At 57.2% G+C, this 69,126-nt stretch overlaps 2 protein-coding genes across 2 annotated transcripts in view; one reads left to right on the forward strand and one right to left on the reverse strand.

The window, feature by feature from the left end:
* Positions 1–4,921: 4,921 nt before the first annotated feature.
* On the reverse strand, positions 4,922–45,839 carry SLC16A2 (solute carrier family 16 member 2). Its single transcript, XM_075162489.1, has 6 exons — positions 45,503–45,839; positions 18,925–19,069; positions 14,419–14,881; positions 13,825–13,968; positions 13,077–13,305; positions 4,922–11,756 (listed from the first exon to the last, which is right to left on the reverse strand). The coding sequence occupies exons 1-6, from the start codon at positions 45,837–45,839 to the stop codon at positions 11,536–11,538; spliced, it is 1,539 nt and encodes a 512-aa protein (XP_075018590.1). The 3' UTR covers positions 4,922–11,535.
* Positions 45,840–64,960: 19,121 nt separating this feature from the next.
* Positions 64,961–69,126, forward strand: part of LOC142087522 (actin-binding protein WASF3-like) — a 5,907-nt gene continuing 1,741 nt past the window's right edge. Inside the window, exons 1-7 of the mRNA XM_075161822.1 lie at positions 64,961–65,143; positions 66,576–66,710; positions 66,851–67,004; positions 67,302–67,419; positions 67,596–67,771; positions 68,172–68,438; positions 68,924–69,126. The exon at positions 68,924–69,126 is cut by the window's right edge and continues 180 nt beyond it. Coding sequence (XP_075017923.1) covers positions 65,011–65,143; positions 66,576–66,710; positions 66,851–67,004; positions 67,302–67,419; positions 67,596–67,771; positions 68,172–68,438; positions 68,924–69,126 — 1,186 coding nt within the window. The 5' untranslated portion in view covers positions 64,961–65,010. The remainder of the gene's footprint in view (positions 65,144–66,575; positions 66,711–66,850; positions 67,005–67,301; positions 67,420–67,595; positions 67,772–68,171; positions 68,439–68,923) is intronic.

The raw sequence follows: 69,126 nt of genomic DNA on the forward strand, positions 1-69,126 counted from the left end.
CAGGGGATATCTTTGGCAGCTTTGCTGGTCCTGCTGCTGGGTGGGAGGAGAAAGGTTGTGTTTGGCGAACCTGTCCGTCCCAGAGCGACGGGGGTGCAGGAATAACCATGTGTTTGGGGGCTTCTCACCTCCAGAAGGGCTCTTCTGACCGCTCCTCCGTGGGACCGAGTCTTCGGGAATAGAGAGGTGGGGAGAAAAGCAAAGCCTGGCTGCTGCTCGCCTGCCCTTCCCAGCCATTTCAAGTGTGATTGAACCTGTTTCAGGGCTTTTAATACAATGAATTTAAACTCAGCTCTCTTGTGACTCCCTAAACCCTTACAATGAAGTTATATAGGGAAAACTAAACCCACTTTTTAGTCTGAAACTGGAGGGGCATTGTCTCTGATGCTAATGAGCTGCTGATGCTGCATGCTCCAACTGTTCCCCTGAATAAATCCCCTGTTAAGCCGAGCATGTGAAAATCCAGGCGTCAAGTCCCCTCAACAATGATTACTTCATAAAACAGGAGTCAACCCCTGTTTGCTGAGAGTTTCTTGAGTTTTGGCACCCTACACCAGCAGGGTCCTGGGTTTTCAAGGAAAAAGCTTACGAGGCGGCATCCTCGTGATAGCGCTGTGGGAGTCGGGCTGCGGAGCTGGTCGGGGGCTGCGGTGGGTTCCCCCCGGCTCCGGCGGCCGGCAGAGCGATGCCTGGTGCCAGGACGGGAGCCGGCCAGGCTCCTAGTTGCCAGCTGAGATGATTTTTTTTTTTGCATTGGTTTGATTTCTTGGGATGGATTTGTAGAATGTGATTTCTCCAGGCTGAAAGTTTGAGGCTGCTGGTTTTTTTGCTCTGGAGCGGCAGCTTTGCTCGTTGTGATGGCTCCTGTACGAAACGCCGTGAAGCAGAAAGTGCCTGGCTCGGTTTCTTGGCTTTAATACCCTCTCTAGTCTTTCCCTTCACAGCAGTGAAACGGCCCTGGCCACACCGCCCCGGACCGAACCCCCACATTTTGCCCTGCGTCTGCAAAGCCAGACCTTGCCCGCAGGCTGGCTGGCGGTTTTGCTGATGCTGGAGGGTGTTACGGGTGTGAAAGCGCTTGAAACGAAGCTGTTTCAGGAGCCTACAGGGTTCATCTCCTGACCCCGCAGCAGGGATCTCTGCCGAGATAGGAACAGGGGTGGGAGCGCTGCGTGCCTGCCCTCAGCTCCGCTCGCTGCCCGCCCAGGGGAAGGCAGCGCCAGGCAGGGGAAAGGCAGGAAAATACGCACTGGAAGAAATAGTTTCATCTCTAAATAAATGAAATAAATCCTGAATAAACTTGGAAATGACTCGGCCTTTGCTGCTGGCACCTTTGGGACGATCTTGTTTTAATTTGGAAAGATGGAGCTAAATAAACTGAAATCCTTGTGGGAGGGGGGTGGCTGGGAAATGCCCTGGAAGCCGATTGCTGTCGGCTGGCGTCCGGGCACTGCCGCTCGTCCATCTTCCCCGCACGTGCGGCCGGGAGGGAGAGCGGGGGCCGGGAAGTGATGGAAAGGGATGAAGGGCAGAGGAGGGGAAGGGAACGAGGAGGTGAATTAAACTGAAGGAAAACTAAGGAAGAGTAAAAAAAAAAGAAAAACCTTTTGAACTGTGCTTATCTGAGTGGGATTGGTAAAAACATCAACACAGGTGGAAGAAGAATACGGGCGGGAGCAAAACCACGGGGATCCTCGGGGTCTGGCTGCGAGGAAGAAGAAGAGAAGAGACCTGGGGACCACGGTCTGGGGCCCTTTGGGGCGGCAGGCGCTGCTGGGGTGATGTGACGCTGGCCCCGTAACGCCGGGGCTGGCCCGACCCGAACAATACTCCAGATGAGACGACAACCGATTTAGAACCATAAAATCCCGATCGCGGGCGGAAGAGGTGCATGCCAGAACAACAATGGAGCCTGCGAGGGCGGCGGGGGGGCACACGCACAGGGCCCCCCTCGCACCCCACCCCGCAGCCGCGGCAGGGGCTGTTGACACAACCCCACCAAAAAAGCCCTCGAACGCTGCTTGTGTTTCCAATGCGGGATCGAGCGGGGCTGTGGGTGATGGGGAGAGACTTGTTTAGTGCAGCTCTTGTGCCAAAAAAAAAAAAAAAAAAAGATTAAAAAAAGCATACCCCGAAGCCTCGGCCAGGATAAAGCATGCAGGAGCGAACGGGTCCAAAAGCAATCAGTGCTTCTCGCAGCCCAACGTCTTCCTCCGCTCCCGCACCGGCGGGGTGGGCTCGGGCTGCCTCCCCCCGCGGGGCGGCTGCCTGTTCGGGAGCAGCTTTGGGCTGAGCGGATCCCCGGGACCCCCGGAGCCTGGTCCCTCCCCCTCCCAGCCACACACACCTTCTTGCCCTCTTTCTCCCCTCTCCTTCTTTTCCCCCCCTCCCCTGTGCTGTGTTTGCCTTAGATCTAAGCATATATATTTTTTTAACTCCCTCGCTTTGCCCTGCTGCCAGTATTAAGGGGTTTCCCATATTGCATTTAAAAAAGCCCCTGAAACCCAACCCGAAGGAAAGCGAGCGCATCCCGAGCTCACCCCATCGCTCCCCCCAGCCGCACCCTGCCCGTTCTCCTTCCCCTTGGGTGACGCATCCCGGTGCCGGGCGCGGGCTGGGCACCCCGCTCCGGGGGCTGCGGGTCCCGCGGCCGCCCCGGCTCCTGCCCTCCCGCAGCGGCGTGGGTGCGGCTGCACAGCCCTGCGAAGGGAGCTTTTCCAAATTAGTGCTTTAAATAACGACAGCCAAGCAACGGCTCAAGGAAAGATTTGCATTTAGAGGCAGAGATGATTTTTTAAAAAAAAAAAAGCTTCTGCCACTCGTCGGTGCATCCTTCAAGTCCTTCAAAGGCACTTGCGGATGGGGTATTTTTCCTCAGGTGCTTTTTGTTTTTTTTTTTTTCAAAAAAAAGAATTATAATATTTAAGTCCTGCAAAAAGAAAACAGATGGTGAAGAAGACAATGAAAGAAAACAAGCCCAGCCCGGAGCCCGCGGGGAGCGGAGCAGAGGAGCGGCTGGGCACAGCACGCGCCCGCGGCCTCCAAATGCCCGTTAACCACTTGCAGCCTCACCCAACGGCAGCGTGTACGCACTGCACATATACATGTGTGTGTGTGTGTGTATGTATAAATTAAAAAAAAACAACTAAATGTAACTATAGATATCATATATGCCGTTCACATATATATATCTCTGAAATGTATATGTCATTTATAACCATTAAACTAATATAAAACATTGACATGTGGTTCATATTTAATATATAAAACTTATATGTGAATTTTGCATTTTGTAAGTACAAATGTAAACTATTATATATAATCCGCTTGGTTTAATCCATGACATTTCGATTTTAATGTATGAATCGATATAGAAATACTTAACTGTTCTATTACAGTAATGAAAACATCATTTCTTTGTTGTTGTTGTTTGGTCTTTTCTAGTTTGCAGCCTTTCTATTGAAAAACTCAGGGTCTTGCTCTGATCCAAACCACTTTTTTTCCCATTTTTTTCACCTTTCCAGGTATCAGGGCCAGACCCAGCAGCCTGGCAGGGCAGGGGGAGGCGGCCGCTGCTCCATGCCCTGGGCTCAGCCAGCAGCGAGGCTGAGCGGGGATTCCCAGCGGGCACACGCACAAGCACACCTATGGAGAGAGATGTATATATTTATATATTTACGTGGAGCTTGTAGGGATGGGCTGTGATGAGCTGGTGCTGCTGGGGGGGCCTGGGAGCAGCTGGGCAGGGCCCCCCCGTTGCCTCTCTGGGTGTCCCCGTGGGTGTGCAGCCCCCTTTTCTCACCCCAGCCCCCTCCCAAGTCCCCCCGCCCCCCAAATTTGCAGCCATCCCAAGAAGACGGTTGCAATATTAGGCTAGCATGGCTTTTTTTGCAGCTCCGCGTGTTCGCACGGTGCTTTCCGCTCCCAGCAAGGGGATGCAGCATTACCTCTCCTTGCTCTGTCCCTGCACGCACGGCATGAAGTCCTCCGGAGCAGCTCGTTGCCGTAGTCTCATTCCCTTTGAATCTCTATTTACCATCTCTTATCTCCTGGTGGGTTTTTTTTTTTAAATACTATTTGCAGTAAATATCCCCAACTTGAAAAAGGGTTGAGATGCACATTAAAAAAAAAAAAAAAAAAAAAAAGCCTGAGCTATATAAAACTAATGCATATGTCAGCTTTCATCTAATGTCAATTAAAGCACCTAGCGTAAACAAATCATTAATATAAAGCCCTGGATAAAAGCCTTGTTTTCAGTATCTCACAGCCACGGGAACCTCACTTATGAATAATCATCCCCGGTCTTTCCCGCCCTCAACCCTCCCGTAACTGCTCTTACCGACAGAAAAGATGAGCTCTCCCGTGACCAGCGCCAACACACAGGAGGCCTCACCGTGCCCCCGAACGGCTGCCAAAAGGAAGAAATAATACTACTAATAATGCTTAAAAAAAAAAGCCCTGGTGCTGTCCCTGTGCGAGAGCCCTCGCGGAGCGAAGCCGCCGGCGAGCCGAGATGCTGGTTGATCAAAGGGGAAACCTGCCCGGGCGGCTGGGGGCTCACCCCCAGCACCGACACCACTTTGGGCACCGAGGTGCTCTCCGGGATTTCTTTCTTTATTATTTTTCCTTTTCAATGCCTGGGGTGGGACAAGGACCATCCTCCACCTTTCACCCTTCTGCGTCGCGTCTCTTCTCCCCCGCTAGGTACCGGGACCTGGGCACAGCCTCTCCTCAAGCTGTACAAAAGACTTGATAAAAATAATCCCCGTGTTCAGCTGCCACCTCTCCAGCCCCTTTTCTTTCGCCGTCCTGGGCAGGGACCGGGCGGAGGGTCGGCAGCCGCCGGGAAAGCTGCCGGGGGATCAGCGCCCGCACCCGGCCACGGGGAGAGGAACCCTGGGGAGACACAGGCACAAACCCCTTTTCTTTTTAAACTGGTTTTATTCTACACAATTTTTTTTTTAAACAACATTCATAAAACATTAATTACAAAACTGTGCTAATATGGGGTAGGTGTGGGGTTTTTTTGTATACCAACAATCAGAAATTCACATTTTGAAAGGATAGCCATACTTTTAAGACACACATTCAAATACTTTACTTCCGGATACAAAATTTTAAGGGAATATAAATCGCTTACAAGGAGCAGATGTCCAAAAAAAAAAAGAAATAATTTTAGACTTCAGGGTCTGATTTCTGCATCGAATTGAGCGGCTGCTCTCAGGCCGCTGGCCCTGCCCGTCTGCCCAGGGCAGCCCCGGGCACTCGCAGGACCCGGTTTGGAAAAAAAAGGGGTTGCAAAGCTACCAACGGTGCTTGCAGCCTTTTATTGAGCCTTTCTAGTGGGTACAGGCCCCGCGAGGGTGAGCGTTACCAGCACATCGGCAGGGCAAGGCAATGCATCCCTCCCCAAAAACCCCTGGGCAGGATTTTTTCCATCAGCGATGGAGCCGATGCCGACCGCGACGGCCCTGGAGAGCGGCAGGGCTGGAGAAAGGCTCGGCATCGGGATCCGCTAACGGGGGGTGATGGCGACAGGCTTGGAGGTCCTGCTTTAAAAACAAGCTGTCTTATGAATTACCCGAAACGGCCAAAATTCAAGCCTCCGCCCCGGTGCTCTTATGTGGAGTCGGCTCCAAAATCCACCCATGCGAAAGCAGGTTTCGTCCTGCTGGATTTCAGGGCAGGGGAGGGAGAGCAGGGTAATTTCCTAATTGCCCTCAGCCTCCCCAAAAAAGTCCTGTCTCCTGCTTTAATGGGTTCAACTGGCTGACACAGGATATGCTGGGAAAGTTCAGGCCTCGAGAAGTCGTGTCCTTTTCCGAAATGATTGGATTGAATGCACTCGGCAGCCAAAAACCCAACTGCATTCAGGCAAGCTGGCCGTCACCGACCAGAAGCGGAGCATCAACGCTACGCCAGAAACCTGCTCCAGTAAACAACTCGTCCTACACGCCACGATTAAAAATGTACAAAAAAAAAAAAAAAAGCTTCATTCTTTAGTAAAATAGACACTAAGTCTTGCCTCTAACGCTACGGTTAAGAGCTACGCTTGCCTTGACGGTCGGAGGTGGACGTAGGGTGAGCGCTGGGAAGTATGTTACAAAAAAAGGAGAAACTCTGGAGGTACGAAACCTCCTTCTGTTTTGCAGAAAACGGGAGGGATCGTGTGTCTTTCCTCTCCTGCCTCGCCTCTGCCAGGAGCGGGGACCCAAGCCCCGCGATCGGCGGCGCCGGTGTTTTGCCGGCAGGGCTGTGGTGGGAAGAGGAGACGCGGGGGCAGCCGCAGCGTCCGTCCTTGGTGGGAGCACTGAGGGCATTGCAACGTTTGCAAAAATAAAACAACAAAACAGCCCCGAAAGGGGTTGTGCAGGATGAACCCGCCAAAGCCCAGCAATCACCTCGCTGTCGCCAGGACTAAAGTCCACGGAGCCGCCGTGCCAAGCTGATAAAGCGCCCGGAGCCACGGGGAGGGTCACCCCTGCGGCCGCCCCCGGGGCTCAGCCGCAAAGCCCACTCGGAGCTGCACGGGGATGGCAGCTCCATCCATCCCCACCTCCGCTTTCCTTCCAAGGGCTTTCGAAAAGAAGGGAAACAGCTTTATTTCGGTTCGTTGCTTGCCGGTGGAGCCCCTCTACGGTGCCAGCTCCGTCCCCGCTGGGCAGAGGACGTTGGAGGATATTTGAGGAGCGCTAGTTAATCACATCGTTCTCCCCAAAGGTTACAAGGGCGGCTGAGATTTAAACAAAAGCGCCCGAAAGAGCTGCCCACGCGCGGGTTTTCGCGGTAGAAAGGCGGTGGGAAGGGGCTGCCCCGCTCGCCTTGGCAAAGGAGCCGGGGCTTTCAAAGTCATTCCGGTTTTCTGCTTCCAGCTGGATAAGGAGAAGCAAACTCTGCCAGCGTGAAAATTGTTGAAGTTAAAATAACCAAGGTAACCCCCAAACAAAACTCTGTTGGGTGCAGAAGCACATGAAAACCCAGTAACGGTTTGCAGCGAAGGATGGAGGGATGGCGAGGGTCTTAGATGGATCTGTCCCCCCCTGCGTCCAGAGGATCTGGTCCAAGTTCACCTTTATGCAGGTTGTTACTCTGAGGACTGTATGGCCACATATAGAAGCAGATGTCAGCCAGGGTTAAAATCCACCCTAAGCCTCCCGAGATGCTGAACCAGAGTGATCTGAGCAAGCGTAGATGAGATCCTCAGCACCAAATCAGGCTGCCCAGAGCAAATCGCTCTTAGCACCAACGTACCAACGCCAAAAGAGACCCTCCATCGCGTGCAAAATGCTCCCGGGGCACCGTCACGCACGGAAGGGCAGGAATGTCCTTGCCCGACTGCAGGCCACCTCCTTCTCCCAGCTCCTCCGGACCCGGCAGCTCAGCCCGGAGGGTTACGAAGCTCCTCGACTGCCGGCGTGGCCAAACTGGCAGCCCCAACCCACCACGATGGTGGGAGGCAGAGCCAAAACAGCTTGAAACTGGGGCGGGGGTCCCCAAGCCCCACGGTACCGCAGCAGACCTGCAAAAGCCCTCAAGCTTTGATGGCAATTAGCATGTGGCCTTCCCACAGCTCCCACAGCAGGGAAGTGTTAGGAAACCTCAAATCCAGCCAACGAGGAGCCTGAATTTGTAAAATCTCAGCTGTATGTGACTTAGGAACGTCCATCTCCCCGGCCGCAGGACCTCGGGACAGGGCACACCGCAACGCAGACGGTTCCAGCTTTGTTTCACGGCTCAGAAAAGCTCTAAGCCATGAATCATGGCACTTCCCGGGCAGCTCCGGCACCGCTGCCCTGCCAGCCTTCCCACGGCCGCGGCAGCCCGGAAAGGCTGGAAAACCCAACCACCCCCTGAACCCTTCCCGCTCGGCTGTCCCGCTCCATCCCTCAGCCAGAGCGAGAGGAGTTAAACCCGGCGCCTCGCTCTGTAGCAGCAAAAAAAAAAAGTTAAAAAAAAAAAAAAGAAGAAAAGACAACAACTTGGTTTTGAACACCCTCAAGCTAAAGATTTAGAAAGGCGGCCCCAGCCAAGCCCCGAGCAGGGCGCTGCCGGGACACGTCCCGCGCTCGCTGTACACTTACATAAGGCTACGCGCGCGCCCGCGGCTCTCCAAACACCCCGGGCACGGCGCGAAGCTGCTCCCTTCCCGCTCCCTTCCACCCCCTTCCCATCACCAAGGGACTCGACCCGCTCCCGTGCCCTCGCTGGCTCCCAAAACAGCCAAGCCCGGAGTGTTGGGCTCCACCTTCCCCTCCCGGAGCGAGGGAGCGGGGCAGGAATCACAGCCCGGCACTCGCAGGGGAGGGAGAAGTTTGGGTTTGTTGGTTTTTTTTTAATTAGAAAACTGAGTAAAAGGTAGTTTTCGCCGTGAATGTTGCCTCTCGCTCAGCCCTCGCCCGCCCAGAAGCGGTCACGGGTGTGCGGGGCCAGGATGAGCGGATCCCGATGGAGGGGTTTTAGGGTGAAGCTTTTGCCACAGGTAGGGACCTACCTGGCGTCACAGCACCAGACTACAACAGGCCAAAAGGACGTTTCGGAGACCAATGTAATTTTTCCCTGTTTATAGACGCTCAGATCGCTACAACCCCACCTCTCACACGCCACGAGCCTGCAAAAATTCCTGCAAGCTGCCCGATACTCAAGGGACAAACTAGAGCCACAGCAGCAGCATTTAGCTGACAAACCAACCCCAAAAGACTCCCCTTTATGTTGACAGACTACTCCAACCTTTGCCCTTCCCGTCCCCATCCGTGTTTGCCGACGAGGGGAACCTTTCATCGCTGTTGTTCAAACATCCCTTCCCCGCTGCAGAATTTGCCCTCGTCTTGACCAAGGGCCGGATCTCGACCAGACAAAGATGCTGAGGGTGGGTTTGGGAGGCTGGTACCAGACATTGGTCCGGGATAGGATGAGGGGTGGATTCTTTCGACCAAACTGGGGTGGCCTGTGAATGCACCTCATCGCTCGACATCTCCTAGACGGTAGATAACAAGAGCCGTGGACAAAGACCAAAATTTAGGGGGGATGAACGTGGGTACCACCATCCCTCCTGGGACGAGAACTGGCCCCCGAGCTGGTCCGATGCCGCCGCAGCGTTAAGCACCCATGGCACCAAATGCAGGCTTGTCCCGGGGCAAAGACCTTCGCAGGCAAGTGGAGCGTTTAAGGCAAGTGGAAATCTGTAGAACTTTGGGATTTGAACCATAAACGGCCTTATGAGCCAGAGAGGTTTTACCACCACGAAGTCTCAGGCAAAGCTGGGTGCAGTCATCGGCGCAGCCGCTCGCTCGGGCCAGACGTGGGTTTGAGGCAGCTCTGCTCGTCCTCTTCTTGGTCTGAAGAAGCTACTTCTTGAATTCAAATCCCTCATAAGCTCTCCTTTGGGGGGCATTAAGATCAAAAATAAGATTTAACGAACTTCATTGACCTCAAATGTGAATAAAAGCCCCAAAACTCACAAAAGGAGTCACGATGCAACGTATTTCTTTCCTTCCGCTGTCAGACGGCTTTGAAGATGCCCCACTGCCAATGCTCCCGCCTGAAAAGCATCACTTTCCTGCCTTGCCTCGGCTAAGCCTGGCAGATCCCACCGGCGCCGGAGCAAGGGTGTACGCGCGCCCTGCCTCCCGCTGCAGCTCCTCCCGTGGCTTCCTAAACCAAGCGATGGGTCGGCAGAGCCGTAGCAGACGATGCCATACGGGCAACGAAGGGTAATAACAATCACGGAAAAGCGTATCGAAGAAAGAGACAAACGGACATCTCGGTTTATAGTCATACACAGACACGTCACAACACACCAGTTAATTTTCCAGCTCGGACGGGGACAGAAGAGCCACAAGACCTTATAATGCATTAGCCAACGTGGATTAAAAACAGGGCCAGAGGGGCATGCAGGATCCTGAGCCTATATACAAAGGTCCCGCCGCTGCCCGCGGGAGGGGGGCCTCCACTGAAACCAAGTTTCCACAGCAAAGATTCGTCTTGGTGTTACAAACCCGCACACTCGCCCGGGGACCGAGGGACGATTCCCACGGCACGCGTCCCTCTTTAGGCTTCTCATTTTTTTAATGGCAGGTGAATAAAATGAAAATCCAATGAAGGATGGTTTTGCAGCCAGGATAAATGCGAGCTTTGTTTCTTGCTCTCTCCTGGGTTATTATTCCCAGGAAAAGGTACCTGGGTCCCAGCCGGCACCTCATTTGCACGGGGACCCACCGGGGCACCTTGCACCGTGCCACGCTCATTAGCGACGCCCGGAGATGATGAATTTCTACACAAGGCTGAGCTCTGCCTTCGCTCTGTGCGGTGGGTACCCATGGCTCTGCTATTTTCTTGAGCTCTCTCCCTCTCCCCCCGGGGACGGCACTGACCCTGCACCGGCTCCGCACGGCAATGCACACGCTACGAGTTAAAACGCTGCCAGGGCTTTTAAACCCTTTGGAAACACCGGGCTTCCCCTGCCAAGATTGACTGGTGGTTATTGCTGCATAATACACAACTGGCCCCAAAAAAGAGCGGTGGCAGCCTGTGCCCGGAGCCAGCTGCATCCCGCGTCCGTGGCTGCCCCCGGGCCCCGAGCCGGCTGCATCCCTGCATCCCTGGGCGCAGGGAAGCCGCCTCCCGGCAGGGAGTGGACCCATGCCACATGGAGCTCTGTCCCGACCCTGCGTGCCTCCGAAGTGCCCGTCTCGGCAGCTTGCCCACGGTTTTCGCCTTGCAGAGCCGGCCGCCGTGGGCTGCGCTGGCAGCTGCCCCTCTCTTCTGCACCTCAAAAACCCAATCGTTAGTCGCTGGGCGAGAAAACGGAGGTGGAAAGTGGCCGAGGGACTTGCTGGTCTTGTCCGCGCATTTTTAAGGCATATTTTGCAGGAAGGGGGTGCTCCCGCGTGGCTCCGTTCGATGAGGGCGGCAGGACCGGAGCCGGCCGAGCTCCCCATCGCCCCAGCTGCAGCTCCCTGGGTGTGTGGGAGAGAAGAAGATTAAAGCGGGACTCGCCGACCATTTATTTGGTTTGTGCATTGACTAAAGCAGCGTTTCCTCCTTCAGCTCTGCTGGCTCCAAACCAGCCCCTGGCGCTGGGCGGGGAGGGGGCCGTCTCGCTTGGACGTGACGCCCGAGTGACACCGTGACACCGGAGGAGAAGGACGGGCAGCTGCAAGGTTCAACAAGCTCCATCTGTGGCCTGCTTTAAAAAGGCATTTATTAGCTGTAAACCTCTGTCGTGACGTACAGAAAACGGGGGAGAGGAGCGGGAGATCGATCAAGTTTGAATCCTGGTGAGAGTTCTTAGAAAAATGGTTAGAGGGAAAAAAAAAAAAAGGCGGCTTTGAAATCACAACTGTCCCGAAAAAGAGCGTTTCTGCTAGTTAAAAGCCTTTAACTAGAAGAACTTTTTGTGGGGTTTGGTTTTTCTTTTTTTTCCTTTACAAACATAGTGCATCTGCGATCATTGAGAATTATGGTCCGTCTAGAAAAGGGCCTGTGCTTGGGCTACGGAGAGGCTGCTGGTGGCGACAGTGTCGGCGAGCGGAGGCGTTACATGTGTGCTTCGGAGGCAGGACAGCCCGGCAGCAGCTCCCCGTTCACCACCGTCTCCGAGGCCAGCATCTTGTCTTTGCCGGAATCCAGGCGCTGCTTCTTCAGCATCCTCTGATGGACCAGCGGGACGACGGAGAGCACCAAGCCGCCGATGATGGGAGGGACTCCGGCAAAATAAAAGGCTGCATCGTAATTCCCAAAATAATCATTGAGGTATCCTGAAAGAGAAGAACAACGACGGTTATAGCCGCGTCAGTCTAATGACCGACTTGTCTCCTCCCTCGAGTGAGAGCTGCAGCTTGCTTCAACCACCAGATTTGGGGAGATTTGGGTTTTTAAACCAATCTTTTTTTCCATTGCATTCCTTGGAGTTTTTACGTGTTGGATTAAAGGATGGGCGCAGCCAACATTGTGTTGCAAGGAAGCCAAGAAGGAAAGCCTCAGCCGTCCTTCCTATTTAACCAGAACAGGACACCATCAGACCCGTCCCAGACAATCCCAAATGCGAGCGGAGACAGTGTTAAACAACCAAACACTTCGGGTGGCTCTTCCCAGCGCCTTGCCGGCCGGGAGCTAATAGGAAAAGCGGGCAGGGGCTGTTCCTCTGCAGATTGCCTCCATCTGGAAGCCCTGTGTTGCTTACAGATATTTTATCTACATGGTGACGTCCGCTGAAAATGCTGCCAGTTACAAACAATAACCGATCCCTTAAAAACCAATGAGGTTCCGCACTTGTTAGTTCGGCAAGTTCTGACACAGCTGGGCATCCTTGGAGAATAACGCATCGCCATTTATCGGCACTGGAAAAACCCCTCTGAGTTTTCTCCTGCGTAGACCCTTGCTTACATCCATGAAATGAGCCCCTTCACCCAGCCCTGTGCCTAGCAAGCCCGACGCAGGGGGTCCTGCAGCAGCTCCCTAACGGCGAGATGTCTGCAAGCCCCACGTTCCTTCATTAAACTCAATTTTGCTCCCAGAGGCAGAAAGATCAGAGGCGCTTAGACAGCTTTAGCTTAGCGATTGCTGATGCAGACGTTCTGCTGTTCAAGGGTCAGCTTTGGCAAAGTTGCTCGCTGTTGAGGACGCTGCGGTTATTACTACGCTTAAACAATACCCAAGTCTTGGGAAGACAGAGGCTCGGGTGTCTCCATCTCTAACTTTGATTCAACAATCCAGGGGCTGCACTTACCGATTAGCAATCGGTCCCCAGATATCTAAAAGGGCTTTTAGAAAACTCGTATCTGCCAATTTTTAGCACGGCTTCAAAGAGAAATCAGTTAATGTGATCTTGGGTTGCTCTCACTGTTCCCCCACTGGTTACCTTTCATCAGCCCGGAGAAAGGCCCCGAGATGCTCCAGGATGTAGCATGGAGTGATGCTACCCCCATACTTCCACCCCCATGTGACACGATAAGCCAAGAAAATTGAAAACCGTATGTCTGCTCTCACGGCAAAGTATCACCACGGGTGAAAGCCGCTACACGCATCTGCTCCCTCCCAACAGCTGGGTCCAGGTCCGGCACCGCGGCTCTACCAACCTGCTATCGGCGTACCCGCGGTCATGGGCACAGCCATCAGCCCCATGAGGTACCCTATGGCCTGGGACGCCTGCATGGGCCCCACCAGCTCGAAGGCAATGGGGGCCATGATGGTGGTGAAGAAGCCATCGCAAAGGCCGAGGAAGAGGCAGATGACAATGACGCCCTCGAACCCTTGGCACTGGGGGATCATCATGCACAGGATGCCCAACAGCATGAAGGACGCAACCTGGGGAGACAAAAGTGGGCACGTCACTGGGGTGCAGGGTGGGTGGGGATGGGCAGCAGGAAGTGCCATGAAGATGACATTGAACAGGTCAATGACATCGCCCCCTCCTCTGGCTGCCACCCATCTTCTGCTCTCGTCTCGAAGAGGCCCTTAAGAATAACCTTCTAAGAAGCTTTAGGAGGGATTATCTGCTGGATTAGCTGCTAGATTTCAGCAGTTTGTTTTTCAAAAACCACAAGAAGGTGAGAGGGTGTCCAGCAGTTTGGGAAGAGTTGGGACCACAGAGGCTGATTGCTGAACGGACACCGAGACCTCAGGTCAAGTGTGCAACTTCTCCGTACACCTTTCTATAATAAATTTTCTTCCCTAACAGCAGACAAGGTTGATAGGTAATGGTCGTAAAGGATTTGCGATCCGTTGTTGACAGTTACTAAGCAGTGTCGATACTGATGTAGAGATGCTATCCCCTGACCACCACTGGTTAGCCAGCAGCTATGCCGAGGGTCGGACGCAACGTACCTGCAGGTAAATCTTCTTCAGCCCGGGAATGCAGTCGCCAATGCGGCCTGAAACCAAGCGCCCCAGCCCTGACATGGCTCCGAGGCAAACCAGGAGGATCCAGTCCTTTTTGGTTTCTTGAAATCGCTTCTCCACGTATTTTACCTAGGATGGAGGGAAGGACGCAAGGATGTGAACACTCTCATATCCCAAAAAGGGACAAGACTTCCCGCAGAGGGTTCGTGCCTTTGGGGGTGGTTGTGGGACCCTCATGTCCACACCACGCTGACCTGCACACACCACCTCCGCCCACCCCAAACCCAACAGCCCCCTCCTCTCCTGTTACCCATGCTTGTCCTCGGGAGCCGCGGGAAGCGACTGCTCTGCCCACCCTGGTGCAGAGGACACACAGGACCATTAAAAAGCCGTCTCCTCCCATCACTATTCCTGTTTACAAGACGTGCCTGCAGCAGTTTCTTAGCTTCAAGGCTTTTGGTGGCTCTGTCCCTGCTGCCCATCTCCACCTTCCCACCTCCTCCTCGCTTGCACGGAGGAGCCCTTTCACTCTGGGCAAAGGGACCTCCCTCCCCTTCCAGGCCCAGCCAAGGCTCTTACCAGGTTCATGTAAGGTACGAGATATCCCAGGACAGCAGTAGCGATCCCAAAGGCCCAAATCCGATAGGTCTTTCTCCGGAAAACCCTCAAGTTGAAATACTTGCGCGTCTGGGACCAGCACTGCTGCCGCATGCTCCGGCTGCCCAGCTTGTCCTGCCCATCGTGCTGAGAGTCACAAGAAGGCGGCAAGATGGGCCGATAGGTCAGGGACAAGAATATCTGGATGAGCATTAAGGCACTGAGTACTTGGAAAGTATGCGCCAGCCCAATGGCCTTCCCGACCATCTTCAGGAAGAACGGGAGCGGCACGGAGATGAGGCAGCTGCCGCCGGCCACGATGCCGTTGGCCAAGCCAAGGCGGCGCTTGAAGTAGTGACCAAGGATGACCAGCGAGGGCTGGAAGGCGAAGGAGCTGCCGCAGCCGAAGAGGATCCCATATGTGAAATAACGAACTTCCAGAGACCTAGGGGGAAAAAAAACCCACGAGGTGGTTACGTTACAGAGAGGTAAGGAAGCCTTCTCCTCCGTGGTCCTGCAAAACCTGGAGTCAAGACCCAGGTCTCCCATGCCACAGGTGCTACACAGACAGTCTGACCTCGAGGAGCTTATTCCCTAGCCAAAGCAAGGATTATCCTCATTTCACAGCTGGCACGTTAAACCTTCGGGAAAATGAAGTCTAGCTGGAGAGTGCTTTCTGCAAAGAGGAGAAGGCAGCAGCCAACCTGCCCTCCTTGGGAGGCTGACCTAACTTGAATGGTTTTTAAATTACAGCAAGCAAGATTTTCTAAGGTAGGCAGGGTGGGTTATTTTTAGCTAGAAATCCATTTTTTTTCCACTGAAAGGACTAATTGAAAACATTCTGCACCCAGTGTTTGAAAGCAGAAGGCACCAACCCTCCTGGTTATTAGGCACTTAGGAAGGGAACATTGCGTTTCTGCCCAGGCTCCAGGCTGGTTAATTAAGTTCTTCTTCTTTAAGCTCCTCTGGGAGCTTCAATTAGACAGTTAATAGATTTCATTTGTACCTTACATTGGTGGCTGCACTCAAGGAGGGAGCGAAGTGGCTGCTTTACAGAACAGGTGGAAAGTCCTGAGAGCCCTTGGAAGGAGCCGCCAGTTCGGTTTTCCCAACAGAAGCAGCTGAGAAAGGAGCCTAAAGTTAGGCGGTGCAAATAACCCGTCACGTTTCTCTCCAGATGAAGGATTTTTTCTTCATCCCCGTGCAATACATTCAGCTGCAAAAGTCGGCCACGAAATACTGCATGGGAGGAGAGTGCGATGGAAACATTTGGGCACCTCACCAGGTAAGCGATGCTGCACGAACGGGGTCTTTAGTCCACGACTCCTGTGAAAGACTGAGTCGTTCTCACCGCTCATGAAGCAAGCGAGAAGACAGCAGCCCAGATCTAACCGAGCAGTTTGAAGTTGAGAAAACGTTTACAAGCACATCATTTCTTCCATTACACACTCGTCTCTTCAGCTAGCCAAGCAGAAAGCAGAACGTGCTTGCTGTACCCAACGGCTCAAAGACAAATGACTGTCATGAAAGGCAATTTCCAGTTACTCCAGAACAAAGCCACATCAGAAACCCTCTCCGCAGGAGCCAGGCAAGCAGCTGGGCTACGCAGGCTGTCTCCGACCTCCCACGCACCAGCCCTGGCCGTCTCAGCTGGGTCACACCAGCTTTGGTACTGCAGCTAAGCTGACGTGTTGGATAAGTGGAGACAAATGCCGTGGTCCCCATCTGCTCCCTGTTGACGCTAAGACACCCCTGCATGAGCAGGGGCTCCTTTCAGCCATCCTGCTTAGCCAGGATTTCCCACCCGGCTCGCTGGGAATCAGCCAGCTGCTCTCCGGTGGGAAGGGCGGCATCGTTTCCCTCGGATAACGAGGTCTCCCAGGGAGAACGTCATCTCCTGGGACAAGGAGGTCTCCCTCCAATGGCTGCCCCTGACTTACAGCTCACAATGGGAACGGCCCTGGTTCAGCCCCGCTGGCAGAGGTTTGGGGGATTTCTCTCTGCAGGAGAAACCGTGCAGAAATTGCGGAGGGGAAGGAGAGGCAGAAGAAAAGGGACTCAACCCCCCCAGAACACTTAGCGGTGCAGCAGAGCAGGGCTGGGAGGGCATTGGGTGGGCATATGAAGACAGCCCTGCTGAACTGGCCACCATCTCCCATTCCTCACGCTAAAACATCTCCCTTAAAACTGGAGGGAAGGTGAAGTCTTAACACAACTGGGATTTCTCTCTTCTTGAGGGCGCGCAAGATCTGCGGTGACTCGAGCTGATTACGAGTGCAGAAGACACCCCGGTGCAAGGCAGCAAAGCGAGGAAACCCCTCACCTCGACCCCATCCAGAAAACTTCAGCCCTCCCCAGAGCTCTGCTTTTCAGCATAGTTTGTTTAACAAAACTCCCAATATTTTGAGAGTAGGAGGCGCCGAGCGTGAGCTGGGCGCTGGGGTCCTGCCGTGCAGGCTCGCTGGCTGAGCGGCTTTTTGGATCAGCTCGGTGCAGTCCTGGGAGCCGCTGCCCCTCTCTTTGGACAGAGCAAACCCATTTTAGAAAAACCAGGAGATAAAGGATCGATTAGCTTTGATCCAGCCCTGCCTGAGCCCACCAAACCCGGGCTGCGTCCCCCTTTGCAGCAGCAGCTCCCTTTGCATCGGCGCATGTAGCCCAGCCGGCACTGGGTGGGTCATCCCCAGCTGCGGCGGGGGGAGCTGGCAAGGGGGGGACAAAAACAAATAAAGCTTCTCCATTGTTCTGGGGGAGCAGGAGCTGCTAGCTCCGAATTTCGGGACCGGCCTTCGCCATCCAGATGGAGCGCTGCCAAATCCCGCAGCCCCGCTGCTCTTCCTCCGGCTCCGGCTCGGCCGTGACGAAGGCAGCTTCCCTCGCCGCCGTCCAGCTGCAAAGGGGCTCCTTTCTCCCTTAAAAGGCAGCCGAAGGAATGTGAACCGAGAGCGAGAAGGCAGGAAATGGGGATTTCAGCTCTCCTGGAAATAATATTCTTCTCTGCCTGGACTGTTTGATTTTTTTTTGAAGCCCAACACAACAAGCCACTGGCAGCGATGTGGTCCCAAGAGCTCTTTTTCTTTGCACGAACATTTTACAATAGCGGTGGCGGAGGGGAAGAAAGTCCAAGCTTTGTTGATTAGAAGGAAAGCAAGATTACATGGGAAGCACCTGTGACCCGCCCTGCCCGGAGCCCGGGCATACCCTCCCTCAGGACCGACTGCACTTTCTCCAGTTACTATTATCTTTTGAAATACAAAGGGGTGGCATCTGCGGAGGAAGTCGCAGAGGGTGGTTCCTTCCACGCCGCTGCCCGTGCTGCTGACCGAGATGGTTTTAGCACCCCAAGTCCCCCGGCTGCCATCGGCCCCAGTCCCTGGGGCTTTGCCAGGAGGCTCGGAAGCTGCCTCCCCCCTCCCAGTGGAACGGGGAGCTCCTGCAGCTGGGGACCCATCACATAGGGAACCAGGGTTGGGGTGAGCATGAGGGTCTCGTTGACCAGGGTAAAAGGGAGCTGGCGTCCCACCGCCCCGCGCGGGCAGGGTGGGCAGGGAGGAGCCCAGCGCAGGCAAGTCGCCCTCCGGGAAACTAGTGTGTATTTGCTTTAAAAAACCCACTTCTTGAAGCATTTTAATTAAACCAATATTGATTTTAACTGAAATCCAACCAAAACAATGTTTTTATTCAGAAAAACTGGGGCAAATGATGCTTTGGAGGGTGTTTCCACGGAGCCTTTGAGACTCCATTTAACAAGTGTCGCGTAAAGGACCCCAGAGGTGACCTCTTTTTGCTCCCACAAAGATGCAAATGTCTTGGGTTGGAAAGATTCTCACATCGAATCAGGTACACCTGCCATCCAAACGCACGTCGGCGAGCGCCTGCCAGCAGAACTTCATGGCACGGGATCAGCCGTGGAAAACGAGGAGCAGCGATCGCCCCGTGCTGCCGCGAACGCCCGAGCCGGCGCGGGAACAGCACAAACTGCTCCAAACCCCATCTTGCGTCCCCTTCCCCGACTGCCCTGCATGGAAACTCCCTCTTGCCAGGTGTAACCCATCAAATATTATTTTAAGCATTAATTTACTTTCAGTACCAAATGTGAAATTGGTTGCAAAGGAGAAAGGTTTTGTCCACGAGCGTCTCTTTGGAGCTGCCCGCAAGAGGCGCGCCAACTTCTCGCTGCCTGTTTTAAAGATCAAATGAAGGACCTGAGGGCTGAAATCCCATAAAATAAAAAGTCCCTCGCTCAGGTAAAAGTCACTCTCTTGTTATGTAAGGACAAAAGGGCAACTTGGTTCAATTTGGAGAGAAACGGGCTGCGCGCACGTGGGCTGCACGTGGGCTGTAGGGATGCCAGGAGACCTCTCACCTGGATGGAAACCACCTGCTTTGCCCCAAAAGGCAGCAGCAATGTGTAGGCAGGGGGGGTTGCAGGGAACAGTGAGGAAGAGGAGCTCGCCGAAGAGCTGGACGGCCCCTCTGTAGCCTTACTTGGTGAAGGAGCTGGAGAGGAGTCCGATGAAGGCGATGGCAGCTCCCGAGGCTGCCGTGGTCCTGCAGCCGATCCGATCGGTGAAGATGCTGACGATGGGAGAGCAGAAAAAAATCATGCCCATGGCCAAGGAGCCGACCCATGCTGGGGAGAGAGAGAAGAAAGGTGACGCTCAGGGTGGGACATCAAACAGAAGGAGAACAACCAGGGACCGACTCCAGCTTTGAAGGTGGTCTCAGCAGAGAGGCAGCCCCATCCCACCGTTAATTAACAGTGCAGCTCATAAATAACACCGTTACCTCCCGCGCTGCCCGCCGGCGTCCGGGCCGGGGCGCAGTCTGCAGCGTCTCGCTGTTCGCCGTGCGATGGAGGCACGGCCAGGTTTTCCTTTCACTCCCCTCCGCCGGGTTCCTACGTGTCCGAGGGAAGGCACCGAGCTTTCAGCGCTTTTTTCTAACGGCCCTTGCTGTGCGTGTAATGATGCCTCCACTGTTGCCGCTTCCACAGGGGACATCTCCACGGCCAAAAGCCTCCCGAGCTCCTCCGAGCCCTCTGCTCCCTGGCTTTGGCCATGAAGAATTTCATATCTTGAGTTACGGCTCTGCGTTTCCAGGTACCACCCTCATCCATCACTGCTCCCCGCTCCCCAGAGCCAGGACTGCCTCGCCTCCCCCTCGCCCCACGTTCCGCGGGGATTTCTCCTTGCAGCTGAGCTGATGGGAGACACAAGGTTGTGCCAGGTTAAATTACATCCCCGGCCATGCCGGGCGATGCCCAGGCGGGACCGTGATCTCGTGCCTCCTTCCGACCCACCTCTGGAGAAAACCACTGGCTGGCTGGCAGTCTTTTTTCAGAAACTTTTATTATTTGCAGATTATTTCAGCCCGTCGTCTTCTCCCTGCCCTCCACCTTCTCTCTTTAATGGTTTCTGTGACTATTTTGGGGAGGAAAGGCAGGCTTTCAAGAAAAGCAATGTGGTAAGGAAACAAACCTCAGTCTGCCAGCTCTGAGGAGAAGCAAGAGGTCCCCTCGGCGGGGCGCGGGGCAGGGCAGGACGGACGGACGGACAAGGGGCCCTAGCCCTACCCAGCACCCAAGCGGGGGGACCTCCTGGAGCATCTCCCAGCCTCAGGCGCTGGCTCTGGGCACCGAGCGCGATCTCTCCCGCACAGACCCCAGGACATGCGCTCCTTGCTTTTTTTATTCCTTTTTTTGGGTTGGTTTTTTTTTTTTGCACCCAAACCGAGCGCTCTGCAACCCCTTTTAGCACAGCCCCGCACAATAACAACCCGTCCTTCAAGAGCCGTGAGATTTTCAGAAAATAGCCAGGTCCCTATTAAAAGCAAATCCCGGCTATATAAGAGCCTCTCCAACCGCTGCCTTTCAAAAAGGACCACACAAAGAAGCCCTCGCTAGCCTGGGAAGAGCTGACCCTTCCAAATTAATTATAAGTTCGCAAGGACCCAATTTACCCCGAAGTCTTCCTTAATAAATGCAGAGCGGAGCAATAAAAAGCAAAGCAAGGGCTGCGCGGGAGCCTCGTGGGACTCGCCGGGCTCTCGTCTCGACACCAGGCGAAATGCAAAAGGACGAGGGCGAGGGAGAGGACCCCCCCTCTCCGGCTGATTTTTTTGGTTATAAACACAAGGCACAGTGTAATGAAAGTCCTTCTAATAGGATTAGGTGGCACGGCTCCAAAGAGCCGTCCAAAACAGCTCCGAGAGGGGGTGAGGGGTGGGAGCAACGCCAAGATGGGAAAGGCTCATTAAATTGGATAATATACTTCCAGAAATGTTCCTTCTACTCCAGCCAAGGCAGTAAAACGTTAGATGGCCCCGTCATGTTTGAAGTTTGTTATTTTTGGAAATTACTTTAAGAAACGCGGAAATAAAAGCATAAAGCAAAGTATTAAATTTAAAGGGCCAGATTCTGATCTTAATAACTCGGAGATTTACATGCAAATAAGCAGTATCAATCTCTGGCCCCAAAAATGCACACTCACCTGCGGAGATCAAAGCAAACCCGGGGCGAGAGGCTCAGCAACGGGCGCTTAAAAGCTCCTCCAGCTTTGGGTTTGTAAAAAGGAGATATCACTCAATTAAAATCGGTAAACACAAAAAAAGAGTCCCGTGGCAAATTGCTCTACCTTAGAGAAAGGGCTTACCACAAGCAATGAATAAAAATAGGCTCGGGGAAGAACATCAAGTTAAAATTAGTAAGAACAATAGCCTCACTTCCAGAGCAGGGTTTTGTCTTCCCAGCGCTTCCCAGCGAAGCCCCGGGAAGCCGGGAGAGCTGGGCGAGCTCCAGCGCTGGAAGGAAACCTCGGCAAAATCTGGGGGCAGGAGAAAGCCGCCTCGGCCCCGGCTCCGGTCCCAGCGTGATTCACACCGAAACAGCCCCCAGAGAGCGATTGCACAATGCACCCCCCTCGTTTCATCCCCAGCGCGACGGCGGTGATCTCCTGAAGGCCGGAGGAAAGCCACGGCTTGGAAAACCACGGGTCGGAAAGAAGAACGGGGTTCAGGTGAAGTGTCGCCCCAAAGCTGCCCCTTCGGACACGGAGCCGGAGTCCCTGGACCCGCTCCAGGGGATGAAGGGTTTATTTTTGGTAATCTGGGTATTGATGTTTCTCCTGGACTTTCCTGGACCTGAAGGGCAGGGGCAGCCATTCCTCCAGTGGAAACCAGACGGGGCTTAACCAGCCTGAGTCAGGGCTTCCCTTCGGCAGCTCCTCAGATGCTGGAGAAGTTACGACTTGATTTAAAGCCCACAGGGGAAAAAAAAAAAAAAAAAGAAGGGAATCTTTGCTTCTGATTTCCACGGGGTTTGGATGAGATGGTTAATTCCTAGCCCGGCCACACCTCACAACCCTCTGTGGCTGATAATCTGGGCGAGATATTGAAACACACAAAGACAAGCCCCCACAAGAGGCGCGAAGCCTTATCAGCCACGCGGTGCGATCAAGCAGATCCTGAAAGAAACGATGGACTGAATCCAGCTGAGGACGAGGCTGGAAGGAGCTCAAGAGCTGTGCAGAATTTGGATAGGAGTCAGGTTAAGACTTGATCGAGTCTCGAGGTGCCGTAAGTCCAACCACCTCCTGGAAGTGCCAGCTGAAGGGGCTGGGTTTGGAGCTGCCGTGGTGGGACCCGGCTGGTGATGGCCGAGAAACCCCCTCTCCAAGGGATGCCTTTACAGAAACACCAAAGGCTTCAGAAACCGCTTTTTTAGCTAAAAAAGGCATTTAAAGCACTCTCCTTTTGATGAAGATGACTTCTGATTTGGGGGCTGGCACGTGGCTCAACGCGTGCCGTCCCTCCCCGATAGCCACCTCTCCGCTGACCCTGCTTGGCACTGCAAGTTACGCCGAGACCAGCCACGTCCATGCCACCCTGCTCCCACCTGCAGCCCCTCCTGAAGGCAATAAAGCAGCAGCTGGGGAGCTGTGGCCCCCGGGTGCACGCACCCCGCTCCTCGCTGCTTGCTCCGGCAGGGATGGCAGTGGGCGGGGGATGGCGGCAGCCCGAGGTGCCACTCGAGCCCAGGCCACCCGCAGCCCTGGATTCCTCCAGAGCTGACGGGACCTTCCTGATGGTCCTGAAGATGCTCTGGGGTATGGGAAGAGCCCTTTGCTGGAGGAGAAAGGTTGACCAAGGAGAGCATCCCACCAGCAGCTCTCCCACAGCGTGATTGCACAAGGGGTAAAGCTCCAGCTAAAGCTCCCCAAATTGCTCCTTCCAACCAAAGACAGCCAAACTGTTGGCCTATGGCAGGTCCAAAGCAACGTGACCTTCAACACGGACAGGCTGAAGTTCTCCAAAGGGAACAGTGATGCAGTGGTGTAGGAGATGTGGATAACATGGCCGAGCCGAGCTGTCCTCCCCAGCACCGCTCACTCTGGCCTCAAGATGGAGTAAAAACCGGGGAGGTGACCCGTTTGCCCACCAGCCCTGCACCATCAAGCTGTGCCCATGATGGAGGAGCTCTGGGACCAGGTATGCCTCGGCCACCACGTCCTCCTGGCAATGGGTGACACCACTGCTGGGGACCCTGTGGCAGAGGAGGGCTGGCATGTGGGGGTCAGGACCTGCAATGGGGCTGGCAATGGCGAGGGGCCGGGGGGCTGGGAGCACCGTGTCTGTGTGTTCATGGCAGCAAGAGGTGGGCAGGGCCCCTGGGGTCGGTCCAGGTGGGTCCCACGCACTAGACCAGCTTTCTTTTCAGCAAAGTCATCCCAAAAGGATGAAAAACTCTCTCCTTGCCGGTATTTTCCTGAGAAAGGCTTTCCAGAAAAAGGTTTCTGAGCACCGCGGAGCAGAGCAAGGTGGGCGCAGGAAGGTGAGAAACAACAGGGGAAAATGTCACCACTCTGAAACGCAGACCCAAACCCTCCCGGTATTTAGCTCATTGTTCCAAAAAACATCATTAAAAAAATCGTCCTGCATAGTACTTGCGGCTGAGCCTATTTGTTCCTTTAAAAATGAATCTCCAGGGAGAGAGAAGGAAGGGACGTCGCTCTCCGCCGTGCTTCCCCGCTGACCCACATACCCCGGGCTGGAGGGATCAAGGATCAGGAGGTGACCTCAGATCCGCCGCTGGAGGAAGTGTCTTCCCTCGCCTCCCGCGGCTTCTCCCGCGCGCGGCCGGGACAGGGCGGCCGCTGGAGGGGACGGGGACATGCTGCAGAGGGTCACCTCCCCCAGGCCCTTGGCATTTCTCGGAGGAGAGATGGGGCAGCCAAAGGTAACTCACCTCCATCTCCCCATCTGTACCGCTCCTCCAAGAAATAAGTAATTCCTTGACTTGTGCTTTCTCGGGACAGGGAAGCTCTGCTGGCATGACAAACCTCATCACACATCTTCAAAGCCCTTTCCCAGCCCTACCTGGCTCCTTTTCGGGTGGCCTGGGAGCCCAAGCAACCTGGTGGCCCTGCCCATGCAGACACTGCGGGCAAGCAGACGGCTGTAACCCCCCCTCCGTGGAGCTAATGAGCGCCGCCCGGAGCACATCTGCAGCGAAAATGAAGCAGCTGTTTTCTTTTGCGCCCTTAAAAAGCAATTTGCGTCATCCTCTTGCTCACTCAAAGTAAAGCCTGAAGCACTCCCAACGGCTCGGCTCCATGTGCCCAACACTCCCCGTGGACCGAGCACATCCCGGGGAGGGTTGGTCAAGGCTTAAATAAAGGCAGACGCAAAGTCACATCTGAGGAGGCCACCGCGATGCACAGCAGGAAGGGAAACTAAGCTAAAGAGCAGCAAACCGAAGCTGAGGAGCAGCAAACCGAAGCTGAGGAGCAGCAAACCGAAGCTGGGGAACAGCAGCAAACCAAACTGGGGAGCAGCAAACCAAAGCTGGGGAGCAGCCGGGCTCCTCTGGATGGGAGGTGGTGGTGGCGGCAGCCACCGTGCATCACATGCAGCTAAAAGCCTGATAAACTCATTAATTGTATAGCAAGCCCTGCTTGGTACCATACCCTAAAGCTTCAGAACAAAGTCCTCCTTTATCAGCTTTGGCTGACTTCTCCCCGCTCCCTTCTTTCGAAAACAATTCCAAAACAGCCTGAAAATTGGAATAAATGGAATTATTCAGAGGAATTATTCATGGCCAGGTCTGACTAAAGACCCTTTCAGTGTCCCGATCGTGGCAGTATTAGGACAGAGTAAGGAAAAACGTGAATGTTGTAGGAGAACTGGCAACTACTGTCATCACAGCATGGTCCATGACCATGGATAACACAACAGCTTCTCAGAGACCAGACCCAGCAAGAGTCCACCCGGTCTTTGCTGTAGGAGACTTTTAAAAAATCAATTTTTAACTGGTTCAGGAGCACAGGGCACCAGAGCAGAGCAGGCTGGGAATGTACTTTGCTTTAAAAAAACCACCACATCTCCTGTTCGGGCCTCTCTGCTTTCCCTCGCTCTCAACGATGCAGGGGACGTTTAAGAGACGATGCCCAGGCCAACTCCGGTAACCACTAAGTGACAGATATCAGCTTATGTGAGAAAAAAAATCCCAATTTTAGCTGCCCCGTGGCCGTGTTAAGTAGAGATGGAGACAAATCTGTGGTTTCGCTTGGCAAGCAGCAGGCGCAGGGTGTTTGCCTGAGGTTCGTGCGCTGAACGTCTCGGAGAAACTCAGCCCCAGCCACATTTCACATCGTTTCATTCCAAAACCATAAAATTCGACCCCGGTTAGAGTAAAATGGCGTTCGAGCTCGTGTCTGAGCTGCATCACGTCCTCCCCGTCCGCAGCCCGGCTCCCGCTCGGCCTTGGAGGCTCCAGACCTGGTCCAGAAATGCAAATTCTTGTGAAATCCATCCAAAAGCAACAAGGCAGCATGTGCTCTGCAGCTGAAACCCCCCATGTGCCCAGGCTGGATTTTTCTCCCCAGCACTCCCCTCGGCAGGCCAGGAAGGTTTTTCTTCTCTGCATCGCCTTCTGGCTTACAATTTTTGAGAGATGATTCACCTACCACACACTAAAGTTACCCAACAAATAGGAGCTACGGTCACAACAACTTCATCTCAACACGGGCGCCCATCCACACGTCCCATCCAGGCGTCTTTCCATGCCCTACACCCTCGAGGAGGCTGGAGATCTCGTTCCTCCAATCTCTCCTGATGTTGGGTGACTCCGAGTTGGACCAAGGTGGCCCATGTCCCATCTCCCCGAGGTGAGAGCCCGGGGCTGCACGCCTGGAGGGCGGCCCTTGGGGTTCAACCACTTTTGGGCAAAACCAGTGCCCTAACGCAGCTCCTGCCCAAATGAACTGGCAAGACCTCTTTAGTACTGGGGGGGGAAAGGCACGTCCCGGGGGCGAGCATCCCCTCCTTCAACTGCGCTGTCGAACGCCTCACCAGCCCCTGGCTGCGTTTTAATCCAGCAATTTTATGAAAAACAGAAAAGTTCCATTTTAATTGGTGAAAATTCCCTCCTCCTGGCCGCGGAGCGCCAATCTGTAATTAGCCTTTCATGTAAAACGATGTTTATTCCTGACGGAGTTTATCTTGGCACAAACAGGCGCTCTGAAATGTGCACACATTTGAAGACTCAAACCCTGCATTTAATTCTCTATCTGCTTGTTAATCCTCATTGTTCCCAAGCCCCTTTTCAAAACACACCCACAGGGACAAGAAAGTATTTTTTATATATATATATATATATAAACCCCCCCTTCCAGCATCAGGAACACCAGCAGCGAGCGCAGCACCGCAGGCACCGGCCCGGGGTCCGGCTGCCCCCCCAGCCCCCGGCGCCCCCCCAAACACGCGGTGCCAAACCCAGGAGGCCTTCCTCCTGAGTTTTTCCATCTTTCCTTTTTTTTTTTTTTTAATACAATTTTTCTCCCCAGCTGTGATGCCCCTCAGATGTTCCCCCTGCAACGCAGGCACTCGCCCAAAGGACAGGAGCACCCATGTTTCTTCGGCAGCTCTGCAGCGGGAGGGAAAGCACCGATAGCCCCCAGCCCCATTTTGGAGAATTAACTCTCAGCGAGGGGGACCAGACCCCAAGTTTCATGATTCCTGGGCTTAATTTGGAGCAATTTGGGATTTACATGCTCCCAGCACGCAGCAGCCACATCTCCTAGCGTAGCAGCTCAGGGCTGGACCAGCAGCCCCCAGGGACCTCCCAGCTGGGACTGGGGGACCGAAGCGGACCAGGTCCCATCCAGCCCCAAGCGCAGACGGCAGCACGGGGCCCATCGGGGCGAGTGGGGAGAGCGGGGGGCTCCCGAGCGGCCGCCAGCCGCTGCTCCAGGTTGCCCCACTCTGGGTGACCACGTTGCTTCCAAGGGGGCAATAAACACAACAGCTACCTTATAAAATGGTCAGGGTCAGGGTCAGGGTCAGGGTCAGGGTCAGGGTTAGGATTTGAGTTCGGGTCAGTGTTAGGGCCAGGGTTAGGGTTTGGGTCAGGGTCAAGATTAGAGTCAGGATCAGGCCCAGGGTTTGGGTTAGGGTCAGGGTTATGGCCAGGGTTAGGGTTAGGATTTGGGTTAGGGTCAGGGTCAGGATTAGGGTTAGGGTTAGAGTCAGGGTCAGAGTCAGGGCCAGGATTACGATTTGAGTTCGGGTCAGTGTTAGGGCCAGGATTAGGGTTTGGGTCAGGGTCAAGATTAGTTTCAGGGCCAGGGTCAGGGTTATGGCCAGGGTTAGATTTAGGATTTGGGTTAGGGTCAGGGTCAGGGTTAGGGCCAGGTTTAGGATTTGGGTTAGGGTCAGGGTCAGGGTTAGGGCCAGGTTTAGGATTTGGGTTAGGGTCAGGGTCAGGGTTAGGGCCAGGATTAGGATTTGGGTTAGGGTCAGAGTCAGGGTTAGGGGGCCTGGCTCTCCCCAACCCAACCCGCCCTGGCAGGTTGGGTTTCCTCCAGGCCCCATGTGCTGGCTCCTCACCCTGTGTTTTCGGGGAAACGGTTCCCATTGCTGGAGCCAGGCAGGTCCCGGAGCCGAGGGCAATGATTAACTCCGGCGGGATGGTGTGGGTCAGCCGTGGCCCCGGACGCCGGCTGCTGCACGTCTGAAATTTTAAGCCTTTGGAAAAGCCGTGACCTGACCAAACTTCACTGGGCTTTGCCTGTGATTAACCTCCTCCAGTCGCTTGTACAAGCGCGCGAAGCGCTCGCTTGGGAACAGCTCAGCACTCACGCCTGCCACGGCCAGCCTCCCGTCCCCGACAGGGCGGTGGTGGCACCCTTCCCCCAGCCCGAAAACGTGTCGTCTCCTCTGAATCCCCTCTGCGGCCGTTTCTTGTAACTGGCAGACTCGTACTGGTAACCAGTTCCTGCAGGCAACTGGGAGGGCAGAGCAGCTGGGGGACAGGGGTGGAGGAGCTTCAGGAATTCACCCCACCGCTTTATCTCCCTGTGGAGACCACCGGCACCAAGAGACCGCTCTGCCAGACATGATCGTCCATCCAAGGCAAAGCCACCACGTTTGCAAACAGGGCAGGGAGGATGCAAGGGGGTGGGCGCCTGGGAGGACATGGGGGCAGCCTGCCAGCCCGCCCCAGCCTGGCACCGGCACCGGCACCGGCACCAGGACCGGGCCAGCAGCGCGGGGGCATATGCCTGGCCAGCGCCGGCCACCGCTTCCCAGCCTGGGACCCAGATGAGCGCTGTCACTTTTGGGGGGGACACCTGAAACCCCAAAAGAGCAGGAGGGCGACTCCGGGGGCACCTCACCCCCTGCCCCGCGCTCACCTGCGCCCCAGCACCCTGCCAGCCGTCCCACGCAGGTGGCTGGTACGGCGTTTCCCCGGCTCGGAGCAGCTCAGCTGGCTTTGTGATACGCTGCCGGGACGCAGAGGTCGTGGCTCCCGGCCAGCACACATCAGAGCAGACGGCAAAGCAGCGCCGCAGCTCGCGGGCCGGACCCGAGGAGGCAATGCCAACGGGGCCCTCTACGTCAAGGTCAGCGGTTCATCTCCCGGCCAGGCACAGCATCCACGTGCATCCCTACGGGTGCCTATGCCTAGCACAAACCCACCACCGCAGCTGGCATCGCATCTCCATCTACGTGGTGATATTATATCCAAGGCACGGCTGCAGGACCCCAAAAATCCCCAACGTTACGCTGGGGTGAAAGCAGCTGGGTCATCCCAACCCCTTGATGCTTTGGGGAGATGACGGGAGGGCTCCCGGCCCCCAGCGGGAGGCAGGTCGGGTACCCCTCCCAAAACGCGGCTGGTGGCCCAAGACTGCTCCATCCCTTGCGAAATCACCGGGCGCTTTCTGTCTCCTCTCCCCCCGCCGCCAGCAAACCCCGCCTGGGCTGCGCTGGGAACCCGCCGCCTTCTGCGGGGAGGCTGGGGTGAGAAAGGATGCTTTTTTCCAAGCTGGAAGAGACAGAAAAGTTTCCCTCTTTGCCAAATTTCTCCCGAGCCATCTTCTGTTTCCCATTAACGGCGAGAAGAAACCCTCCGGCCCCGGGGTCCGCGCTCCTCCCACTGCAACTCCCACGGGTGCTTGTCAACATCCCAGTCAAAAAGGAGAATTAAACCCACCCAACCTGGCTGGCCGTGACGCAGGGGCCCGCAGAGCGAGGAGCGGCGGGTGGAAAACAACCCCCCTGCTCTGCTCTTACATCTTCCCCACGGAAACTTTTCAACTCCAGTTGCTGGCAGGAGCCGGGCTGATCCCAGCTGAATTCCTTCCACTTACCAGCAAATAAATAGCAGTTAAATGGAGGGAAAGAGAAAAACACTCTTTTTTTTCAAAGGGAAAACAAAGAGGCCGGGGAGAATAAATGGAGGCGAAATGTTGGGCTGGTCACAGGCTCATGAAGATCTTTTTCCCCTCCTGGTCGGGTACTTGACAGCCTTCCCTTTCAGTTAATTAAGGGATACTCAGAAAGAAAAATACTTCCAGCCCTTTGCCAGCCCTGACCATTAAGGGGAGAGTCACAGCGCGCTCGAGACCAAACCCAGGAGCCCTGGCCGCAGCTCCTCCACCCGGCCCAGACACTCAAACCACCATTTTTCAGACAAATAGGTGCTGTTGCAGGACATCGCGGTCTCCTCCCAGCCCTGGCAGACTTCTGCCCGGCCAAACTCTCCGGGGATGGGCATCCCCAACCTTCCCCTAGACAAGGGCTGACCTTCTTGCACTCCAAGTATTTCTCCCAACCAACACCTTTCTTGCTGCAAAATTTCAAAGCATCACTTTGCAACCTGTCCTTCACCAGATCGAGGTAATAATTACCTTTTTAGCAACTTTTTAGAGGGCTGAAGGCAGTGATGCACCTCCCCTCCTCCAGCAGGAACAACCCCAGCCCTGGGCTTCAGCACTGCACATTGTTCCCCCTCCTCTCCTCCACTGGGTCTCCCAGTTGACCCAACTCTTTCCCAGTGTGTGGTGCTCAGCGGAGACACCTTCCCACGTCCCTCCTGGGGACCGATTAATAATGAATTGTCCCTTGCCCCTTCTCTCCAGCGCAATGCGGTGCCTGGCTCTTGTCACATTGCACCCCAACAGTCTGTAAAGGCACCTCCCCAAAAAACCCACCCCAGGGGAGCCCCTGCCACCCCCGATGGCTGCGTCACCCCCAGCCCCGTGTCGGGGTACCCCGGCCATGGCCTGCTGTCTTTTGAACCCCGAAGGCTGTTTGATGCTTCGGGGAGCGTGGCAGTGCCCCGGCTGGGTACGGCAGCCTTCCTCCGGCGGGATGGGGACGGGGATGGCGTGGGAAGAGCCAAATCTCCCCAACGCCCATCGGCCAAGGCTGGGGCACCCCGAGGATGAGCGAGGTTGGAAGAAAGCATCCCCCGCGTTCCTCCCAGCGGCACCCACACGCGCTGCCGGCGCCGCTGGCTCTGCACCGCAGCGTCCTCCCCCACAATCACCCCCAGCCTGTAACCACCCCACGGACCCCCCCCAAGCTCCGTGGGGAAAAAAAATGCTGCGGCAACCTCAGCCTGAGCCCCCCTGGGGCAAGCACCCCGAAACAGAGAGCGCTGGGGCGGCAGCGATGCCTCCCCCACGGCACCCGAGCAGAGCCGCCCACCCGAATATTATCAAAATATTTCAGTTATGTTACTTATTTGCTTACACCCAACAAGGCCCCAGTTTCCCCGAAGACAAAGTCCGCCCAATACCAGACTATATACGGGGCTAGAAATATGAAAGGGAAAATCTGCTGCGGGCGCTTTCCGAAGGGAGGCCCCTCTCCAGGCCGCGCCAGGCGGCTTTTAAGTTGTTTTGCCCCCGAGCTTCGTTCACAGAGGAGATAACACCTCCCCGCGATGGCCTCCTCCGTCTGGGCGCTGCCCCCGCGCCGGCGGCTCCCCGGCTGGGATCACGGTGCTCAGCCCCATCCCAAACGCGACGCAAGGGACGGCGCAAGGCGACGACTGACCGCAGCGGGGGGAATCCATCGGGGAATCTCCTCCGTTGAACGGATAGCTTTAAAAATCAAAATAAAGGAAGAAAAGGTGTTTGTTAGCAGGTTGAGGGGAGCCCTGGAGCGGGCACACAGCCAGGGCAGCATCCCGGGCTGCCCCAGCCCTGTCCGTGCGGCGAAACGGCTCCGTGGTGGAAGATCTGGGCTCTTCTCCTGATGGCCATCAGGAAATTATTTTCTCCTCTGGTGCCGGAGAGTTTCCCCTGAGTCTCCAGCACGGAGGCACTAACGCCTCTGGATAGTGCTCCTGAAGCCTACCGATGAGGGAAAAAAATCCCCGAACGACGCATGACTTGCGTCTCATCATTAAACCAAACACCCAGAGGCCAAAAGAGGGGTAAAATATCCATGTGATTTTCATCTCTTGGAGTTCCCTTACATTAAAGCACACATTTGAGAACACCTGGGTATCTCAGAAAAATAGACCACGCTGTAATTAAGCAAATCCGATAGCTAAAGGAAACTGAAGAACGGCGATATTTCATTTCATTTCATTTTTTTTCCCCCCCCCGACGAGAAACAGGTTATACCCCTTCGCCAATGGGCTGTTACTTTTGGCTGACCTGCTCTCATTTGAAAGTTTTTCAGACGCCGGGTGGCTTCGGCAGCCGCCCCGCGGTGCGGGGAAGGGCCAGACCTGCCCTTTGATGCTCCGGGCGAGTGGAGAAAAGCCACGGGCCGAGGCGTCGGGGTTTCCCGCGTGGGACAGTCCCCAGCCCCGCGTTTCCCATTAGCATCTCGGGAACCCAGTCCCGAGCCCTCCAGCTCCTGCCGATGCACCTTGAACGGGGATCCGTAATACATATACACACACACATATACATATATGTGCATATATATGCCTGTGTGCATCTCTCTATACACACACATATACATATATATTAAAAAAGCAACCCCCTGAGGGCTTTAGCCCACACGACGGCTGCGGGCAGAGCCCCGCCGTGGCTTCCCCGGAGCCGCGCAATGTTTAACGAGACCGAGGGGAACTGGGGACAGCCCGTACCATTTAAAGTGCCTCGGCAGCAAAGTGCTTCGAAGCCCGGTGAAACATTAATGCGCTTTCCTGGAGAAATGCCTTCGTTTTTTGCTGCATCAAGGGCTTTGAAATCGGAATAAATAACAGGGGAGGTTAATGAAGGTTTCTATCAGTTACCAGGTAAGTTTTGGTCCTCCTGTGATTCAGGTTTAAAAGCCATAGATCCCACCTCCGTGTCAGGGAGCCTCCTCTTCCCCCCCATGGAAACACTCCATTTTGGGGTAGGGACAGGAATCAAAATTCCCCCGTTTCCACAGGTGCCAGGATTGCTGTAGGTAACACACACCGCAGTCCCCGGGCTTGTTTTTAAGCGGCTGAGCTCCACTTTCTCCCATGGAGCCCACCCATGCCCAGGGGCAAAGGGAAGAGCAGGGGCCAAGCGGCTTCAGCAGCGTAGAGCTGAAGCCCCCCGGGATTTTGGGGGAAGGAGGGATGCGAGGGGCCACGGGCAGCCCTGGATTGCAAAGCCCCCAGCATGGGGTGGATCTAACCCCACCACTCGCCCCAGCACCGGACCGTGGAGACGTGCTGGAGGACACCGGCCCACCGGCCGCTGGGGACGGTCTGTTTGCTGAAGCATCAGCAGATTGCTCAGGAAGGGCTCAGCCCCTGCAATGACCCCGACGCGGGGCTCTCCCTTCCCACGGCGAGCTGGTGGCGGTGGCATTGGGGATGGGCCGAGCGGGGCGGGGGTGCCCAATGCCACCGCGGGGCCAAGCGCGTGTGCCGTGTGCCAGCAACGAAAGAAAGACCGGTGAGACCAGGGTAAATCTGCACCAGGGGGTCTGCAGCCCCGGGGCCGAGCGGAGGCAGCCCGCAGCTCGCCGCTGCCCGTGTACCCCTTCCCTGGATCCCTGCCCCGGGCGGGAAGGGCTCCCAAATCCCAACTGCTACAGCCAAAGTCAGGGCAAAATGTCAAGCCCTTTCTGCTGGGCAAGGAGCAACTCTGAACTGGGGCTGCCTGAGGACTGGAGCAGCAACCGCAGCCGAGCCGTGCTGAGCAGCAACCGCAGGCAACCTAAAGCTGAAATTTCACACCCCCCCCCAAAAATCTGTGCTGCGGCACCGACTAAGGCCAGATGCACCAGGACAGCAGAAAGCACGGGATGCAGATCCCCGTTTGCATCCACCACTTGGTTTGACCCAGCCATGAAGCTTCAGTATGTCGAGGAGCCGGGAGGCGCATGGAGGTGTAAGGAAACGGGGTGATGGAGAAGTCACCCCCCCACCCCGCCGCCAGCCAGGGCTCGGGGGGGTCCCGCGCTGCTGCCAGTCCCGCCGGGCACCGAGACGGCGGCTGCGCGCCGGCTGGGGATCATGCGGCGTTTGCAGAGCCGGGGAGAGGCTCGCTTCTGTCTCGATTGCTAATGAGACTAATACCAGCTGCTCCTCGCTTAACCAGTCTGAGCATCCGGCTGAGCCAAAACTGATTCATTCATAAGAAAATGGAAAAGGAGATCGACTCGTCACCAGCCCTGACTAATGGGGAAACCAGCCAACAACCTGCCGCTTGCATACCGGCCCCGGCATCCTGGTTTTTCGGCTCTTCATCATCTTCCCAAATTCAAATGCTCAGACGAAGCCGGAGCGTTGCCCCAGCACAGCCGGGTGGCCCAAGTGATAAAAGGGGCCAACATCACCAGCAATGCCTGACATTTTGCAATAGCTAATTCCTGCTTCGGAAGCAGGGGAGACATTAAAACCCCCAAAGACGTTGCTTTTCTGCCTGGCATCATCTTCCCAATAGCTTTTTGTTTTTTGTTTTGGTTTTTTTTTCCTCCTTCCCTCTTCATCCCGCAATAAAAATCTAAGCAACCGCCTTCATAGAGCAGAAAAACTCTCCGCCAGCCTGCTGTAAAAACTGCTTTCTGCTTTTTTCTGCGGCATGTTTTGTTTTACGAGGCCATCGGGGCACAAACGGTGGCGGAGGGAGGCTGCAGACGGGGTGGCTGGGAAACCTGGGCTCGGAGGGATGTTGTCCCAAGGGAGGGAAACAAGCTCTGAAATCCAGATTGGGGCTAATCTTATCTCCGCGTGTAGTTTAGGATGGGCCAGCGAGGGTTAACAGCCAGCCACAGAGGTCAAATCAGGACCTGAGGTACCTCCACTCCCAGGCTGTTTGGTTCAGGCTTTGGTTGATGAACTGAAGCAGGGCAGAGTTTAACAGCTTAAAAAAAAAAAAAAAATCTGCCATGATTTCTTAGCTTTGGGCAACACATTTGATTTTATGTGAATCTCCCTTAATAAAGGCCCTCTCCCAGAAATGCAGCTCCCAAGGGCCAGGCTCTCCCGGCAAAAAGCCTGCGACACCATCCCTTGTCCCCAGACATCCTGAGTTTTTATCGCCCGACCCTGCAGACGTCAGGACAAACACGGCAAAACTTCAGTTCTTGGTGAGAAACCCACCCTGCACCAATACAGGTCTTGAAAATCCCCATTTTCAAGGCAGAAAATCCCCAGCCAGCCAGTCTGAGCAGGGAAATGCCCCAAATCCCGACGCGGGGAGCGCAGAGCCACCTCCACGGCCGCAGGGTTCCACGGGGACAGCGGAAAACCGGGACCCCGCGGGTTGGAGACAAGCAGAGCTCCGGGTATCGGGGCCGATGCCCCGCTCACCTCACCCACACCAGCCCCAGCAGGCTGGGAAAGAGTGGCCAAATACGAAATTTTCCTTTGCCCATCTCGACGCAGGGGCACCGGTCGAGCATTTCACACACGACACCGAGGAAAAGCCTCGTGCGAGGGCTTTAGGATGCACACCCGGCTCTCCCTCCCGAGGGCATCCGGCTACCCAGCATTAGCCCGATGCCCACGCGCAGCGGCGAGCCTGCACTCCTGCCAAGCAGGACAGGAAAAACCTGCAAGGGATGGAAACCGCATTCCCAAGGCGCAAGGGAAAAGCCATCCAGAAAGTGGTCGACAACATCCGTGTCGGTCCTCCCCCCTTCCCTTCCCAGGCTGGTTTCTCACCGACTGTGGGTGAGCTTCCTTGGCATCGGGGCGGTTGGCACGGCTTTTTTTTTGCTGCTGAATTTCCCCGCGGGCAGGGGACGTGGTGGGGTACGGGCAGGAGGAGCCCTGCAAAGACCTCACACCTCCAGCAGCGCCGAGGCCCTGCCGAGTTTATTTTGAAAAAAGAAAAAAAACCAAAAACCCAACATCACCGATATTCACCCTATCTCAACGCCTTATCTCAATAACACTGCTATTATTATACTCTGCAATTAAGCGATAAAGCTATAATTGTCTTATCTGATGGAGCCAGGCATGGAGCTGGCCTCTGCACCCCCGAGTTGGGTTTACGGGGTGGATGGCATCACGCCAGGCATTTTAAAGCCACCTTGTCCCAAACCATCCTCCTGCTTGGCGCACAGACGGACAGACAGGACCCCACGGCAGCGCTGGGCTTCCTCACCCCGAACCTGGGTCAGCAGCATCCCCCCCGCGCCCACGCATCGCCCCGCTTCCATCCCCGCAGCCCTCGGCTGGTACCCAGGGAAGGCACCGGTGGCCTCCGCCAGCTTCCGACCGGGAGATGGTCAGCTCTGGCCAGGATGGAGGCACATGGAAAAAAAAGAAGCAGTTTTTAATCCACTCTTCCTGCGGGAAGGTAGGAGCAGGCGCTGGAGGGACCAAAGTGCAAAAGTACGTCACCAGCTGCTCCCGCATCCCTGCTTCAGCATCCCGGGGAGCGACCCGCGGCCACGCAGCCGGGAGAGCCTGCCAGCGGCCAGGGCACTTTGAGAGCAGCCCTTCAGTCCGGGATTTGGCACGCTGAGCCGTACCAGCCAGATCGGGGCACTGGTTTTAGAGGAGGCGACCCCCGTTCCCCAGCCCGGCGGCTCAGCGTGCCGAGCAAAGCTGCATGCAGCAGCTCTCAGGCCATAATAAGTCCAGCCTGGTATTTTCATCCTCTGAAAGAGCTCTGATGGGCTATGGCATCCTTTCCAACAAGATCAGCCCTGGCTTAATTTGGTTTTTTAACTTTGGTGTCCCCTGAATCCTGATTCTTGCCATTTTTTCAAATCTTTTAATATTTGACCTCAGCGCCGCCCCTGACCCCGCCAGCTTTCGGCAGAGCGGTATTCACCGGCCTTAGGAAAGAAAAATAAGGCCTTCCAAAATCCCGCCCGCGTGACCGTTTCCCAAATACGCCCCAATCCGCCTGGCCAGCAAAGCCACCCGCTCCCCGCACCCCCTAGCCCAGCCCAGAGGCCACGGTGAGGGGCGCTGGGGCCCTGCCATGCCCGCGCCCCCCTCCCAGGGCGAGCGGGCTCCCGCCGGGACCCAGCCACAAGAAAGGCCGATGCAAATCGCATCGTTAGCATTCTTTCCGTTTTAATAACCCAAGGTGTTACCAGCAACAGTGTTACTGATTTTTATCTCCGCAGCGCCTTTTAAGAGCTCCAATTTGTTTTTCTTGGAGATCTCATTTTGTTTTATTAAAGCTGACACCGAAGAGGGAAAGGAGACATTCTGGGCCCAGAACAAAAATATCCCGTTTAAATACCCCGTATTATTTTCTTGGAAACGCTTCTCCTTTGACTTTAATTAAGCTCTCCCCGGGCTCGCGAGCTTGGCGTGCTTGGCTTTCAGGCGAGTTTAATGCCGGACAAGCTCCCCCCACCCCCAGTGCTCCCCGCTTCCATTGCTTACACAAACCTTAAGAAATAAACTGGGTTTTGCTAAAATACATGGATTAACAGCTGGCCCCCCATCAAGAACGCCTTGACGTTGCCTCTTCGCCACCGGCCGGCCACGGAGCAAGCGCATGGCCCCGGCCGCCCCGCTCGCTTCGACGACAGACCCAAAAAGCAGCTTTCCTCTCTTATTTTTTTATTCTTTTCTGCCGTTGCGATGCTGGGTACGGAAAGGGGAGATCCACCTCCAGCGCCTGGCCGTGCCCCGGAGCTCCCCGGCTATTCGAAGAGGCAGGCTCGCCCACCAGCCCGGCTCCAGCGGCCGCGGTGCCGCTTGTGCAATCGCACTGGGTGCTGCTGTAATATCAATAATTACCCCCCCACGGTAGAAGCACTTTAGGATGATTGCAAAGTTAAACACTCCAAAAGTTGGGAAATCCCAGGAAGGAGCTTGTCTGGGCATCATCTGGTGCATACCCATTATGTAATTACAGTCAATCTTTAATCACAGATGATTTTTTTTTCCATCGGCCCCGATTCAGACGGTGCACAGGAGGCACAACCCTCACTTAAGGAGCTGCCATTAGATTTGATTTCCACCTCGGCGGGCCCCAGCTTTATTAAACGAGCTCCTGCTGATTTGCGCAGGGTTTGTACAAACCCTCCGGCCGAAACGCCTGACTCCTTGGCAAGCACCAACACACCCGCTCGCGCAACATCCCCCCGAGAGGGGAGGATTTCATCTCCCTTTTACGCACAGGATCTGCGGGCGGACAGATTAAGGCCGAGAGCTTGAAACAAAAGCTTTGTTTTGGTGCCTGATGCGAGATGGCCAAGCAAGGGCCTTTTGGGGATGCTGCTGGGGGGGGGGCTGTGTGCCCCAGGGGTCCCCGTCCCAGCTGGTCCCCGGGGACGGGGTGACGGGTGGGTGCTCGAAGCAGGTTCCCTCGCTGCAGGAGCCGTGGGAGGGTTGTTTCTGCTCCCCGAGGAGGGCCCCGGCGTCCGCCCGAGGCGAACCCCAGCAAGTCAGCCCATGCAGCGAGCGGGGCTTCCCTGCCCCGGGAAGGCCGGCTGTGGCCCTGCTTTTTCCCTGCTTTTTCAGGGAAAACAAGCTAAAAACCATCACTGAGCTGCTAAATCCAAACCCAGAGCCAAAAAAACCCCAAAGATGGGGAGAAACAGGGTCCGGTGAGCTCGCCTTCTCCACCTGGAAGCCAGATGCTCCCAAAGCCATGCTGCCGGCAGCGCCGACCCCAAATACCATCTCCATCTCGCACCGGGGTGCCTGCACCGGGACACGGCGCCGGGAGCTTGTGTTACAGCGGCGTGGTGCAATGCTCTTCTGTCTGTGCCCTGCGGGATGCGGGGATGTGGGTACGGGATATCTCCAGGCTGGGGCTCCCCTGGGGCGTGCAAAGCAAAGGCGCGAAGGGGTGAGCTGCCAGCACGCCACCGCCGTCCTCTCACCGGTCCCACGTGAGCCCGGGAGGTTGCTCGGGGCACCCTGAGCTGCTCCTTGCATGGAGGGCAGCAGGCGGCACGGCACGGCACGGCACGGCACGGCACGGCACGGCACGGCACGGCACGGCACGGCACGGCACCTAGGCATGCCCGAGATGAGTCCCAGCGAAGCAACCCGTCACGGGCAGAGGGCTGCATCCTGGCAGCCCTTCCTGAGGGCTCTCCCCTACACTTTGCCCCGCTCCGGCTCTCGAGGGATGTGCTGGGGGTGGCGGGGAGCTCTTGCATCAGGTAATTTTTTAGGGATCTACAAGGCAAGGGGGAAAAAAAAGCCTCAAAATGCGCTAATCGAACCCAGGGCTGTGCCGCCCTCCACGGCGGCACCCCTGCCCCGCGGGGCGTGCTTGACGGAGGACGAAGCGGCGGCAGGAGCTTTGCTGCCCGCAGTCCGTGCCGCGGGCAGGCGGCGGTGCAGGCAGGGCGTTGCGGGCAGCCCCGCGGCCCACCTGCCCCGGCAGCCGGCAGGACCTGTTGTACGAGGTGCCTGGGAGAGATTGGAATGGCTCGCGCCTGCGAGCGTGTTGCAGCAATTCCCAGCACACGTCATGTGGGTTTTGCAACCGCCCCAACTGTCTCGGGGTGGATAAACGGAAAGAGCCCGGAGTGAACCGAGCTCCCCAGCACCCACGGTGGGCACGGGCAACACCCCGGCGCGAGAGTCAGGCAGGGCACCCGGGGCGATGCCCAGCCCGGCACACACCCCTCCACCGGGCCTTTTTCCGCAGGGATGAATGCCAAAAGGCAGCATCTCCTTCCCTTGCAATAGGGAATAATCAATCCTTCAAGGAAGAGGAAGGGAAAACCCGACAAATCCCTGCTGTAACGGGTGCAGCAGCGTTTTTGCATGCCTGTGATATTGGTGTACGGGGGGTGCCTCTTGCCCCCCATTGCCAGAGCAGGTATGGGGACGCCGTGGACACACAGGCTCGTGGTTGCAGAAAGCCAGGGAAAAGTGATTCCCCAGGGAAACCGCCGGCTGCGAGTGCACGGCCACTGTCCTGGTCGGGAAATGCTGGCATCCTCCTCCGTGCCCTGCCCAGCTCGTAGGAAACCCCTGAGGGGTCATCATCCCAAAAAAGTGAGCGGGAGAGACCGAGGTATTTGATGACGTGCCAGAAAATTCCCTACGGCACCCGGACGCCAGCCAAAAGTGGGCAAAACCCCAATTACTGAGCCGGGGCGAAGCCTCAGCGAGGGGGGACTGCTTTGGGAGCCCATGTGGGGGGCGGCGGGTGACAACAAGAGCATATGGCACCCCAACGCCGCCGAGGTCCCCGTCAGCCCGCGCATCGCTTCGCCCAGCCGCACTGTCACTCCACTGCTGGCACGCACGCCGCGCTGCTTTGGCAGAGGTCCCAAGGAGTCACCAGGATAAAAAAGCAAAAGGTTACCCGGGCCCTATAGCGAGATGCTGCCGACTGATCCAAATCCCCACCGGCGCAGCGGGTACCGGTGCCACCGTCCCACCGGGATTAGCTCCCTCTTAGCGCGGCGGGAGCAGGGCTTCTTTACTGTCACCCATGCCCCCAGCTGGAATTTCCCCCTGGGCACTGCAGGATACAAAACCAGGCTGCAAACATCCCTGCGGGGACTTCCCAAAGCGACCAGGGCACTGCCGACCCCCCAGCGCAGTCCTGCCGGTGCCGGTGGGCTCGCAGCCTTGGGATGTGGAAACCCAGGTTTCCTTCCCAGGTTATTCCTCCGACAAACCCCACGGGGGATCCGGCAGCTCCGGCTCTGCATCCACCCAGCCTGGTGGTCTCCATCACGCCACCGGATTTTTGGGAAGACGGCTTCTCCCACCGATCACCACCCACTGGTGCTGCCCCACAAGCGGCATGAGCCCCGCGGACGGCCGCGTCCAGGAACACGTGGGACAAGGAGGGAGGGAGGCAGAGGAGCTGCCCCGGGGACACGAGGCGGTGACAACGCCCGCGCAAGCTATGCGCAGCCGGCCCAACGGGCACTGCCGGCGAGGTCAGCGGCGCCTTCCGGCTACGGGGTTTCACTCAACCTGATGGGTTAGGTCTATTTTAAGGTGCTGGATGTCAACCACCCCGGCTGATGGTCGGCTTCCAGCTGCTGAGGGCTTTTAAGGGGATTAAAGGGTGACTTGTCAAACTCCTGGATTTCCCCCCAAAAGGTGAAATGAAATTGCTCCTTTGCTGCTGACCCCCCCAGCCCCGTGGCATTGCACCGCATCGCACCCCATCGCACCCCATCTCACCCCGCACCTCCACATCCATCCCTCCATCCCGGCCCCGTACCCTGCAGCATCCACCCCCTTCGCCCTCCAATCCCTCCTCCTCCTCCTCCTCCTCCTCCTCCTCCCAGCCCAGTCTCAGCGATGGAGCTGAAACCTGGCGCCTCCAAAGATTTAAATTACAATCAAGTGGGGTGGTTTTGTTTGTTTTGTGGTAACTGAAAGGACCAAAAGAAAAAAAACTCAAAGCAATTGTACAACCCTACGCGCCACTTCTTCATACGCCGCAGCAAGGTCACGGGAGCTGCCACCACTCGAGGACGATGACCACCACGAAATACAACTGAGACTGGAGCATCCCCTTGGCTGGCTGGTGAAGGACACTTAAAAATAAATTAAAACCCACTAAAATGGCAAGTGTGCTGGCTGAGAGAGTCCCTGCAGTCTTTAAAAACAAGAACCTCCCTTAGAAACAGCGCTCCGGCCTCCTAATAACCTTAATTGCTACTGACGGCCTCAAGAACCAGGTTTAATGACATGACTGTGTTTTGTTTGCTTTTCAGGCTGCGTTATCTCAGGCGGCACCTTGCACTCAGCTCAAGAGACGAAAACCCAGTCCCTCCGAAATTCGCCCTTGTTCCCCTGCGATCACAAGCTCCATCTCCCAAAATGATGGGAGCTGAGCTGGGGAAGAGCCCGGTGCTGACACACCAGCATCCCGCCGCGAGAAACCCCCAGTAAAGCTGGGAAAGCTCCGCGGTGCCTTCTGCACTCCCCAGCTAGCAGGGCTGGGTGATAAAAGGCTTTTTTTTTTGGCCTTTTTGCTGGATTTATATCCCCATCTGGGCTATGTAAATGTTGCTCATGACAGCGCATCCCTCCGTGGGGTTAGGAATGCGGAGGAGGGCTGGAAAGCCGGGTGGATGTGGGGAAGCTCCCAGGAACGCCGAGGTCCACAGTGCCCTCGGCCAAAGTATCTGTGAAACGGGGCCAGCACAGCTCCCTGGCAATTAATAAAAGCACCAAATCCTGCAGATTTGGGTAAGAAGGAGACAGGAGCCTCCCGGGCGCCAGCGCTGGGCGATGACACCCATCACAGGTCTCGGATATATCACTGGTTGGTAATTTGTATTTAAGAGCGTGGTCCGAGTGCCCTCACCCTTCCCAAAGCCCAAATCTAGCACCTGGGGTAGACGTCTTTCGTTGCAGCAGGATAAATAAAACGCAGTTTCGTGGCAGTCGCCGCTATTCAGTCTCACCCGGACCGTGGAGTATTCCTGAAATTTAGTTGGGACCATTTCCAAGAATTACCTCTTGCGATTTACGCTGTCCTTGGGGTTTCCCTTCTCAGCTCCTAGTGCTCCAGCCACGCTCACCCACCCTGGGACTCTTCTTCAGCCCAGAGAGTTGTCCATGGCTTCTCCTCCCCACCTTTCACCATGACTGTTAGCACTTCATCTTCTCTAAGAAACCAACTCACTCTTTCTTCCCAAGCCTCCATTACGACGTTGGAGGAAAATTGCCCCTTCCAGCTAAGTTCACCTGTCCTAAGGAGGTGAAATCAGTGCTCACAAAGAAATTCCCCACCAAAACAGATGCGAATTCAGGTATAAAGATGACATCAGCTACGCCTTGGCTGACATCAGCTACGCTTTGGCCTCGTGGGCACAACGAGATACGATAAGCCCAGGGCTATGGTCCATGCACCAGCCCGGCTTGCCCGGGCACAGGGCGCTCCGGCGGCAGCCTCTGCTCCCCGGCTGGGGCTGGACTAAAGGGGGGAAGCTGCTCCCCAAATTCCCGCACACAGACTGGGGGATGCTGCCGGACACATGGACAAACTTGGAGGAGCTGTGGCCAAACCACCAGCTCCTCAGGCGTCTCTCTGAGTGCTTGCAGCTCCCATTTCCAGCAAGCAAAACATTAAATATTAAGCAAAGAGAGTTAATCTATACCTGGGATATTGACACAAAGCAGAGGAGGGGAGAAGAAGAAGATAAATAAACATATTTTAAAAAAATCAATGCACCTCTCCAAGCTGCCCCACCAGCGCTTGCCAGAGCACGGCACCAAGGATGCCTTTGGAGGAACAAGATGCACCGAGAAGTGCCGCCCTCCCGGATCTCCCTGGGTAGCCGGAGCACCCCGCCGGGACCCTCGGGTGCCTTGGGTGCAAGCGGGACCTCCTCGGCTGTGGGCAGAGCCCTGGCCGGGGACAGGCTCACCTTGCGCTCACCTCTCCCGAGGTTGGGAGAGCATCCAAGCAGCGGCAGAGCAGACATCAATTTAAGAGGGTCAACACTCAATTAACACTTACCAGGACTGCTCTGCCACTCAGATTGGCTTTTGGAGCTGGGGAAGACGAGCGCGCCGGGGTGGCTCATCTGTCCCTCGGCTCAGCCCACGCCTGGCGGGGCCGGCACCGGAGCGGCCGTGCCCTGCGGATCCATCGGCACCGGAACAAGCGTTGTACAACCGGAGGGAAACGCCGCCATTCATCTCCCAGCAAACGCTTTCAAGCATCGCTCAACAACCTCTCCAGCAGAGGAGACCGATATTTTTTTTCCTGGCTGAGTGCTCTCATGTATATTTTTTTTTTTTTATTCCAGTCTCAGCGATCCCCCCAGTCCTCCGCTCCCCCCGAAAGAAAACAAACCCGAAAGCACAGAGTGTGCCTTGCAAAAGTCCCGGCTCTGGCTTCCCGCCGCGAAGGGGCACGCGGTGGTCCCGGCGGCCAGCCGGCCTCAGCTCGGCGCTGCTTGTTGACATACGCGACGCAGTATATTTCTTTAAACAAAGGAGCCTATGCATTCAATGCATTGTTGCGAGAGGGTTTGTTTTCAAAGCCTGACCCCAAATCTGAACTCCGCGGATCCTGCGTTTCTCAAGATCAAACGCGAGAAAACGTGACCAATGCAAACAAGAAATAAACCTTGATAATTATAGCCGTGTGCTGGGGCGGCTATTGTTTAGTGCAGACTAGTACCCGCTTTAGCATAAACATAACCCTATTTTTAAAGGGATGCCTGACCAGCTTACAACATTACTCCCCATTTTGCCTCCAAACCCCCCCTTTGATACAAACCCACCTTCCTGAGAACGGAGCGATTTAAGAGCAGAGCCAAAAGGCTAAGCGATGCGTCCACGGCCGTGCCGAATGCCAGTGTCGGAGCGGGTCCTCGTCCCCTCGACCTGCTCCCGGTTGGTGGGGGACAAGGGGGACCCCGGGGCCCGGCTGTTGCTTGCAGCCGGCAGGAGCAGACCGACATCGGAGGACAAACAGACAGCGCCGGTCTTTTCAGGAAGGCCATATCACTTAGCGCTTGGAAAGGAGCTACAATATTTTCCTGATTATGTTTGCACGCAAACGAGCGCCGCGGGGAAATTATGCAACCCTGAGCGGGGAGGGGTGGGAGCGAGGGAGGAAGGGCTGGAGGGCGGCCCCACGCTGCACCCCGCTGCCCTCGGCCCCAGACGGTGCAGCTGCAGCCCCCGAGGTACCGCGCTCCCCGCGGCAGACGGGCTCCATCACCGCCACCTCTCTCCTCCGCCGCCGGAGCCCCTGCGCCGCAACCTCCAAGCGCAGAGGCAGCGCTCGGCTGCTGTGTCGCACAGCACGGGGGTTATTAACGGCCTCTTCATTAAGCACCTGGACCAAAATGCATATATTCGTCACCCAGGCAATTTAATTACCGAGCCTGGGTTCACCTCGCACACCCACACGCCTTTCTTTTTTGAGGCCTCTGTGCGGTCATAGCCATAAATAAATAAATCGCAGGAGCAAGAGGCAGATACTGACTCCTACAACCTCCGTCTTGGGCATGGAGCCTTTAAACCACCAGAACTTGCAGTATTTAATTTCTTTTGTTACCGCTTCTACCTTTAGAGCTCTGCCTTAGGCTTTCTAGATACAATCACAGGGAGCAGGAAACAGAGCGCTACGCGATGAGCTTCCTGGGGATCACACGCACACACGCACAATCATACAGCCCATCAATCACCCTAATTACAACCGGCCACACGTCCGCAGCTCTCTGCGGCACTCCGTTACTGCCTGTAATTACACGATCGCATCGTTGCTCCGGTAACAGTATCGCGGAGTTAATTTGTGATCTGTAGATGCGGTGTATCTCGCAATGCATTTCATCCTGGCGCGCTCACCGCCGTGATCACCAGACATGCATCAGCTGAGCGGAGGGAACACGGGCAACACTGGTCCCCAAAATAAGACTTTAAGGTCCTCACGCGCCCCCTCACACTGCCTCTCTCCGCCGCACACTCCCACTTCAGTTTCCGACTGCTGCCCACATCCCATCCAGAGTCGGGACACCACCACAAGCAGTTTCCCTCAACGCTGAGTGCTTGTCTCTACCCGCCAGATAAAAGCAAGGTGGGCCATGGGTGTCCATCGCAGGGATGGATATGATCTTCTCGGGGAGGATACCAAGACCTGGGACAAGGCTGGGCATCCCGACACCAGTGCCTGTCATGGACCCGCTGGGACCACCACCCTGGCAGGCTGGTGCCCCTCTGCCAAATCTACTTACACGGTGGGGTCTTTGCAGTGAGAAACGTCCCTTTTCTCCATGTTAACACTGCTGGCTGAGGCTGTAGGTCCTACCAAAACACACAACTGGGTGCAGTTTGTGGGTCTTGCTATTAACGGATATTAATTACTCGAGACCCCGCACTGCCCTTGGTCTGACCGTGCAGGCAGTGCTGCCAGACCTGCCCTACGTAGGCTTTCCCGCTGAATGGATACAACCCGGAGGAAGCGTGTCGGCGAGGCAGATGCTCTCCCGCAGCCACCCCCGAACGTGATCCGGCAGAGAGACATATAGCTTGAAAAGCCCATAACAAAATAACAATAATAATAAAAAACAAAGGGGGTGGCTCACACACACCAGCTGATTCACCAGCGTTGCTCTCCTTACTCCAAAACACACCAGGCAGGACAAGCTAAGGGCATGCTTTTCAGATTAATTACTTTTAATTGAGTACATAGGAGCTTAGGAACACATGATGCTGTCGGAGATAAATATAGCCACGACTACAAGGATGGAGGGGGCAGGGAGCAATCGCGGTTCAACGCATCCGAGAAGCAGCTTCCAGCCCCGCCGCCTCCTCGCTGGGCTCCGGGAGGCAGAGCCGGCCGGGCCGCCGCGCCTTCCCCCGCCGCGCCCCCGCTCCCCCGGCCCCGGCGGCTCCGCGGGGCTGACAGCAAGCCCCGAGCGGGGCAGGAGCCCGGGCCGGGAAGGAGCCGGGGAAAACCCGTACCTGTTTTGAACTCCAGCGCGGGGTCCTTCTCCCCCTCGCCCAGGTCGCTCTGCAGCATCATGTAGAGGATCCCGAAGGAGTTGTGGATGCCGAAGATGGAGCCGTTGCACCAGGCGGCGGCGAAGACCACCACCCAGCCGAAACCGCCCTCGGGGGGCTGGAAGGGCGCGGCGGCCCCGCTCGGCCCCCGCTCGGCCCCGGCCCCGGCCCCGGCCCCGGCCCCGGCCCGCGGCTCGCCCTCGCCCGCCGCCGCCGCCCCCTTCTCGCCGCGCTGCGCCATCGCGGCCGCGCTCCGGCCGCCGCCCGCCGCCCGACTGCCCCGCAGCCGGTCCCACATGCCTGCCGCCCCCCCCGGCCGGCCCCCCCGCCCGCCCCCTCCTGCCGCAGCCTCACTCCCCGCCTCCCCTCCGCCGCCTCCATCCTCCTCCTCCTCCTCCATCGCGCCGCTCGGCCCCCGGGTCCCTACCTGCGGCGGGAGCCGCCCGCCCCCCCCTCCCCGCCCCGGGCCCGGCCAGCCGCGGGCGGTGCTTCCCCGACGTCGACCGCGCTCGCCGCCCGCCCGCGGGGCTTAAAGGCGGCCCCGGGCCCGGTCGCGGCCCCGCATCGCCCGTCGGGCCGCCGCACCGCCCCCGCCGCCGCATCCTGCGGCGGGCGCAGCCCCGGGGCGGGCCGCCGCCAGCACCGCCCCCGCGGGGCCCGGCCGGGGCGCGGGAGCCGCCGGTTCTCCCCCCTGCTCCCCCCGCCCCCCGGCCCGGGAGAGCCCCGGCCCCGCGCTCCGGCCCCCCGGCTGCGGGAGCATCCCGGGGGGGGTGGGAGGGGGAGCGCTGGGGGGGGCCGAGGGGGGCCCTCGACGGCCGCGGCGGGCTGATGCTGCAGCTCCCCTCTGCCCCGGCCGAGGGGAACGAAGCACCGGCAGCAGGCCGAGCGGGTGGCAAAACGCAGCCCCGGCGAGGGGATTTATTTCATTTCATGCCGGGTTTGCCAGTGGGATTTTTGGCTCCCCCCACCCCGAAAAGTTTTAAGAGAGGTTTTTGTAACGCCAGCCCGGAGCCAGGCAGGCTGCTTGCTGAGGCAAGGAGCCGGCCGCTTGGTGTTCCCCAGGGCCGTGGGTCACCCCACGTCACCCCAGCACTGGGCTTCACCGGGCAGGACGGGTGGGATAGCGATGGTGATACAAACCCAGCGGCGAGCTGCTCTCTTGCCTCTTGTCTTGTTTTGCAATAAGCTCTGCCTTTTCTCTTCTTTCAATAAATAATTACAAACCCACCAATATATTAAAGCCTGTCTTTTCACACGCTGAAGGTATTTACACTTTAATATATGCCAAGTCTAAGTTATTATTCTTTCTTTACCCTAATGGCTGTGTCAGTGTCAGATTCCTATCAGAGTAAAATAATACATCCCAACCTCACGCTGCTCTTTCTTTACCTCCAGGGGTATTAATTACCAACGCCTGGCGAGGCGGCAGGGCAGGGTGCGGAGCCGGCAGGGAGGCGGCAGGCAGGGCCGCACCAGTCTCCCCGCTTCTCCCGCTGCCGGAGAGCAGCACCCGGCCATAGGCGGGCAGGCTGCGGGGTGGGAACGCATTTGCCTACGTGCTGCAGCTCGCCGGGCTTCGCGAAGACCCTCTGGGACATTGCTACAGCCGGAAAAACCTCTCCTCGGCCTGCCCGCCTGCTCCTGACTGCAGATCGCTGCCAGCGCCGGGTCTCCTCCATCGCCATCCGCTTCCTCCCACCCAGGGGATGAGCAGTGGTTCTCCCGGGCTCCGAGCAGCCTGCCTATGCGTTGGCGAGACCCGAGCCGCAGGGGCATGACGGTGGGAGATGCGGCCTCCTCCCGCTTCACAGCCGCGCCGATCGACGAGGCCAAATTCCCCCCGACCCGGCGGGGTGCCCGGCGGTAACGCCACGCTCGGGTCAACCTCGCTGCTGGAGGAACTGCATTTTTATTTCCCTTCCTCTCTGGTGGAGTCTCCTCCCCGGATCCCCAACTCTGCAGCACAGCCGGGAGAGGCTTGGGAGGTTTGGGAGCATCTTCCACTGCCCTCTGCCGACACGAGGAGCCGCAGCGCTGAATTTTAATAATCATTTCGCCATAAGGCCCGCTGATTTTATTTTGTTAAACCCCTGCAACCTGAGAGGGAAGGGGGTTGGGGTACCCTGGGCTGTGCGCAGGGGAGCTGCACCCCAAAATGCTACTTCCCCGCAGCAGCAGAGCTGGGGCTGGATTAAAAACAGCAGAGAGAGAGGTGGGAGAACCCTTTGCCATAGCACACACCAGCTCACGGAGACTTCTCCCCTCTGGAGCTGCAGAAGGCTCTCGTGGAGCGGGAAGTGGGGGGTTAATTTTACTGGAGCCCTTGAGCCAGACACAAACCCCACTGAGCAGCATCTCTCCTGGGTGTCGGCTGCACCGCACCTTGATGGAGCATTTTCTGGCACCGGCTGTGCCAGGCGTTGCTGCAGCTTTCCGGGCTGGGCTGGACAATGCTGGGGGGCCGGGGGTAAAATTTCCAGAGGAGGCTGAATGAATTGGGGGTTAAATGGCTGGACTGGTTGCAGTGGTGGAGGCTTCAACCAGGAGGGAGCTGCGACCTGGAAAGCTCTGGCAGCATCGGGCAGAGACGGCTCTGCTCGCTGGTGCAAGACCAGCTTTTATTTAGATTGGAGCATCACACCCAGCTCTGGAACCACAAGCTGAATGAAACACCGAGAGAAAAACCAAAGATAAAGCCGCTCTTCTCTGGTTGCACTCGTTGATAAAATACCCTTCTGTGTCCGCGGCAAGGCTTTCCTCAGAGCCCCCAGCCTGCTGGCTCGGTCAGGGATGCGGTGGACGGCTGCGGCCGAGCTGGGCTCTCCGGGACCCGCATCCAACACCCCTGGAGAGCTGGCAGGCAGCACCTCGTGTCGCGGCCGATGGGCCTCCGGTTGCCCGGGCAAAGCGTTGCTGTCAGCAGCTTGTTTCTTGTCCCCCAAACGTGGTGCCAGCGCCTCCACCAGAGGAATTGGCAGCTACAAAATGTGTGTGTTTGGGTTTGCAGAAGGGGAAGAGGGACCGAATGGAAGTATCTCATGCAAACACCTCGGGAAGCATCGCAGCGGGATGTGGCCTCGCAGGAGAATACAAATTCCCGGCGGCTTTGCAATCCAGCTTTGTTTCGGCAGGCATTGCACAGTGGCATGGCCCGGCGCGGGGACACGTAGGGCTGTCCTGAACAAGCCTCGAGGACAAAACGTTGCTGACAGTGTCTGGTGCTTGGCCGAAAGCGCCGGGAAAATAGCTCCAGTAGTGAGCAGCTCCGGGCAGAGACATTCGTATGCTGGGCACGACCCCTTCCCCGCACGCCCGTCATTAGCAACGCTTTTCTCTTTAGATTTCAGCCGTAGTTAAGGCAGCCGTTACATCTGGCCTGACAAAGACAGCAAATACATTACCCAGAGGAATAAACGACTCGGGGGCAGCCTGAAGGGACATGGCAGCCGTCACCCACTGGCAGGGATGCTGGGACACGGGCTCTGGCGCCCAAGGCTTGTCACCGTGAGAAGGCAGCAAGAGTACCAAGGCTCCCAATGCTGCCAGCGCTGCCTCCAAAGGAGAGCAACCCCGACGGCGGGCAGCCGGACCGCGGGCAGCACTGCGGGGCTGCTGCCTGTTATACCCAGCCAAGGTAAAATGCACACCGTAGCATCCTGTCTCTGCCTGACCTTCCCAATGTTCAGGATCAAAATATTAGAGGTGGCATTTTCCTCCTCATTAGCGAGATTAAAGTTGATTCTATTTAGTATGGCTGAAACATGAGGCAACTTAAAAGTGCTGGTGTGAGCAGTGGATTTTCAGGGCATGATGTGCCATCCAGCTCCGCATTTGGCTTCGTTTTGGTGGTGGAAATCGCAGCACCGTGTTCACTCCGGCGGCTGCAGGCTGGGTGGGGAACGTGGTCCGGCTCAGCCACAGCCGCTGCCCTGTCTGATTTACCACGCAGTTGAGCAAAACTGCTATGTCTGGCCCAAACAGAGCAACGGGATGGATCTATATCGTATGAAAGGGCTTCTGGAGCAGTTTAGCTCACCTTCACCATCCAGGTGAGGAGGTGTGAAGGGTGCTTGCTGAGAGTCCTTCACTGGTTTTGGGTCTTTCCTTTGAACTAGGAGCTACAAGGGCATGTTCCTGCGGGGAAGTGGAAGCTCCTGGCCGGAGCCACCAACCCCAACCACCATCCAGCCGCCAGCAGCCACCCCGGCTCTGCCACGTAACCCCGCAGGACCTCGGCAAGAGGTGCCAGAGATGCTCTGCTGACGGGAAGAGCTCAAGCCGGCGCACAAAGGAGGCAAGGATCCAGCTGTAAATTAATATTTTATAGAACACCAAGAAAAATCAGAGAGGCTAATTACAGCGATAATCATCAAGGCCTGGAGGCATTTCCATGGAAGTCAGGAATTACCCAGGATTACCTCACCCCTTGCAGCAGCCTGCGCGGGAGGCGAGCGCGTGCGGCAGCAGCGGCACGGCACCCAGCACCTCCTCCTGCGCCGGCTGGGGGTCTGCGACCCAAACCGAAGAGCAGCCAGGTTTTGGCAGCCTCCCGGCATCCGACTCCAGATGCACGGCGCTTGGTTTGCTGGGTTGAGTGTGACGGAGGGTTGGAGTCGTGGGGTTTTTGGCTGGGTGCTTACCCCGGTGCCGCTGTGCCAGTGCGTGCCTGGTTGTCCCCAGTGCCACAGACGCGGGGGCCATTGTTGACTCCAAGTAGGTTAAAACCCGAGGTGTTCAGAGTGTTGCTAGCAGAGAAGTTTGTGGATGTGCCCCCAGGGTAAGCTGTTCCCATGATTCGTTAATTAGTAGTAGTAACTGATAATTGCATAGTTTATCCAGGGACAGAGTGAATTCCCCATCAGCTCGTTTGTTTGGAGGCTGGGGGACACATCCCAGCCTCAGGACGGCAGGAGCTTGGCCCCACGCTGTTTGCAGCAAGCCCGGAGCACCTCTGCGAGCTGCGTGGCCAGGAGGGCTGCCTGCTCCTGCCCATGGCCCAGAGCAAAGCCAGCGCAAACATTTCCAGGGCGAGCCGCTCCGGGGGCGGAGGAGCATCACTGCAGCTGAGCTGGAGCAGGAGGGCACCGCTGGCCTAAGACCCAGCCTGCAAGTGGGACGGAAAAAAAGCTTGGGTAAAAACCCCACGCCTGCTGCACACAGAGCCGGGAAGAGCCTGGGCAGAGGCCGACCCTGGGCTGAGGGTGCTGCTGAGCCCTGTGGGTGCTGCTGCTTGCCTGCACCCTTCCCGAACTGCGTGGCAGCACCCCTGACACCGGCAGAGACACCAGGCACAAAGCATCCCCTCCCACAGCTCCAAGGCAGGCACGGAAAGAGAAGTTCCTAATCTGCAGAGTTGGTAAAGAGGCAGAGAAGATCTGCAAGGATCTCCTGTCGACAGACCGTCTGCCAAAATGTCCCCTAGCACGTGCGCTGGCCACCCCCTGAGGCTGCGCTGAGGCAGCAAAGGTCCCCCGCGCCCAGGAGCGGAGCTGATGCTCCCTGGCTCTCCATCTATCTGCGACAGGAGCAGCGTGCTGCCTTTCCCTGCCCGTCCCCGCAGCGTGGACCAGATGGGCAAGCTGCATGGGGCACCCCGGGCACACTGCCTGCGCCCTCCGAGCTCAGGTGTGCTCGCCCAGGCAGTACGGGAAGGTGGTCCAGGGGCTCCTGGGGCTGAGGCCTGAGGTGGTTGTGACACCCATTGGATTTGCTCCTGGCGGTTTGCAGGTTCACGACGTGCTGACCTGCTCCTGCCAGCCCTGGCAGCACAAAGAACCCCGGAGCTGCTCCAAGCAAGGGCTGGATGTGTCCGACAGCTCCAGGCAGGATTGGGCAGCTCTCAGCTCGGACACAACGGGCCATGGCAGAGGGGCTGCTCACACCTCCTGGCTGAAGGTGAATCCTCCGAATCCCTGTGACGAGGTGGTGCTGACGCAGGCTGTATCAGTCCTGGGAGGAGCCTGTCTCGCCCTGACCGGCTGCACTTCTGGCTCTGTTAGGATCAGGGAAAACTTTTTACTTCGTTTTTTGAGATGAAAACACCTCTGGTAGCATCAGCTCATGCAGCAGCACAGGGACAGCACAGCCGGCCAAGGAAGCCCAATGCTGAATGCAGCCAAGCTGCCCCGGCCGCTCGAGGAAGGACCCTGGGGACACCCGCAGGTGGGGTTGGTGGGAGGGTGCAGCAGCTGGGGCTGGTGCAGGCTGCAGACCTGCCCGAGCACCCCGGGAACATCAAAGCTGCCCTTACGCCACTGCCTGCAAAAGAGATGGGCACTGGGATGGGACGTAGCCTCATGCCAGACCCTAGGTCCAGCCTCGCGAGTTAGCAGGAGATAGCAGCTGTCCCTGTTGGGATGCACTTGCCACGCATCCCTTCTTGTTTTCTCTCCTTGATGAGGACTGGGAGCAGCGCCCAGGGCTGGGGGTGCAGCAGCCTGATATGCTGGGGAACAGGGAGCTTAGCCCTGCTGCCTCGCTGCGCTGCCTTCCTTACAAACACAGCTTAATCCAGCCCTGGAGCACTCCGTAAAAAAAAATCAAAGCCTGAGTCATCCCACTCCAAATCTCAAACCATGTCACAGATGATCCCTCGTTCTGCTCAAGTTCTCCCTCTTCCCCCCCACGCCTCAGTGGAAGGGGAAAGGGGAAGCAAACACACTTTCCCACAGCCCAGCTCCTCGCACAGCTAAAAAACCTGTCTCGCCTGGCTCGCTCTGCCCTCTAGTAGCGGCTGCATTTACAGCAATGTGCTATTTCTGTGCCATGCCTTGCTCTGCTGCACCGCCGGCCTCCAGCCCGGAGCGGCCCCTTGGCTGCCCCTTGGGCAGGGGCACGGCCAGGGGTTTGAGGAGGGGGTAGGGGGTCACCAGGGCCTGCCCTGGCTCCGCCGGCATCCCTGCCATGGACACACAGCCAGCATGGGCAGAGCCGTACGATTTTCCCGCAGTCCCAGCCCCTGAGCAAGTTATTCGTGTCCCTCCTTGGCCAGCCTGGAAAATCCCTGCTGGTCACCGGGGCTGGAGCGTGGATAGAGCCCGGGCAAGGGGTTTGCGTGGGCTGGAGAGGCCTGCGAAGGGCAGAGCCCTGAGGTGGGGTCGTTTCTGGACACCCAGGCTTGGGTTCTGTTAGCTCCAGCTGAAGGCTTTGACCTGGTCTGAGATCAAGCAGCACCCATGGGCTATGGAAAGAGGGAGGCTCTTTTGGAGGTAGCAGCATCAGACCTCCAGCCCCGCTGCCAGAGACCCCCAAAACGATGAGACGAAGCCCTTGCAGGTGTTCGCGCCAAACGGCATCTCAGCATGGTCCAGCGCTGGCTCTGGGGCATGACCAAGGAGAGGACCGTAAATCCTCGGGCGATAGCAGTTGGTAACGGTGGGGAGCTGGGGAGGACGAGGGTTTGCTTGCTCCGGTTCTTGGGCTCAGGTACCAGTCAGGTCATCACCCTCGCGTGGTCCTGGGTGATGTACCGAGCAGTACCAAGGACATCACAGGGTGCAGAGGAAGCACGAAGGAGACGGTGGCGATGCCAAAACCGGAGAAGACGATGCGCAAACCGCTCTCCTTCGTACCGGAGCATCCTTTCAGCTCTTAATCTTGCCAACTGAAGGATTTCCATGCGGTCAAACCCCTCAGCTTATGGCAAGTCCAGGCTGCAAAACTATGGAAAATTAGGTATTTCGCTAAAAACCCCCAAAGTTATAAGGGAGGGAGCTGGGGTCCGCACGGTCGGCCCCGGTGCGCGGAGCCGTTCCGGCCCCGCGCACCGGGGCCGACCGTGCGGAGCGGGGCGGAGCGGAGCGGAGGCGGTGGCGGAGGGGGCACATGCGCCGTGCGCGCACTGCGGAGCGGAGCGGAGAGGCGCGCAGCGGGGATCGCGGCGATCGCCGCAGCCCTGCACAGCCCCGCGGGGGGACCCCCCCCCCTCAAAGCCGGCGGAGGTGAGCGGGGAAGGTGGGGGGTCCCCCCCATGTGTGAGCTTGCGGGGGGGGACACCATCGCGGGGCATCGGGGAGGCGCTTTGCAGCCTTTCTATTGGGGTCCCCCATGGCTTTGCATCCTTTGGGGGGGGCATCCTTGCATGGAGGGGATCCCCCACCACTCTGCATCCTTGCGTGGGGGGGGGTCCGGGCCGCTTTGCATCCTTGCATGGGCGTGGGGGGGGGTCTCCACTGCTTTGCATCCTTGCATGGGGGGCCGGGCCGCTTTGCATTCTTGGGTGGGGGGGCCGGGCCGCTTTGCATCCTTGCGTCGGCGGGGGGGGTCTCCACCGCTTTGCATCCTTGCATGGGGGGGCCGGGCCGCTTTGCATCCCTGTATTGCAGGGGTGTCCCCCGTAGCTTTGCATCCGTGCATGGTGGGGGGGGTGCGTGTCGCTTTGCATCCTTGCATTGGGAGGGGGTTGTCCGAGCTGCTTTGCATCCTTGTGTGGGGGGGTCCCTTGTCACTTTGCACCTATTCATCGCGGGCGGGGGGATATCTTCCACCGTTTTACACCTTTGCATGGAGGAAAGGGGGTCAGGCTGCTTTGCACCTTTTCATCGGGGGGGGGGACACCGCCAAACCACTTAGCACATTTGCATCACGTTGCTCTGGGCCATTTTGCATCCTTGCGTGGGGTGGGGGGGGGCGAGGGGCATTGCTTTGCATCTTGTATGGGGGAATCCTAGCAGCTTTACAACCTTGCAAGGGACAGGGAGGGGGTCAGGCCTCTTTGCACCCTTGCATGGCGGGGGGCTGGTGTCACTTTGCATTTCTGCATGCAGAGGGGGGTACCTGGCTGCTTTGCACCCTTGCATGGTGGAGGGGGGGGGGCATCACTTTACATCCTTGCGTCTTGGGGAGGGAGGATCCACCACTGCTTTTCAGTTTTACATCATTGTGGAGGATGAGCTGGGCCCACGGTCGCCTGTGCGGGGAGAGGCACCTATAGCCAGCGTAGGGCAGGGCTCAGCACCCCCTGGGAAATGTGTGGGGGCACGGGGGGCGGGGGTGCTGCAGCCTGGTGTGAGGCTGGGGAAGCAGAGGGGACAGGGCCGAGCAGGGCAGAAGCCTGGTGGCACCTGCCATGCATGGCCCCCCCCCGAGCCCGGGGCCCTCCCTGGGGCTTGGAGCCCCCCCGGTGGCCCCCCAGGCCGGGGCACCCCCGCAGGCAGGCACAACCCCCCCCCCGAGAGTGCAGAGCCTGGACCTCAATGCTCCATGATTCAGCTACTTGCAGGGAGCTTTGATTTCATCGCTTAAAACTCGAGTTCTCGCTGCCTCGTGGTGGTGTCAGCACGATAAAATACCTATGGATTAAGATGCTTTTTAGTGTAGTTTGTGGGTGCTTTGCCCGCGGCGGCCTGGCATGCAGCAGCCAGCTGCCGGATACGCTGCCGGACACGAGCCGGAGGAGGGGAGCGTAGGACCTGGATGTATGGGCAGATAGGCAATAGCAGAATAAATAATTAATCCTCAAAACTTCAGCGTGCCAAGGCACACCCCTCATTTGCTGCATCTCCTTGCCTGGATTTTAGAGAGGTTGCTAGTTTCATTTTTTTAAAAAAAAGGTCTTTTGATGGTATCTCTGTATCTCAGTAGCATCCCCTACGGCAGGTCGGACAGCTCGGTGGTTAGGGGAGGTTGGAGACAGCATCGGTCCAGCAAAACTTCATCTGGCAGCTAGAAGGTTAACGTGCACCGTGCTTTTCTGTCGCAAACGCAGAGCACGCTAAGGGCTCTTACACATAATGCCTGTGATGCAACTTAGACCCCAAATGTCTGCTCCTTTCCCGAGGAGCTGATGCCCACAGAGAAAACTCGAGATGAAGCATATTTTGCTTTGAGCTGTCATCTCCCTTGGCCCAGTTCTGAACCAAAGATGCTCATCCTCCATTTTATGGTGGATGACAAATCAGCTGCGGATGCCAAGATCTTGACAAGTTACGAACAACAGCCCTCAAGCCAAAAGTATTAAAATAAAAAAAAAAAAAAAAAAAGAGCAAGAATGCTTTTTGCAGAGCTGCTCATCCAAAAAACCACCCTCTGAGCTGCACCCCATGGGCGAGAGCTGCAGCGGTTTGCACGTCTCTGAGCAAAGGGGATGCAACTGGCTCCCAGGCAGGAGCTGCCCCCAGTCCCCCAGGTCCCACCGGGATTTTTGCGGGGCTGCACGTACAGCTCCGGCGGGCGAAGCAGCACCGTCAGCCTGGGAAGGGACACAGACGGCACAGCCCCGGCAGGGAAAGGCGTTTGAGCTGGCTGGCAGCGCTCTGTGGCTGGAGATGCCGGTCCTGCGGCTGTTCCCAAAGGCAGCGAGCGCCGGGTTTCCAGAAAGACCCTTACTGCTCGCCGCGGGTTTCCTGGGTTTATCAAAGCGCCTTCTATATCGGGGAGAATAAGGCTGGTTTGTTCAGCAGCCTCCTGCTCACACAAACCGCCGGCGAGCGAGAGAGATCCTTCTGTTAATGAGCTGAGCACAAAAGGGGAAAAAAAAGTCATTGAAGATTTTCCTTTGGTGATAAAGAGTCATTAAAAACAACACATGATTCCTGGGCCAGCGGGGATCTTTTCCAGCCAAAACAGAGCCGGGATCTGTGCTGCTATCCCCACCGCCCCATCCCCTGACTCCTCCTCTGAAGATGAAGGCTGGCATCGCGGCTCCCAGGCGGTCCTAGCACAGGAGCCACGCGCGGAGCAGCCGAAGGATGACGGAGGAGGATCGTGTAGTTTCATCTGCACCTTTTTTTCACCCCTTTCTCCCTTCAGCGTTAGAGTATCAGGGTGTTGCGTTTGCATGGATTTGGTTTGGATCCGAAGCAGAGATGAAGCCAAAAGGCGGTGGTGGTGCCGGGTCTGTCCGGAAAATGGGATGGGAAGGACCCGATGAAGTGGCCCTCAGCTCCGGGGGGCACTGAGGGCTCCCCATTTCTGAAAATCAAACAACAGAACCCAAAACCCACATCAACTAAAACCCAAAGAAAAAAACTGCCTGAAAACCCACTTGCCAATTTACAGCGTTTGCTACTTGCATACCTGTAAAGAAACATCAGTTAGATAAAAGCGTCGAGGAGCCTGTTTGTTTTAAACCAGACACACAGCAGGAGGAGCTTTTTATCCTAACCCGAGGTAGCGAGGCTGTTGCATTTATGGCATCCTCCTAAGCAGGCTTTTCGGCGAAGGTTGGTGTTGCAGAGCCCAGCCTTCAGAGGCGTTTGTGATTTAGAGGCAATTTAGTCAAGTGCTGTTCCTAGAGCTGAAACATTTTGCAGTAGAAGGGGGGGGAAAAAAAAAAAACAAACTGTGGCATTTACTAATAAAACTCTTCAGGAATATTTTTAGCTGTGATTTAACGTTATGTTGCACTTTGCTGTGAAGTGTTTGTTCGCTGAAGCCTCCTGGCAGTTGGTAGCCGTGGTAGAGCTGCCTTTGGCTGAGTTAGCAGAGGAGGAGAGCTGCAGATGGACCGGAGGAGAGGTGCGGGCAGCGCTCCCAGCCGGGGCGGGCGATGTGCCTTCCTGGTGGGACACAGGTCACCCGTTCGGCCCCAGCCCTGCAGCTCTGCCCCAGGGCCAGCCAGACGTCCAGCTCCCTCCTCCTTTTGGCTGGAGGACCTGACCCTTTCCCTGCGGTTGCAGCTCAGCCCCAATCCGTTCTTGGCCGACAGCAAATATTCCTCCGTGCCATCTAGGATCAGGGCTGAGACCTCTCAACTCATTTCACGTGTGCTGCAGGAGCAGCAGGTCCAGAACTCTGGCTCCCAGCCTCCGCCGAGCCGATAGCCTGCAGATGGGGGACCAGGAACAGCATCCCACGTCCTGGGGCTTTTCAGTCCCCAAGACATTTCGCCACCCGATGCTTTGCCGTGAGATGTGCTAACCCTTCTCGCTCGGGATGGGGCTGGGATGCTTTCTGTGGCCCCAGACCATCAGCAGACCTTTATAAAGCCAGTCTCCTTCTGGATGCAGAGGTCTGGAGGAAGGGGCAGGCAGTGGCATTGCTTCTCCCACGGCCATCAGCCTCAGTACAATCATGAGAATTTAGTCGCACTGAAGATCTGCCCTCTGGTTTATTTTAAGCAAGGGGAATGCTTGAGATCCAGCCGGTTTTAATATATTTAATTAACCTTTGGACAATAGCTCTGGAGTGATTACCAGCTTCACACAAAGCAATGACATTTGTCATACCGGTAGTGTTCATAGTTGTTTGGGCTAGCAACAAATTAAAAAGTGGTCGCAGATGCATTTCGTAAATTAGAGCAACGCGTCCTCACAGTGCGGCTCGCGCTCCATTTTGTGTGAAGTACAGCAGCGGGTCTGGTCCAGCTCTAGCGAGCAGGTTTCTCCGCATTGCAAGAGCCGCCTGCACAGTTTTTGCGGGTTGATTTTTTTTCCTGAGACACCAGAGCTTCAGCCCCTATAGGCTATAGGCGCTGCTCTCCCTCCCGAGGCTGTTCATGGCCAAAATCAGCCAAACATCTGAGGTTGAGAAGCAGGAGTTTAGGGCCACCTGAGCCATTAGGTAACTGCTGGTGGCCCTGTCTGTCCTCTGCACATTTGTCCTGTTGCTCCTTGAACCCTTCTGCACCGATTTCCAGCACACCCTGTGGCAGAGCTCCACAAATCAACACCTCGAAAGCCTGCTGCTTTTCCAGCTACCGCTTATTTCTGTCTGCTCAGAAACGTTGCACGCCCCGGGGATCCTTCCCAGCCCTTTCCCGCACACGACCTGTCCTGCCAGCCTCCTTCAGGCACCTACAAGCCCAGCTGAGCGTCACCTCCGCCTCTTGTCCTTTTCCCGACTCCAGGGTTGGCTTTTTTTTTTTTTTTTAAACCCCTTTCAATATTTCAGGACCGCCTTGTGCCTCCTTCTCCCTCCTGCCCCCGCAGCCCTTCCCCACCTCGCCGCTCCCAGGGCGCCTGTGCCAAAACACGGGTTGCTCTCCTGAACAGGCATGGCGAGATTCTTCTTCTTGTGATCTTCGTTTGTAAACTTTTCTGTCTTTTGTTCAAGGATAATAGATTTTCAATATACCACTTTGCTTTTTTTGCACTACTCTGGCTCCTGGCATCCGACCAAAGCTTTTGCTTCCTTGCAAAAGCCTCCGGTTCCTGGCAGCGGCTGGTCCTCGGGGCTCAGCAGCACCCTGGGGAGCCCAGTTCGGGTAAGAGCTTTGATTGCAAGGGCAGAGCAAACTGACTGCCCCCAAAGCTTGGCCCAGAGCTGAGCTTAGCTGCGGGGACTGACCCAAACTCCCAGTCTTTGGGGGTTTGGCGTGGCTGTGCTCACTGCACACTCACCCACATTCTCCCCAAATCCCAGCTCAGGGTTTAGTCTTGGCTGTCTGACACACGGTGAATTAGGTTTCCCTTGGCCACCTTGTACAAGCTCAGCCGGTTGGGTGCCGCGCTTCAATACCTTCACGAAGGTAGTGAAGATATCTTGATGGCTGATTTGTTTTTGCAAGCTAGCGGCGTGCAACATTGACACCCTTCCCAGCCCAGCTCTGCTCATCTCTGCCATGGCTCCGTTCCCAATCCAGGTTTCTCCTGCAGGGAGCACCCAGCCACGGAAAGCAAACCTCAAAATTGCCTTCTGTCCCACCTTGGCCCAGTGAAGGAGGGTGACAGCACGGGGACTTCTCGCTCCTCTCTCCTGCAATATGAAGCAGGGCACTGGGGCTGAGAGTGCAAGTATCAGGCACTTACCAAACCAAAAGCCTGTCCTGGGGATTAGCCAGCACCTGAGAAACGTGCTGTCACCCAACCCGTCCCTCCTTGCAGGACCATCCAGAGCATGCATGATCCTTCAGGCCACTTTGGACCCCTCCGCAGGAATCCAGCTTGGCTTTGCAAATCACAGCTCAATCCCTGCCCAGTGGGGGAGGGCGAGTGGGTTTGGGGACGCAGTGGAGAGGAGGAGATAGTTATGTACGTGAAAAGCTATTGCAAAGAATATAAGGAGCAATGGCTGGACACGAAAGTCCATTTTTTTGGACCCTCTTACAAAACGAGAGCTGCTTTTCTGCCCCCAACGGTCCCCAAGGACTTTAGCTGCCAGATGTGATGGCTGCTGAGATGAAGGCTGACATCTGGAAGGGACCAGCTGTAGGGGTCACCTGGGAGCCAGCGTCTGCACATCGCGCTGCCAGGCTGCTCTGCAGGGAGGGGGGCTGGCAGTCGTCGTCTGGGGCAGCATTTGTTGTCCAGCCCTCCCGCGCTCTTCTCCTGCATGGTCTGGGAAAGCAGGGGCTGCTCTTCAGCAGCACCAGCAGCTCTGGGGTTTGGGATGCTGCAGTCAATTTGCTGATTGTTCCTTGGGAGGAATTAGCTTCTTAGGGCAGAAGATAAAGCTCATTTCTGGTCTCATCACCTGCCCTGCCTGGGCATCTCAGCCGATCTTTGCTCAGGCAGCGGTGAGCTGGACACCGGTTCCCTTCCAAGCTCCTTTGCTTGGTTTGGAAAGCAGGTGGGAGGCTGCACCTCTGCGAGCTGATGCCCAGCTTGGGTAGGACACAGCAGGCGTCGGGGTGGATTTGCGGCCGTGGGGAACACCGAGGCTCATTGCAGGCTGGAGAAGCGAGCGGCCCGCAGTGCCATGCACTGGCTGTGAGCTGCCCCCCGCTAGACAGAGCGACGGCGGGGAACTGGGCTGAGCAGCCCGATGCATCTCCCGGAGCACAGGCAGCTCGGGGAGGTCAGCGCCGCTGCCCCGGCGAGACGCCCGGGAGGTTTGACAGATGTGTTATGGAAACTGCAACGTGCTACCCCAGGAAGCAGCTACGCGCCGTGGAGAAACGGGCGCTTTCCAGTGACCAGCAGCAGCAGCGAGTCTGTCACCGCTGCCTTTCACCCGTGGCATTGCCCAGTACAGCAAGATACAGAGGTAGCGACTCTTTCAGCAGTCGGGGAGAGAAGATGAGTGACGGGAGAGCCACCGCAATGTGCCTGTACCATGGCAGCGGCTCCCGGGAAGCCCCCGGCCGGTCCCACTCCTCCCGCCTTCCGCCTCCAGGAGATTCCTGCTGAGTTTGTGGCTCCCGTTTTCCTCTTCATGCAACCTGACACTGGCGTTATCCCATGGAGGGCTCCTCACTTCCACTCAGGAGGCAACAAAACCTCATGGATTTTAGTCCGTGTTAGCGATACCAGAATCTGGCTGATGTTCCCGGACCCAGCAGAAGAGATGCTCACCCTACAAACGCGCCCCGTAGATGTGCAGGGAAACGGGAAGGCTCAGGTCATCGCAGGAAGGTTTGGCTGCTTGAGATTGTGCCTTTGAGTACCCGCAGCCGGGAGCAGCCAGCGCCTAAAGAAACTGGGACCATCGCATGAGAAATAAATAAGAGAAGCAAACCTTGCTGAGGGTGGTTGGAAAAGCCCATATAACCACCTAAACCTGAGCGGGGCTTTGAAGATGAAGCATCACCGGGGCTTACACCGTTATCCCAAAGCAGCTGAAGGGTGGGACCGGAGGGGCCGTGCGGAGCCAGGCAGGGCAGCGCTGCCGGCCGTGGCCGGGGTCTCCCCGTGGGCTTGGAGCCATCGGCTGTGTCTCCTAATGCACTCTTAGCTAGAGAGGAAAGAAAGACCCAAACCCTCAAGGGCTGGCACGTTTCCTGAGCCGCCGTCAGAGGGGAGCAGGGCGGGAAGGGAAGACCCATCCCCACCTACGAGCATCCATGGCCAGCGAGGATAGAGACGCGTATCCCAAGGGAGGGCTTTAGGAACTCCTTTTCTCACCCCCCGCACCAGAGCGGGCATTTCGCAGCGGAGCCCAGGGTCGGACACCTTCCACCAAACCTGGAGCAGCCTGGCAAGGTGGAAAACCCTTCCCGATGTCCAACCCGAGCGCGAACGCCGAGGCGGGACATCCCACCTGCCCTGGATGAAGTCTCCCCCCCACAGCACTGATGCTCCCGCCCTGGCTGTGCTCTTGCGGCACAAGGACAAGGTCACCGCGTTAAGCGAGGGCTGCGAGCCAGGCGCTGCCACGGGGGGAAGGCGAGTGGGAGCCCAGGGTGGCCCTGGCCCAGGAGCTCTCCATCACCCCCCCAGGGCCAGCGAACAGCAGGCAGAGCAGGCAGCAGGGTCTGCTGGCAGCCCCAAGTGCACCCAGAACTAAGTGACCAGGCGGCAGGAGCCAAAAGGACAGGGACAAAGACAAGGCTGTGACACAGGTCCAACACCCACCCTGAAGATCGTGCCAAACCGAGAACTTGCCCCCGGTGCCAGCACCCACCCGAGGGACTCACCTGGGGCAGGAGCTGCTTGCAGGGGTGAGGGCCAGCGGGACATGGCCAGGAGCAGGGCTAGGGACCAGCAGCATCCTTCAGGCCAGGACTAGCATCCCAGCTGAGCTTAAATAACCTCCTGGGCCCACGGGTGGGGGTGTGGGTCACAGGTGAGGCTGCTTAGGGCCATCAAGGGCTAGTAGTGCCCATGGGAAGATGGCAGTTTGGCCCCACAGCTGCCCAGATGTGGCTTTACTGGTTGCATGGCAATGCCCAGATGGGCTGTACTGGGGGAGCCACAGCGGTCGCTGCCAAGCCTGCTGCACGCTGTGCGTTGGCGATGGCCCACGGTGCTGAGCACTGAGGTGGGGTCCGGTATGGCCATATAGAATCATAGAATCATAGAATCATACAGGTTGGAAAAGACCTCTAAGATCATCGTGTCCAACCGTCAACCCAACACCACCATGCCCACTACACCATGTCCCTAAGGGCCTCATCTACACGTCTTTTAAATACCTCCAGGGATGGTGACTCCACCACTTCCCTGGGCAGGAAGAAAAGATGAATTGCTCTTCGCCTAACTCTGTCCATGTTCGGGCTTCTCCCCCTTGCACCAGGGAGTCACCTCCGTGCCCGGCAGACCCCTGCTCCTGGGAGCCCTTTCCTGAAGGTCTGAGGACCTGCCACCAAAATCACCCCCTCGAAAGCTTGGAAATTACCCGAAATATCAGCACGAGCAGGAGCAGCGCTGGGCATAACTGAGCATCGCTTCGCTGGGGCTCGGGCCAAGCCGCCAGCGCTCAGGATTTGTGTGCAGCCTCTTGGTAGATGTGAGCAGGAGGCACCTGCGAGGACAGAAATTAAGTTGGTGTCGCGTGTAGCCCGTCACCACCCACAGTGTTTTGGTCCCCTGAGTTGGGACAGGCCTTGAGATCGCGGGTTTTGGGTCAGAAGTTGGGTTTTCAACGCCGAAGTGGGAGGTTTGGTGCCGCTGGTGCAGGAGGGGTGCCGTTACGGCAGGTTGAGATGGCACTTGTCGCGGGAGGGGACGGTGTCCCCGTGTTCCTGTTAGCAGCCGTTAATTGAGGAGGTTAAAAAGCAGCTTCTCCCGTGGCTTGGCTAACATTGCCTGTCCCGGCTACCCGAGCCTAAAAACGTGTCCCTAACGCCTCCTTGGTTTCTTCTGCTGCAAGCTCTGGGTCTTGGTAGGGCTTTTTGGGGGGAGATTAAAGGGATCTTTCTTCTCCAGGGATGCTCTCCCATGGCGTGGTCTCAAATGCTGTTATCAGACCACATACCCACCTTCCACCCCTCGTCAAGTCTGTCCCTGCTGGGAAGAGTTTCAGACCTCAAATCCTTTTTTTCTTCATTCCCCTCTGGGGTCCCCATGGGGGATGGAGGTATGGGTGGCCCCGATTCCTCCCGGGCCCCCTGCGTGGGGACAAAAAGCCCCGGGTGCCGGTGGCTGTGTCCCAGGCGGATGCCGAGAATGGTTCTTTGTTCCCTGTTTCTAATTGCTGGGCCCAAGCAGCTCGTTAGCCGCTCTGCCCCGCGCCCTCCCGGCCCTGCAGCCGCCGCTCGGGGGGAACCCCCCACGGGGACCTGCCGGGGCTCAGCCTCTAGTGCGGATTTTGGGGTGACACATAAAAACGGCTCAAAGGGAGCTTGGGGTGAAGCTGCTAGCGTTGCTGATCTCTTTACACAGCCCGGGGGGTTCAGGGGATGCCCGGAAAGGGGGGGTTGTATGTGGCCAGACAGACATCCATCAGCAGGTATCCAGAGCCTCCCCTGCAAACCCCGTCATGGTTTTCTCAGCCGAAAAATAACCGGCTGGCAGAAGCCTCTTGGTTGTTTTGGAAGCCAGGGAGGACACCAGCCCTGCCGTCCATGTGCAGTGACTTTGGGAAGCACCGGAGGACACATGGTTTGCTCTGAGCCCGAAGCATCGCGCGACCCTAAGGAGGCTTCAGGGCTGGGGTCCTTGCCCCGGCACCCCGACTGCTCCGGGGCAGAGCGGAGCCCGGCCATTCACCCCCGTACGCACCGATCTGGGAGCACAATCAGCCCTTTGGGAAGCTCGATATGAATGATTTAGAAACAAGTTTTGGGCTCTTTCATGGAGGGAGCTTGCATTTGCATTTGAAAACTGCAGAGGAGCTGGCGGTGCTGGCCGGGGGACGGGAGCACTGGCCGGGTTCTATCAATAGGAAACTGTTCTGTCTAACGCTGCCGGGGCCAAAAAATGTGAACTCTGCAGATTTCTGGCTCTGTTCATGGTCAGAATTGCTGGCTGCGTTGTCGGTACACGGCTGCTCCGCTCCCAGCTATTAACGGCTCTGCTCGGAAGCTGGTTTTCCTTCGCTGCCCAAGCAGAGCGGGGTTTTGTGAAATATGAGGTGGATGGGGGGTGCCCAGGATGTGAAACGGGGGGATTCAGCTCACTGCATTCGAGATCTGGGAAGGCTGTTCGTGCTCTCCGGTCCTTATCAGCCCAGGATCCAATTCACAGCGATTTCAATGCTAAAGCCATCAGTTTGCCTTTGCATTGGGAGTGGAGCTGAGGCCCGATGCACTCGTGTCACGTAAGACCCCTGCAGGGTCACCGCCTGCTCTGTGCCTGTCCCAGCCCCAGGAGACACCACCGTGGTTAATGAATGCTCCCTTTTTTTTTTCTCCTTTCTCAGTGGTTTTACACCACTCGTCCTTCACACCAGCGGGGTGCCCTGCCCCCAGCCTCCCCCTCCCACCCCACTGTGCCCGTCCTTCGTCCTTTGTCGCCAGCTCCCATGGGTGCTCTTGCGGGAGATGAGGCTGTTGGGTGTGGGCATCTCCCTACATCTCCTTGAGCCCCGTAGAAAATGAACCATCCCTGGATGGCGGCGGAGCAGGGGGCACGCAGGTGTGCTGCAGGGACCACCCAGGGGTGCTGCGGGGACCACGCAGGGGTGCTGCGGGGACCACGCAGGGGTGCTGCGGAGAGCAGGGGCGAGCTGGCCGCAGTGGCTTTCCTCGCTGTAGTGCGTGCACGAATAAAATCCCAGAGAGCTTTGCACTGAGCTGGAAATAATGGCATTACAAGCGCTTGCTCACTTCTGGCCGCGTCCTCCATATCCTGGTGTGGAAAAGATGAGTCCCCTGCGCAGAGAGCAGAGGGAATGGGGGGAAAAAATAGGCAAATGGCAAAACCCGAGTCTTTTCTTTTTTTTCTTTCTTTCTTCTTTGCCCAGGAGAGGCGTGAGGGCTCGCCGGCAGCATGCCGCTGGTGAAGAGGAATATTGAGCCACGGCACCTGTGCCGGGGGGCTCTTCCCGAGGGGGTGACGAGTGAACTGGAGTGTGTCACCAACAGCACGCTGGCTGCCATCATCAAGCAGCTGGGCAGCCTCAGTAAGTCACGGCTCAGCGACCCCGGCGTGGGACGGGATGGTGGGATGTGGGTGGGATGCTGGTGGGATGCGGCGGTCGCTTGCTCCAGTTCCAATCACAGAGAAACGGGGGCTATGTGAGAGCCGTGCAGGCTGCAGCCACCCCTAATTCAGTGGGAATTATCCAGCTAATAAAAAAAGGAGGATGCTCAGGGCCAAGCCCAAGATGGGGACTTGGTGACATTTTTAAGACCTGTTTTCCTCCCGTAGCCGGTCTGTGCGGTGGGGGACGGAAAGCCTTTGCGAGCCCCTTGCTTCTCGACTTGGCCAGAAATAGGAAGGTCAGGTGAAGATTAAAAAACCCAACCTATTCTTTTTAATCTTAGAGCTTTATGTGAAAGAGAGGTCTATATAAAAGGTCTAAATCCTCAGCTGTCTTCCTGCCCTGGGACTGATTTCAGCAGAAAAGGGGAGGACGAGAGCACAGCACACGCCAGTGGGAAGGTTTAATAGGGGCAACCTATTTCACTGCTGAATATCGACTTAAAATAGAGAAGCACAGGCTCTTCAGGGCTCCCTCTCTTTTTCCCTCCTCTAGAACTAGATTATTCTCTAAAATACTCCCAGAAAAATAAACCCTGTATTTAGGGAGCTGCTGGAAGCGCGATGGCTTGCATGAGCAACACCCATGGGTGCTCAGGCCATGGCTACCTCATCCAGGGGAAAAGGAAGTCAAATACAAGCGGCCGAATCGGATGACAGGCTGAGCAGATATCAAAAGTGCCTTGATCTCGAGAGCCGTTTGATATGTGATTTTGGAGAAAGCCCCGAGAAGCTGGGGGGCTGGGCTGGGCTGGGTGCTGGGTGCTGGGCTGGGCTGGGTGCTGGGCTGGGCTGGGTGCTGTAGCCTGCAGGTGTCAGCAGTGCTCTGCCAGGCGCCCCGCTCAGACCTGTGATAATCATAGCCCTAATAAAGAGCTATCGTAGCGATGCGCTGAGTGCTCCAGGAAAATAACTGCTAAAGTGAAAAAATTCGCAGCTTCTCCCCGCTGTAGCACTCCCCCCGCTGCCCTGCTCTCCCTTTTCCACCTTCAGGGCTGGGTTTCTGCGGGTGCTGCTGCATGGCCGGGGGTGATGGTAGTTTTTTGGTTGCATCTGCCTTGGGGGATCCAAAGGCTTTTTAGGGTGAGCCATGGTTTGGTGCCTCCCACGGGTGCCGCTCTTGCTGAAAAGGATGCTCGTGCCTGGAGAAGGGCAGGTGGCTTGTGCTCCCCTCCCTCCGTACAGCTCTTTGCCAGGCCTGAGAGAGGATGAAATTCAGCTCCCAAAAAATCAAAGCTGGGGAGAGAGCCCCACGGAGCCGGCGGGGAGGTGTGCGGTCCAGGGGTCGGGCTGGGAGAGGGCTGCCTGCCGGCCGCTGTTGCCCGTGACGGGCGCCTGTTGCCCTCTGCCAGGCAGGCACGCGGAGGACATCTTCGGCGAGCTGTTCAATGAAGCCAACAGTTTCTACATGCGGATGAACTCGCTGCAGGAGAGGGTGGACCTGCTGGTCATCAAGGTGACGCAGCTGGACTCCACCGTGGAGGAAGGTGAGGGGCTGCGGCTATTTCGGGGTGACGGCCAGGTGCGAGCGGGTGGGACACGCGTGCTCGGGGCTGGACCACCCGCCATGCCCGGTTTGGGGTGGCTGAGGCCACCCCTGCATCTCCTCTCCTTCTCGTGCCCCCAGTTTCGCTGCAGGACATCAACATGCGGAAAGCCTTCAAGAGCTCCACGGTGCAGAACCAGCAAGTCGTGTCTCGCAACTCCATCCCCAACCCGGTGATGGAGATGTACCAGCGCTGCGACAAGCCCCCGCCGCTCAACATCCTCACGCCCTACAGGTAGGGCGGCTGGCGCATCGCTCCTTGGGGGGACCGAGGGGCTCCCGGGGCGTCCTGGGGGACCCTTTCCAGGAGAGGCATCGGGGGGTGCACCCCGTTTGCTGCTTTGCGAGGGCTGAGAGGCTGTTTTCTGTGGTTGCATAGGGCACTTGGGATGAGTGGTACTGCCCGTGGTGGCCACTGTGTTGGACACGTTCATGGTGGGGTAACAGCTTATGACCATGATCGTACCACACCCCCCTGCTCAGGGGGATCCTGTGGCTGATAACCCCCTCTCCTCCCTCCCCAACCCCCCAGGGATGACAAAAAGGACGGCCTCAAGTTCTACACCGACCCCTCCTACTTCTTCAACTTATGGAAGGAGAAAATGTTGCAGGCGACAGAAGATAAGAGAAAGGAGAAGCGCAGGCAGAAGGTAACGGGCAGGCGGGGGACACCGGGGGGGCTGGAACTGGGGCTGCCCAGGACCTGGGGGTCGGTCCCCTTCCTGGTGCACCCCGTGTGCTCCCCCCTGCTGCGGTGGGTGCATCTCGATGCTCACAGTCCGGAGGAGCCAGGCTGGAGATGGAGCCGCAACTTGTGTGTCCCCAGGAGCAGCGGCTGGTGGAGGACTCCACCCGGGAGGTGAAGAAAGTGAGGAAAGCCCGCAACCGGCGCCTGGAGTGGAACATGATGGCGTATGATAAAGAATTCCGACCCGATAACAGGTTCTCACCATCTCCCTATCACATGGCGTCATCGGAAGGATCACTGTCCCCAGACAATAGGCAGGTTTTACCTACTACGCCTTTAGCTCACCGGCTCTGCTTTGCTTTTCTCTTCTTCTCCGTCTTTGGGGGGACGTGCTGCCCGCAGCAGGGTTGGGGTGATAAGCCATAAACCCGTGGTAGCTTCATGGACAGCTGATGCCCCCGGGGTTGCATCTGGGACCTCAGGAGCAGCCTTGGTGTTGGCATAAACTCGGAGCGCTTTCCATTTAGCAGCTAAGGGAAGAGACTGGCTCAGCTCCATTGGTGTCCACCTCCCCTCCCCCATCTCTCTGCTTTCTTGTACATCTATATTTTTGTGGCCATTTTTTGTTTCGTTGTCTCCCCTGTCCCCCTGACCCCCCCAACCCAGCCGACCCCCCTCCCAGGAGTACGACCGTTGGGTTTTCCTGTGCCGTAGATCTTACGCGTCGGACGTGGCCGACCACTCGTACCCGGCGAGCCCCAACCACCCTGCGCAGCTGCTGGCCCCGGCGTCCCACCTGGCCCCGGCGGAGCACAAGGAAGGGGTGCTGGCGGCCGCCCCCCCCCAGGAGCACGTCTACCGCCCGGCGCCGGCAGCGGGCAGCCGGCAGAACAGCCTCAACCGCCTCCAGCAGCCCCACGTGCCGCAGCCCCCCGAGGCTATCCTCAACGGGCCGAGACCTCACTTGGTCAAGGATTACGGGTAGGGCTTCAGCCTGCCTCTTCCCTCCTGGTCAGAGGGGGGCTTGGTGGGGGCTTGTCTGGGCGGGGGGGCTTCCCACCCCATTTCTGGGCTGACGGCGGTGCTGTGGTAGCGGGGAGAGCCCTCCTCTGTGGCCACCGTGGTCCGAAACTGCTGGTGAGACCCGAGGTCAAATCAGTCAGGAGCACTTTTGGGGTAACCTCATTCCAGATAAGGGGACAAGGTGGATGGAGGGGACCGTTTTCCCCTGGGATGTTGGCGGCCTTCCCACCACCGTGTGCCCCATAGCCCATCCCGCTGGCAGAGCCCCCCATCTCCGTGGGGAAAGAGCTTACATGGGGGTCCAGAGCAAACCAAGCCACAGCTTGGCCGGTCGGTGCCTGGGATGAGTGGTAGGTGCCCAGGATGGGTGGTGGGTGCCCAGGGTGGGGGGTGGGTGCTGTCACTCCTCGTGCCGCTGACATGGCTTTGCCCTCCCGTTGCAGCCCGCAGCCGGTGCCAATGGCAGAGTACTTCGTGCCGCCAGCCCCGCCGCCCCCGCCGCCCGTCATCCCCTCCGCGCAGACTGCCTTCGACAGCCCCATCTCGGCTCCGCCCGCGCTGGCGCCCGGCTCGGCCGCCCCCCCCTCCTACGCACCCTCGCCGCCCCCCGCACCTCCCGGCCCCTACTCCGCTTCCCCGCCGCAGG

This window comes from Calonectris borealis, chromosome 13 (assembly GCF_964195595.1).
Source record: "Calonectris borealis chromosome 13, bCalBor7.hap1.2, whole genome shotgun sequence".
NCBI classification, from domain to species: Eukaryota; Metazoa; Chordata; class Aves; order Procellariiformes; family Procellariidae; genus Calonectris; species Calonectris borealis.

Excerpts from the sequence above, each read along its gene's own strand:
- SLC16A2 (XM_075162489.1), bottom strand. The coding sequence starts at position 45,839 with ATGTGGGACCGGCTGCGGGGCAGTCGGGCGGCGGGCGGCGGCCGGAGC. Across the intron at positions 19,070-45,502 it reads CGCGCTGGAGTTCAAAACAG|CATGGGTCGGCTCCTTGGCC; the intron begins GTACGGGTTTTC and ends CTCTCTCCCCAG. Across the intron at positions 14,882-18,924 it reads CTCTCCAGCTCCTTCACCAA|GTCTCTGGAAGTTCGTTATT; the intron begins GTAAGGCTACAG and ends TTTTCCCCCTAG.